The sequence below is a fragment of the Phodopus roborovskii genome, unplaced genomic scaffold (assembly GCF_943737965.1).
Source record: "Phodopus roborovskii unplaced genomic scaffold, PHOROB, whole genome shotgun sequence".
Classification (NCBI taxonomy): domain Eukaryota; kingdom Metazoa; phylum Chordata; class Mammalia; order Rodentia; family Cricetidae; genus Phodopus; species Phodopus roborovskii.
In genome coordinates, this window is record NW_026126546.1 from 4,662,179 (window position 1) to 4,733,419 (window position 71,241).

Genomic DNA, 71,241 nt, shown 5'->3' on the forward strand with positions numbered 1-71,241 from the left:
GGCAGCATGTCGTTCTGCAAAACGCTGGCGGGTCGACCCAACTTCGACCCTGCGACCCCCGGGAAGCCCCATCTGGCACCCCAGGGGGTGCGGCGGACCCTGCAACTGACCGGTCCCGAGGGGCGCTCACCCTGTGCTGTACGGGATCTCGGAGTGGTGGCCACCTCACCCGCACCTCTGGTCCCCGCGATGGGGCAAGAGCGACCGGTGCCCGCGGGGCCGCCCGGATTGTGATCCTGTGGCGGTAGAGCGCCGGGCGGCCGCTGCCGCTGCGTCTGGTTCCCAGAGAAGCTCAGAGCGGCAGCCCAAGGGGGCGGAGGGCCCGAGCCGCGGGCACCGGGCGATCTCTGCGGTGCGGTGGCTGCCAGGTCCCGCGCGCCCGCCCCTATCAGCCGCGCTTCTGCCGCCCGCGCGCCCTCCCACCTGTGCCCTGGCGTCGTGACTCTCAGCGTCGTCGTCTTCTGACTCCAGAGGTCCAAGAGGGGTCCCAGGGCTACACCCCTGTCCGGAATTCGGGAAACAGCACTTCCCCCCTCCCCCCATCACCAGGAGCCTCTTCCGAACTACCTCTGGCTCAGGCCACGTTTGTAAAGACAAGTGGAGGAGAGGTGGGACTCGGTGGCTCCAGACAAACCAGAGAGATAGGGATAGGAGGGCGACCATAGATGTCACAGCACATCCTGAACCCTATTCTGGGTCATAGGACCCTGAATTCCCTACTTAACTTGGTTGATTCTTGTTTTCTTCTCCCAGGAAAGACAATGAGGTCTATTCTGGGGAGTTCCCCCAGAAGGTGCCCGAGGGACAGTGACCCCTGTACCTGCCTCCTCCCTAACGCCCACCTGAGACCCCCACCAACCCTAGTCTTGGAGCCACACCTCCTTTCCTGATTCTGGATATGCTCAGTCTACTGGGGAAGGGGTGGAGGGGGCTGTTGACTCAGGGTTTCCCAGACACTAAAGCCAGAAAAAAGTCCAAACTGGAGAGGGAAGGGTAAACAGTGGGGGAAACCTGAATAGACAGCAGTGCTCCCCAGCCGTGCTCCCCAGCCTTAGCATGTCTCTCAAACACCAAGTCTCCCGTGATATTCCCGTGTCCCTGGTGGTGCTGAGCTCAGTTGCCAGTGACGGTTGCACGGCTCCTGTAGGTGTTGCCTCCTATTCCGGCTGCTTGTCCTCCACCCAGATGCCTTTAACCAGCTCTGCATGAGCACTCGCTTCTGAACCTTAAACACCCCTTTCCCCTTTAACTTTCTTGCTCCGGGCTTTCTGCTGGGCAAGATAGACAAACCACCTGTCCCAGTGCCCGAGCACAAATTGGACAGGCCTGCCTCTCCTCTCTGCCACCAGTGGCCTTGTCTCTGAATTAGTTGTGGTGTCATCATCCCAGCCTCTAGGCTCTGCTTTGTGATTGGGTGCTGATATAGTACCATTTCTCCTGGCTGGGAAGTTCCCCCATGAGGCTGCGCACACAGGAAGACTCATCAGTTTGCCCTTGCTCACCTCTGCCCATGGCTCCTACCGCTTTGGGCGTCCTCCACGACTGACCTATGTTTGAGGCAACAGCACCACTCCAAAGAAAGATCAGTCACCATAAGGCCCGGCGGATCAGGTGGGAATTCCCAAACCTGAGCTAACCTGTAGCCTGGTCCTGACATCCTGGAGAGGAACCTCTTGTGATACTGGAGAAGAACTGGGATTGTTGGGCATAGGCTCAAAGTTCAGCCAGTCATTGAGCAACTATTAGGTATGAAGTCCTAATATAGATACGTGGACAGACAGACAGATGGGTAAGACACATGCAGATACAAACAGATACCTCTGAGCTTTTAGGCGTACAATCTGGTATCTGCTCAATGCACATGTTCATATTTGTTCTTAGACACTTTGGAACTCTGCAGGTCCATCCATCCATCTAACCACCATGAAGCAGTGGCTGATGGGAGGGGCGTGACGTATGCATGTCACAGAATGAAGGGGTTTGCATAGAGAGGCAGGACATCACCAGCTCAACAATGGGCTGTTTCCCAATGGACACAACGCTGCTGCCCATGTCTGGGGCAGAACTATGACCTATAGATCCTGCTTAGGCCCTGGGCACATAGGGAGAATTACAGATACACCCCTTCCCATCTGGGCTTGGATTCTAAGAAGAGACAAAAAGTAAGCAGTTTTGGGCCGAGGGTGTATCTCAGTAGTAGAGCCTGTTCTTAACTTGCAAGAGACCCTGGGTTCAATTCTCAGCACACACACACACACACACACACACACACACACACTAGTCATAATAATTAAATTTCAAAACCAGACAGCTTTATTCCCCGCTGTTTATTCAGGAAGCAAAACAGAGAGCATCTAGACTGGAGGGATAAGCTGCCTCAAAATGAGTGGTCAAGGAAGTATCTTGGCAACCAGAAAGATGACAGAAAGAGAGAGAGAGTTAGTGGAGCAAATCACTCTGGAAGAGAAGACAAGCTGATGCAAAGGCCCTGAGGCCTAAGAAAAAGTATAAAGGTCAGTAGGGCTATTCTAGTGGTTGCCAGGAGAAAGCAAAGGTATGAAATGAGAAGAAGGTGAACCCTGTTGCCATGGTGAAGACACTGAACCATGTTCTAAGTACCAGATGACTGGCGTTTAAATCTCCAACCCTCCCTTTCAACACACACAGCATCATGTTGGATGTACCTGGCCGCCTCTGCTACATTCTGGGCAATCTCCATCACACCTCTCCTGAGAGTCAGCTGCAGCTCTCCGTGGACAGACATCAAGTGCTGCTTAACAGCAGCAAGGGCACAAGACTCCCTTGCTGCTAGGTGGAGCCTGAGTTCTGGACAACAGCAAGTAGCAAGATCTTAAGAAGGTATGCAGCTACACTTAGGTCTGGACCTTGACTCAGTCCCCCAGGGGTTTCTAGCCACCATCAGAAGAAGCATGAGCCATGGGAAAGGGCTTCATAAAGGTCCTCTGGACTCCAGCACAACTGAACTCTCCAGAACACAGCCAGCACTAACCATCAGCAGGGGACTTACCAGCTCAGACATTCCTGCCAATTCCAACCACAATCACCTCAGCTTGGAGCTGTGTGTCATGACCTTGGTTGCACCATTCACAGTGAGGAATTTTCTGGCCTCGGTGATAGAGTGAGGAATAGAAATGGTCCACATGCAGGGCCATAAGGATCACTCACCTGGTCCAGCACACAAACATTGTAGAGAAGAGTTGAATGTCTTTCTGCTAAGAAGCTGGGCTGGGGGCTGGGGTGAGGTTTGCCTCTATGGACAGTCTTCTTCCCTGTTTGCAGTTGGAGAGAATGAGGCTCAGACAGAGAACAGAGCAAAGCAGAGACAGAGGCAGAGCAGGGAGATAGACTGAGGCACAGCACAGACACAAATGCACACAGAGAGAATAGGAGAGAGAGGAGAGGGGAGGGGAGGGGAGGGGAGGGGGCAGGGGAGGGGGCAGGGGAGGGGAGGGAGATAGAAAGAAAAGAGAGTGAGAGAGTACCTTGCAATCATACCCCTGGCCTTTGCAGTTACAAAAGCCAATCAATCTCTTTTGGCTGAAAGGCATCTTTAGAGGTTCAGATGCCACCTGCCATCCAAAAGCTTAGCCATGCAAGGAACAAAGAATGCTCAGAGCATGGCGGAAAGGCTGGCAGGGTTGGCAGAGCTGACAGGAGGGGCGGCTCAGCTGGAGGACAGGTGGAATTCACCAGCATCGGGCCGCCGGGGGCATTCCTAGCAGAGAGAGGAGTATGTGCAAAGGCCCAGAGACATGAGTGTGGGGAGGGCTTCCGGAACTCTCCTGGTGTACCCTGCTATCCAGAGACATCTCATCAGCTTCACCTCTGTGGTGAAGGCTTTATTCTCAGGATCAGAGCACAGTCAGGGAGACATGTGCTGCCTTCTTCCAGGTACTGTTCTGGTTTGATTGAAGAGGTGGCTTGGTTGTCATGGCACTTGCCTAGCATGCGCGAAGCCCTGGCTCCATTCCGGCCACCACTGAAGTGGAGAAGGTGGCGCGCACCTGTGATCCCAGCATGCAGGAGTGAAGGCAAGCGGACCCGAAGTTGTGCTGCTTTGACTGAGAATGTTCCCCATAAGCTCATGTATTGGAACTGGTCCCCAGTTGCCAGTGCTATTTGGAGGAGGTTTAAGGAGGTGTGGCCTTGCTGGAGGACGGATGTCACTGGAGGCGGGCTTTGAGAGTTTAAAACTGGTGCTCTTTCCAGTTAGCTCTCTCAACATCCAGCTCCTGCCACCATGGCTGCCACACTCTGCCATGACTGTCTTATCCCTCTGGCACCCTAAACCCAAACAAACCCCTTCTTTAAGTTGCCTTAGTCCTGATGTTTTATCACTGAAGTTCGATGCCATTTGTGCCTTCACCGTGAATTTGAGGCCATACTGGGTGACTTGAGACCCTGACTTTAAATGGGGGTGTGGAAAGCGCATGCCACCTGCCTCCATTTCTCACCTGGCTCTCGTGTTTTCAAAAGGGTCTGCCTGAGTCAGAGAGAGAGAGAGAGAGAGAGAGAGAGAGAGAACTGAAGGTCAAAGGCCTCTCCCGGTCTCAGGAGTCAGCCTCATCAGGCTGGTTCCAAACAGCTAAGTGGCTGATGAGCAGCACAGCTGATTCACACAGATCCTGGGGCTGTTTGTTACAAAACTTGGCTGAATTAGACACTTGCTACTTCCTACCCACAGCCTACTATTTACCTATGCATGGCTTAGTAATGTATCCTTCCCATTTAAAGATAGGCCGCCAGAGGCTCCGAGAGGTCAGTAGCTAGCTCACAGTTTGAAGACAGGAAACTTAAAAGAAGGTATTGTACTGCAGACTACCTCATAAGCCTAGGTTCCTGTCTATACAATGCTGCCCTGTGAATGTGCCAAACTTCTTTGAAAGCCATATGAAATCTCCTGGACCCCCCCCCCCACCTTGCTCCTGAACTGGAACAAAGGAACCAAGCTTGAGGCATCGCAGAGGGATCCTCCCCTCATTTCAGAGCAGGCTCTGATGTTTCAAGCTGGGCGTATTGAGGGGCTGGGGACTGAGTGCTCAGGGGTGAGTCCCACTCTTTGGCATGGCCGTGTTGACTCATGACCTTCATATTAGGAAAGTAAATCCACTGAAGACGTGTCGTCAGCAAGAAAAGGATCAGTGGGTGCACAGGGGAGCTGTGATAGATAGAAACCCAGGGGCACTTCTGTACCCTAATAACTACCTGCACCAAAGAGAAACCCTTGCCATAGCACAAAAAGGGATGGATTCAATGGAGCAAGTGAGAGAGCCCCATGGCAAACTGCAAAATGTTGGTGAAATGGAAGACAACTCAACGCCAGGGATGGGATTGATTGACACAGCCTAGGCTGCCCTAGAAGGGGAGACTCCAAGGACTGTCTGGATTGGGGTGTGTGTTTGTGGGGTTTGTCTCAATTACATTAGTTGAGGTAAGAAGACCCAGCCACCATGGGTGGCACCATTCCCGGGGCAGAGATCCTGAACTATACAAGTGTAGTCATGCACGAATTCATTTTCTCTCAGCTGTCTGAAGTGCCTGCTTTGACTTCTCTGAAATGGAACCGCAATCCAAATAAACCCCCTCTCCCTTATAGATTCTTTTATCAAGGTGCTTTGTCACTGAACAGGAACAAAGCTCAGATACGCAGTGTGTCGAGAGATACTCTGTTGTCAGGTATAGAAGGATTAGTATTTATCAAAATGCTTATACTACCCAAAACAACCCCAAAGTGCAGCACAATCCACATCCAATGACACCTCTCATGGAAACAGGAAAAAGGGCTGTGAAAAAAACCCCACATGGTCCTCAAACAGCCATAGCAATTCTCAGGAATGAAAAAAAAAGGGGGTGGAGGTATCCATCTAAGTGTTCTACTGCTGTGAATGGACACCATCTCCAAAGCAACTCTTAACAAAAGGAAGCATTTGATTGGGAGCAATTGCAGAAGGTTAGTCCATGACCATCACAGCAGGAAGAAGACAGGCATGGGACTGAGGCAGTAGCTAAGAGCTTTACATCTTCATCCACAGGCAGCAGGCAAAAGGAGAGACACTGGGCCTGGCATGGGCTTTTGAAACCTCAAAGCCCACCGCCAGTGACACGCTTCCTCCAACAAGGCCACACCTATTCAAAACAAACAAACAAAAGCCACACCTCCTAATCCTTTCCAAACAGTTCCACTAACTGGGGACCAAGTATTCAGACATATGAACCTATGGGGGCCATTCTCATCCAAACCACCACAGAGTCTCCCACCATTGTGCTGTAATTGAGTCCCCCCCAATGCACAGCACCCTACCCACAGATGGCACGATCAATAAATAGGGAGTGTGCTGCACACTGCCACACTCGTGACTGAAGATCGTATTACACAGGGCTTGGAGTGTGGCTCAGTGGAGAACGTGTGCTCATTAGGAACAAGGCCCCCCGGTCTCATCACAGTGTCGCGTAAGTCCACTAAATAAAACTATATCACTAAGCCATAATAATGAGCCCGGAGGGTTACTGATAGAGAAACAGAAGCATGGGCCAGTGGGCCAGAACTGCTGACCTCCGACAGACATTACACCTTTAAACCCCCTTGAGTACCTCTACTGAATACATCAGTTCTTCTAGCATCAGGGGTATCCATTACATGAGCCCATCACAGCCTAATAGGAGGAAAAGGAAACAACATAAATCAGCCCTGCTAATGGCAATTACCCTGGGGGGTATACTTCACGGCTCTACAGAGAGCCCAGAAGTAAACCCAGGGAAGGGATAGTCTCTTCAGCAAATGATGATGGGGGAACAGGATTCCCACAAGGGGAAAAAGAAATGAAAAGTCAACTCAGAGACTTCTAAAGGACAGAGGGGAAGGCTCCCTGGCCAGGAATTCTCTATGTAGAACAGGCTGGATTGGAGCTCACACTGGTCCACCAGTCTCTGCCTCCAGATGGGATCAAAGTATGTGCCGCAGGACCTGGCTGGCCAGGCCTTCTTATACATCACCCCAGAAGCTCCTTACAAGAGCCAAGAGCAAAAAACAACAACATCAACATAGAATAAACCACAAGATAAAGAGATCACGGGCTGGGGAAATATCTGCAAATCGTATCTGCTAAGAGTTAATCGCTAAGATTTAAAACAAGCGCCTACGACAAAAACAAACAAACCGGAAAAAAACAAAACAAAACAAACAAACAAACCTCATCAATTTCAAAAGGCCAAAGGACTTGAACAGATTTTTAGGCAAAGGTCATAAAAACATCAGGCAGCATATTACAGCAGGAAATGTAGAGCAAAGCCACCCTGACAGCCACCTCCCACCTGCGAGGGCACCGTTCTCAAAAGGCAAAGGAGCCAAAGAATTGCTGTATTGGAAAATGTGTGAACTAGGGCCACCTAAGGCTCTGTGCTGGGAGATTAGCTGGGGCGCCTAACAGAAGAGTGTGTGGAGCCTGGAAGGAGCAAACAGCAGCACATAGCTCCTGGGCTTGGCCACGTGGAGGGAAACCTGCAAGGCAGAGGGGGATCTCGATTTGGTCGCAGGCACATTGAGTTTAACCCCCTCCCCCTCCCCCTCCCCAAGTAGGCTGTTGGCATGGGCAAGCCTAGGGCTCTGAATATCCTGATGATGCTAAGTGAGCCCTAGCTCCCGAACTGGACCATCTAGGAGGGCAAAGTGAGGAGCCAAGAGGCAATTTGGACCCCCCAAAATCTCCAAACAGCCAGCAAGTTGGGGGAGCCCACACATATAATCCAAAGAAAGTCCAGAGAGCAGGGTCAGCCTGGAGGATGCCTGTCTTTGGGGTCACTCCTCGCTCTGCAGAGAGCCTGAGTCACAGATGGCTTGATGGGTGCCTCGGGTCACCAGCTTTGAGAACACACTTAGATCCCAGCCCCCGCATTCTGCCATCCCTATTTGTGTCTGAGGCACGGAGGGCGGGGCACACTGGTTCCCTGCAGCTACCCTGACATTCTCACGGAGCAGCAGGGTCTTGGACTTGGAGGTGAGGACTGTCAGGGTGAGTCTAAAATGGAGAGAAAAACAACAGGAAGACTCCCTGATGCCCCGCCCCCTGTGGCCCTCCACCGATGGCTGGCCTTCCTCACCCGTGACTCCATAGTCTGTTAGAAGTCAGACCATCTCCTCCGACTCCCTTTCTCATGCCTAAGGACTTGTGAGGTGGCATGACACCTGCTCAATGTCTTTGACTTAGCCCTGTCTGTTGGGTGCCATTTCCCAATATAGGTTCTGAGAACATAGACATACTCGGGCATGTGGCTCTCTCTCTCTCTCTCTCTCTCTCTCTCTCTCTCTCTCTCTCTCTCTCTCTGGATGGTGTGGAAACCCAGCAGCATGGGCTGTTTGAGAGCAGCGCTGCCCCCCTTCTGTGGGGAAACAGTACTGCTCAACCTCTGCTGGGATTACAGGAAGGGCTCCTTGTGGCAGATTCCGTGCAGGGCTGCCTGGCTGCCCTCTCGAGTCACTCGATGACCCTCTGTGGAGACCTTCTCCTGTGTCCAGCAGAGCAGCTGAGGGGCAGGAAGGGAAGGCTACTGGCAGCTGAGACCCGGCCTCAAGGCTGAAGGCTCTTTCCGTACCACACCAGACACTTCCTTGAGGGTCCATCCAACTGTGAACATCGGATAGCAGAGCCCTCTAGAAGATGTCACCTCAGGCCCCTGATGGCATTGCCTCTTCCTTCAAGGAGACTGCAAAGTTACCAGATTCACACCAGGGGGAAAAAAAAAGAAAGAAAAAGGAAAAAAAAAAAAAAAAACACCCACAAAAATCAACCAAGCACACAAACAAAAATACATCCCATGATTCATCCATAGCCACTGGTCCAAAGGACCTGTCATCCTTTCTCCGGAGGCTGGCTCCCCTGGGAGGCCTCACTTTAATTTCAGGGAAGATGAACCCTCTGCTGTCCCTAGCCAGCCTAGCTTGTACCGCATGGCCCTGTGGGCTCTGTTGCCCTCTGCTACCCTGTTGCTCTGTGTAACTTGGGTGATGAAAACGCCAAGACAGCCTTCCTTTACCAGCTGTGGCAGGACAAAGACTGCCCAACATGGCACCGAGGAAATGCCCGGGCAATGGTACCCCACTGGTGTTAAGCTAATGTGCTCCCAGGCCCATATGAGAAGATTCTGGAAGAAGCTGGGCTGTGAATACACGGAAAACAACAGCAGACTCACCAACTCCTGCTTCAGGACCCCCGTTCTCGGGCTGGCCTCTCCGGTTCGTCTGAAGTGGCTGGTGTGGGGTAGCTAGGCTGGGTCAGCTATAGGCAACAAAGAAGGCTGGCCCACGTCAGAGGGTCACCAAACTCTGACCTGAGGCCAAATCCATCTCAGTACCTCCTTTAGAAGTTCTTACAGACATGCTATGTGCATTCATTACGTCACCCAAGTCACCTTTCTCACTGCAAGAAGGCAAAAATAGCCCACAAAGACTAAGAGACTTCCTATCTCGTTCCTTATGAAAAGGACTTAGCCATCTCTGGCTTAAATGTTGATATTGTTTGATCAGGCCCCATAAAAAAAGAAGTTGAGTAGAGAGAGGGTCACGTCCTTGAGGCCCGGTCTCCTGTCTCCTCACAGACGGGTCTTGCAAACATGTGATAGCTGCTTTGTGATCACACGCTAGCTGCCACAGTGACGCCTTCCTCTTCCTCACCTGCTTTCTACTTGGAGATGAAAATCCTCCCTAGGGTGTGTCCAGCAGGGGATCTCTCATTGTCTAGACCAGGAGCCAGGGAGTGTTTGTTCTGCAAAGGCCAGATTCTAGGAAATATCTCTGCAGGTGTGTGTGTGTGTGTGTGTGTGTGTGTGTGTGTGTGTAACTACTCTTAATTTGCATTTATAGTTTGCCACCCCCACCCCCACTCCAGCCTGGAGTCACACATGTCCCACTCTGTACCCTCCTCCAGCAAAGATAGGCTTAGTGGTCTTAGTAGTCATCAGCAAGAAGTCCCCTCAAGGCCTTTCCCTTCCCAGCAGGAAAGCCCTCCGTAGCCCAAGCCTTGAGCACCCCGCCCCCTGCTTGACTACATAGGAGGCCCAAACCAGGACCACACACACTGTCTGTAGGCCACTTTCTTCCAGCCGGACTGAGAGCGCCCTCTAGTGCTGGAAAGGTGCATGCAGGACTAGACCAGACAGCAAAGTCCCTAGGCCAGCAAGGGGACAGAAGGAACACTGCAAAGCAGGGGACAGACGTGAAGTGTTACCAACAAGTTTGGATAGATGATGTTCTCACTTCACTACAAGGGAAATCCACCTGCTGAAGGACTCGGGTTTGCCCTCAGAGAGCGGGAGAGATGGAGGAGCAGCCAGCGTGCCCCCTACTGGTCACACTCCTCCATAGCAAGACTCCCTTGTGCAGTTTTTAATAAGTCAAATCTAGTATTTTTTTTTAACTAGTTGGAAAGTGAAGTGTCATAGCAACTTAACTAGTTTTTCTGTACTTGTATTCCCAAGAAATTGCTCCACTGATATTTTTCTGAAATGAGTGTCTTATTACAGATTGTAAGTGGCTCACAGACCTGAGATTTGTAGGACACTGACCACACAGACCGTGAGGAGACTGGCTGCATTTCATGACAGATGTTTGTGGTGGGAAGATAGACGGTGGCATGACCTGACTTACCAAGGCTGGGAGGCCCTGAAGGTGAGGCTCTGCAGTCAGGAAAAAGCCTGGCGGGAAGGATACTTCTCCTAATATATGAAGAGCCTAGGATCCATCATGACCTTGAACTAACCATGGCAAACCACTGCCCTTGAACTCTGCCACATCCATAGCCAGAGCCACCATTATAGTAAACACTACCTTGGGTCCTGGTCACACAGACTCGGGGCTGAGTCCAAGGCTTCTAAACCACATAGCTCTGTATGAGGCTATGGCCCTGACATAAGAGCCTCATCAGCTCAGGAACCGAAATAGAACATCACAAACTGGGGGGCTGGCCAGCCACTGTCTTGAGATTGGATGCCCTAGCTCTCAGAGAGCCAGCTTACTCTTGTACCCTGGTGAGATCTCTTTCCCAAGTTACAGGTGGCCAGACTTCTCCTGGTGCCCTCCCCCAAGGTCTGAATGTTTGCTGGTGGATCTGTGATGGTTGGCTTTAATTGTCAACCTGACTCAATTTAGAACCACCATGGAAGAGTCTCAATGAGAGATTCTCCAAAACATGTTGCTTCTGTGGGGGGGGGCAATTAAATTGACTGATATAGGCAGACCCTGCCCACTGTGGGAGGCACCATTCCCTAGGGAAAGGCTCCTGGACTGCATGAGTATAGAAATCAAGCTGAGCGCCAGCAAGCAACTGGACAGGCATTCATTTTCTTCTGCTTCTGATATGAATGTGATGTGAGTGGTTGTTGTACATTCCTGCTGCATCGACTTCTCTGTTATGGACTTACAAACTGGAACTGTGAGTTAAAATCAACTCCCTCTCTCCCAAGTTGTGTCTGAGTATGTTATCATGACAATGAAAGTAAAATTAGGCCCTCCCTCCTGCCAAAGGCTCTGTCTCCCCAGATCATCACGTTGGGATTAAGATGTCAGCAGATGACATTGAGGGACCCATTACAGTAAGAGGCTGCCCTGGCACGTGTGTGTCCACAGTGAAGAATGAGAAAAGAAATCAGTGTCAGGTCTGATGATGAGCACATGGTTCTCTCTGGGGGACTGAGTCGTGTGATAACGGTAACCAGCACTGAGCTATCTCACTACCAGCATTGAGCTATCTCGCTTCGGGGTGGGCATGGGGGTGGGGGGTGGAGGACCTACTACCTTGGGGACCAGAGCACACCTGGCTTGAAAGTCCACCTCTCAACCGCCATGGATGAGCGTTGAAAACCTCCTGGGGTAGCTTTGTCTAATTTCTTTCTTATTCTTTAGATGTTTTTACTACAAGACATCACATGCATATAAAAAGTACCAAGGGAAACATAATGGATGCCTCTGTATGATTTCCTTGCTTAAGAGTGAAAATATGCTGGGTTGTGGTGGCGCACACCTTTCTTTAATCCCAGGACTCAGGAGGGGGAGGCAGAAAGATCTCTGTGAGTTTGAGGCCATCCTGGCCTACAGAGCAAGTTCCAGGACAGCCAGGGATACATAGAGAAACCCTGTCTCAGAGGGGGGGGGGGATATTTGAGGCACTGAATGTACTTGAACCGTGGTCTCCATCCATCCCCATGCTGCTCACCACACTGAGCTTGGTCTTCTTTCCTAATCTGTCTGTACTTCTGACCACACATTGTCTCCCAGAGCATTAGTGTGTCTGGGACTGCCCTGACTGTTTCTAAGCACCTTGTGGGTAATTTCATGTTGTCCATACTTCTGTGCTATGTATTTTTCCTTGAACATTGTTTGAGGATGGTCCACATTGAAACGCAGAGTTCTGAGCCATCCTCTTTCACACCCGGGGGGGAGGGTACCCCACTGTGGGAGCTGTCCACACTGTATCCACACTCCTGACGAACGTCCAAGATGCTCTCCACTTTGCCCTATTTCAGGCGATGTTGCTGTAAACACTTGGTCACCGCTGAGCGGGTCTTAAGAGCCTCTAGAGGTCTGGACGTGCCCAGTCTTTGAAACGAGCACTTCCAGCCTCATTCCCCAGCTATTGCCAGCAGCTACTCAGGCTGGTTCTTACCAGTTCATCTCTCATCCACAGCCACCATGGGTCCTCTTTCTTCCACACTGCTTTGACCCAGACATAGGGTATCCCCCAAGGACTCGTGTGTCAGAGGCTCTGTCCTCGCGGTGGTGACGGTGAGATATGATGGGACTTCTGAAGGCGGAGTCTAGTGGGAAGAGATTGAGTCACTGAGGACATGCCCTCGGGAGGATTAAACCAGTTCTTATAGGACAGAGTTAGTCTTCGTCAGAGCACTTCTGTAAGAGGAAGCTTGGCCTTCCCTTCCCTCAGACTCCTTGTCCTGTCCTGATACCTCCTCCTTGATCTGCCCACAATGCCGTGCCCCAGGGCCTTCACCAGATGGGACCGGAGCCCACCCATGCTGATTGGACTTACAATCTCCAAAACTATGAAATAAGTAAACCTCTTTTCTCAATAGATACCCAGACTCAGAGATATCATATTCTACCATGGTAACAGAAATGAGACCAATGTGTCTTGCCAAGTCTTGCCAGTCAGATGCGTGGGAAATCCATCCATCCCTGCCTTAATTTGCCTTCCCTTTATTTTAGCACAGAGAACTTACAGTTTGGATATCGTTGGCTTTAGCGAATTGCCCCAGCATGAAGAAAACAAGCTTTCCCTTGGCCAAAGTTAAGGCAGAAATCCTGATGGCTAGCAGATGGGAACCACAGCTCAGTCTGCTGTTGGGGCAAGGTGGGTTACTCCTTGTAATGGTCACCACTAAAAGACTCTGAGCCCAACGAGGTTGTGCTGACTTGGCCAAGCTCAAACCGGGTCATTCTTATTACAGCCCAGTTAGTAGGGTCCAATGTTATGGCTCCCTCCCTCTTCTTGGCAGAAGCCTAAATCCAGAAACTGAGGCCTCCAGCTGACTGGAGGCCTAGAAGAGAGGTCAAGTTCATGTCAACCAAAATTCAAAGTGCATTCTCATACTTTGATTGCTGGGCCGTAAAACAGGCTCTGGGAAAATCCACAGACTCAGAAATTAAAGTGTTCTCCATGGTGCAGTTTGGGATGGCAACAGCAAAAGAAAATTCCTGGATGTGCCAGAATGTCCTAAGTCATAGAGGACCAAATAGAGTGGTGTAAATCAAAGCTTAGATTTAAAGTCTCCTAAAAAAAAAAAAAAAAAAATACTGACTCTGTAGTAAGCATTAGGTATGAGTCTCCAGGAAATGGTCTCCAAAGTCCCCCTTAATTATATCCCAACACCACGAGAGCAGAGCCAGTAAGAGCCTTAACAGTAATGAATTACACGACAGGCTCCAAAGCAGATGCTTCTGTGGGGGAGGGGTTAACAAGACACTGATGAAAGGGCAGGCCTCAGCCACTCCAGACTCACTGCATCTGGACTTCCAGCCAGGAGGGCAGGGGTCACTGTGAAGTCCCAAGGTGATGCCCATGCAGGGTAAAGGGTAAGGACCGGGGCCATGGGGATTGGGAAATGGCTGAGAAACATGTAGAGTTAAGAAAAACAGTGATTACATCCAAGTTCAATGCATATAAGAATGGCCCTTGTTTGGGGCGCCTCAGTGTGTGTGTGTGTGTGTGTGTGTGTGTGTGTGTGCTTGTGCAGGTGTACATGTGTTTGTACTTACTAGCAGGTACCTGGGAACTCCCAAGTTAATAGCCACTGTGCCTGCATCGTGATTTCTCAACCTCAGTGTACCACTGCTGTTTGAGACCAGAAGGTTCTTCAGGGTCAGCTCTCTTCTGTATTGTAGGATGTTCAGAAGTGCCCCTGGTCTCTACCACTGGATGACAGCAGCTCCCACATTGAGAGCAACTAAACATGTCTGCAGATGTCACCATATGTCCTCTGGGGGCCAAGACCCTGGGCTGAGAACCAGTGTTCTACAAGGAAAATGATCTAAATATCTTTTGGTTTTTGGAATATATGCCTATTTTTTAAAGCGCCCCCCCCAAAAAAAAACAGTTTTTCTCGTTCAGGGAAAACAAACAAAATCCATGATGCCTCCATTGTGTCAGTGCCCATAAAGATGGCTGCCCTCCATTTTGGCACAAGGACAGAGAGTTCAAAGCTGTCCTCAGCAAGTCATAAGCCCTAAAGGCCAAAGGTGTGACTACAGTAGGATGTTTGGCTGTCTTATTCTAAATAACAACAGACCTGAATCTGAGGTGGGGCTACCTTTGCAGCCCTACAAAGACAGCTTCCGACACCATTGCCTGTCAAAAAACAACCCACTCCGATGTAACTGTGTTCACACTGGTATTTACCATCAGTACACTCACGTCATTACAGTTTCAAAATAGCTCTGTAAATGCCATCTAAAGACTTACCCCCCAGTTTCAGTATTCCTTAGGAGACAAAAATGTTACAAGCAGCCTGGCAGTGGTGGCACATGCCTTTAATCCCAAAACTCGGGAGGCAGGGACAGGTGGATCTCTGTGAGTTCAAGGCCAGCCTGGTCTACAGAGTGAGTTCCAGGACAGGCTCCAAAGCTACAAAGAAACCCTGTCTGAACACCCCCTCCCCCGACCAAAAGTTCACAAGCTTTGAGAGTAGCTTCCTGATGTCCCTTGCTGTCCATAGGAAACTGGTCCCAGAGATCTATGTTGCTACCTGAACGCATAGGTGCTCAAGTCCCTTAGCAACAGGTAACATACAGCCTGTGTATCTCCTCTTGCAGGCTTCAGATCATCTCTAGGGCATTTAAAAATTCTAAGAAGAGTCTTAGAGATATGGCTCACTCAGGTGGTACATGACGTTCATTTCCCCAGAATCGCATTAAACCAGACATGGCAGTTCAAGCCTGAAACCCTGCCACTTGGGAGGTGGGGACAAGCGAATCAGAAGTCAAAGACCATCCTTGGGTAGATCCTAGCTAGGGTACAAGACCCCCCCACACACACACACACACCAAGGCAAACGCCACATTTTAAAAAAAAAAACTGTAAGAGGCGATTCCTTTTCTGAAGCTTTATTTTATTTCTATTTGTTGGGTGGCGGAAGTACACCCTTGCATGTGAGTGCAGGTACCCTTGGAGGCCATAAAAGGATGTCAGCTCCTCTGGAGCTACAATTACAAGCAGTTGTAAACCAACTGATGCCACTCAGGGAACCAAACTCTGGTCCTCTTTGAGAGCAGCAAGCTACCTCCCTGGCCCAGCTCTTAAAAACATCCTCCCAAGTTGGCTGGATGCAGATGTGGACCAATGTACACGGAAGGCCAGCCATCTCTCTTAAGAAGCAACTTTAAATAAAAGGAATGTTTTACAAACATGGTTGATTTTTGCAGGGCCAATTAGGAAAGCAACATTATGAGCACTTTAAAACCAACAGAGGCAAAGGAAGTTAAGTGTGGTGCACTTGCTTGATAAAAAGCCAACAGCAGTAAAGTGATGTTTGTAAAGAGTTTTTGACAGTACAGGAAAAGGTGTCATCGTATTGTCAAGTAGTAAAGCATGAGGGAAAGAATTAGAAATGCCAGGTTATCACTGGTGGGTACGACAATAAAAAAAAATATTCTACACACCTCACAGCCAAAAGATAGGGCATAACATTCAAAGTAACTGTTAACAATGCAATGTGGGTAATTTTTCCTGTTCCAAAGTGGGCAGATTTTCTACATAATTATCTGGAGTTAGATGCAGCAAAACAAGAGAACAGCAATGTTTATTTTTTTATACTTCAAAATGATCACAAATAAAAATGAGCCAAAATTTTAGTTAATGCCATATGTTTGCATTAATCTAGATATGCATTCCCATGCAGTTAACTCAAAGTAATATTGCCCAAAACTAGGCCAGCTCAAAAATTAAACTACAAACTAAAGTGCATTTGTTTCTAAACTTAGTAGCCCTGAGAAGGAAAAAAAAATTTTTTTAATTGATTGCTACACAGATGGACAGGAAAAAGTTGTACACACTCACATAAATTACAGACAGGAAATGCATGCTATGAAAAACCCCATCATTCCCACCCCTCAAACTTGGGTCGCCTTCTTCTAAAACACGGGGTCTCAGCCAAAGGGAGCTCAAGTCATTTTGGATCCAATTGGAATTGGCTGACCAGGGGCAGGCTCCAGCCACCCTGTGCAGTTGATCTAACTGTTCACTCTCACCCAGGACGAGGGCACCTCCACACTGTCAAGCAGACAAAAGGCCTCCTTTTAGCTTTTGTCGGACAGTGTTTGCTCAGCCCAGCCCTTCCCAGGTGGCTTGTCCCAGTGTCCCTTCTCCTTTCATGAGGACCCAAGCTAGATCTTACAATAGACCTCAAAGAGGGCAGCAGCTGCGTGCATCCGGTAGAAAATAGAGAAGGGCATGGCCAGGTTGACCACGATTATCCAAGGTTCAAAGCCAAAGACAATCTCCTCCAATCCGTTGTCATACTCGGGGCGGCAGCCAAAGGCAGGGGGGATCCAGAGCTGAAAGAGAACAGGCAGCCTTCCATCACCATTTCACCAGGAATTGTGCCAAGAGATGCAACCTTCTGCTCCAGGTTCACTGACAATACCCCCAAGGTGCAAGCGTCACAGGCCTGGTCCCAGGTCACTTGGGAACTAACTTCATCTGTGGGCTAAGCCACGATAGAGTCATAGCTGGATGGGCCATTACAAGGTGAGAAACTGAAGAAGGTAGGCCACTGTGGGTCGCCCTAACAGACATATCTTGTCCCCAGACCTGTCCTCTCTTTGCTGCTGGGGAAGTAAGCCACGCTCTGCTACATTTCCACCACGAGAGTCTGTCACAGGTGTGAAGGCAAAAGAACCAGCCAACCATGGATTGAAACCTTCAAAAGTGTGAATCCAAATCACCCTTTTCCTCTCTGAATCGGTTTACTGCAAGCATTCTGTCATGGTGCCAAAAAACTGACTCTGGTTAGAAGCTTTCAAGACACCGGGGGCCCCACTCAAATCCCAGGTACCACAGATGCTGACCCAGCCTGAGTCGCAATGGCCAGGGTGATGGTACAGCATTCCTCACCTCCAGAGGAACCCACAAATCTATGAGTCTTCACCAATGCTCTCCACCCCTCACTTTGCACTCAGACACAGATTCGTAGGTTTCTCTCCATTCCACCCCGACTCAGCTTTCTCGTCTGTAACTTAACTCTAGAGGGCGCTGATGAGAGGATGTCACAGAAATGACTATCCCCACATCCTTCGAGCCTCTTCCCCTCTTCCTTCCCCCTGACCGCTCCCTAGGTTGCCAGGGCCACCTCCATGGCCCTGGGCCCCTTCTCTGACTCATTGCATGTGTCAATTGCTCTGCCTCCCAGGCCAGAGCAGTCACCCTCTATCTGGGCTGCCCTACAAAGACAGAGGGTGGTTCCAGGCCAGCAGCTGCAAGGAACTCCTGTCTTCTGTCCAACAACCTACAAAGGGGCTGAATTCAAATCTCCAAAGAGAAGTCTCACAGCCAACAGCCTACAGCCAGGCTGGAATCATGAGCTCTTGGGTTCACCACCTGGAGAAGCTACATGATAAACACCTGTGATTTTAAATTTCCACGTGTGGGGTTATTTCTTACGAGGCAGCAAGTGACTTATACATGCTGCCTTCTTTTTCATCTCCACACAGGACTCTCTCCAGTGTATATCCGCTTCCTGGGCTTCTCCCTTCCATCTCGGAGCTTTCCCCATCAACAGTCCCCCTTCTAACTCCTCGTTTGCTCACTCTTCAGGGGTCCCCTTCCCTTCCCCCTGCACATGTCTCCTAGGGCTGTCACCCCAGCCTTGGCCGTAAGCACCAGCTGAAGGAGGCCTTTGCCTCCACCTAAACCCCGAATTGGAGCCACTATTGGAACGCCAGCATATATTTTCCACTGGCCACGTGAGTGTTCGGAGCACATCTCAGACTGACCCTGCCTTTCCCATCCCCCCCCCCACGCTTGCTCTAAGCTCCCAGTGTCATCTGTGTTTTCCCTCTGTCCCTCTCACATCACTCCACCACCCTGTCCCTGTGAGACACCCGCAGCCCTTCTATGAGTCCCCAACTCCACCCACCCAGGCCATCTCTGTGCTATGTATGGCTATCACAGTGGCCCTCCCCATTCTAACCCAGCGGTCAGTCTCCACTCATTTGCCAGAGGAGATTTCTTATTTTTATCACAGCCCCTGTGCCTTGTTGGGAAAAGGTGAGGACAATATTGGTTGATTTGAATACTTAGGACTAGGAAGCTGGTCAACGGGAAAGTGCCTGCTGGGTAAGCATGAAGACCACATAGAAAGCCTGGCTGGGTGGCATGGCCAGAGCTGAGGGGCTGCGGTGGAGATAGGAGGTCTCGTGGATTCACTAGCTAGCTAGTCTAACCTAACCAACTAACAGCACAGGATTCAGTGATGGGTGCTGGCTCACAAAAACAGGGTAGAGAATCGAGTGAGGAAGATTCTGTCCTCCACACACTTGTACACACACACACACACACACACACACACACACACACATGGGGGGGGGAGGTTGTAACAGAAGGTTGCTGAAGATTACCGAGATGTTGCAAAGGAACAGAAAGGCCGTGATGTTTCTGAGAAGCCTCCTCTTGACTCCACCCTGCAGGAAGTCCGGACATCGGGCTGTGCCCACAGCCCCTTCCCAGCCAGCCTCCTGGTCCTCTTTACCGCATTCCTGCTGCAGACACAGATTCCCATTGACTGCAGGCGATGCATCCCGAGCCAACCCCTGGCTCCCGAGACTGGATGCAGCCAGTGTGGCGGCTTCACCGCTACAGACAGTGACCACGCGCAGAGTGCGCACATCCTCGGGTACTCCCTCCGGCTCACGGTGCACGGACTCGATGATGAATAGGTTCTGGACATACTTCTCCATGATCACCAAGACTGAGTAGGGCAGATTATACCAGGTGTATGTCGGGCGGGTCTCAGCACAGGCGATGGCCAGAATGGAGCCCCAGGAGAGGAGCCATGAGCCCGAGGCTGTGGCCACCAAGAGGTCCGCATCCAGCTTGCGTGCAGGGTTCTTGGACTCGTCCAGGGATTTCTCATCCACCCTGTAAATCCAGCTTCCTACCAGCCCAGCGGCCCCCATGAGCAGCAGCACGATGATAGCATACAAATAGAACAGGATGAGCGCCGATTCGCTCTTGGACTTGGAGCGCCCGATGTGGATCATGTACACCACAACCACCGTGATGGTGGCAGCCAGCACTGTCAGGCCCAGTACCGAGCCCACCAGGACCCCATCGAATCTACACTGCATCTTCTGGTGCCGGGAGTTGTCCACCCTGCGCCCGATGTTCTTCCATAGCACATAGAGCATGGTGGAGGCCAGGATCTGGTACTCAATGTTGAAGGGATACAGATAGTAGATTCCATGGGAGAGCGCAGAACAGAGGGCAGGTGGTGTGCAGTTACACTGTGGTGTGTGGTCATCCAAAACTAGGGCAGTAGGCAGAGGACAGAAAACAGCCATCAGAACAGGCATGAAGGAGACTAGCAAGCTCATCAGCCTGGTCCTCTCTACTAGACCCAAAGTGCATATGCACTGTGTTTAACACCATGTTTAATGCCATGGCTACATAGAAAAAGAAGCTCCAATTTGCCCCCAGAATGGCATCAGCCATGTTTTATCTGCAGGTTAGTGTACAGATGTTATTATAAATAACGTAGTAGAGATTTACTAATCACCACATGAAGATGGTCCAGAGCTACCACTGACTTTAAAAGTAGGCTGCTAAAGGGGACTAAGACTGTCACACCCCTGTGTAAGAGAGGAGGGTGACAGTGAGAGGTTGATTCATAAACAGAGGAAAGATCCGACAGTGTATAAACCAGAAGGGTAGTGCCAATTCTCTCTGGTGGGAAGAGGGCAGGGGTTTCTTCTGGCTCTTGCTTCCTTATGAGATCTAATTTTCTCTTGACTATGGTGCCTGTGTGTGTGTGTGTGTGTGTGTGTGTGTGTTATGTTTGTGTTTGTCAAGGCTCTGTGGGAAATGCCCCGATTAGGAAAAGCCTACATCTAAATGCCACTAAAATGGTATGAGATGGTCAAGGACTTTTAATCTCTTGATGGCTGTGCAACCTCAGACGCATCACTTTTCAGTGGCACAATCTACCCATTAATAGTTAATACTGCCCACCTCAGAGGAAGGCCAGGCCAGAGTTAATGAGCCTTGTAAAATACTTAGAGCCCTGCCTGGTAGTCAGCACGTGCCTAATAAAAGCCAGGCAGTGCCTAATAAAAGTTGGCTTCTATTATGAAACTGTCACTGCTGTGACTGCTATTGTTACCAAGAGGGATTGATGCCAAAGACATCCCTTCCCACAGAGGGTAAAAGTCACTCATGTAGCTTGACATAGTCCCATATCTACCCAGCCCCACTCACAGATGGCTGCAGCTGGAAGGGTCTTTGAAAGCACAGAGTTATTTGACAAAGAGGAAAGGCAGGCCCAGAGAGGTTGGATAGCCTACAAAGGCCTCACAGCTGACACCTGATGAAAGCAAGACCCAAACTCAAGTCCTCCACTTCCTGGTGCACTGTGCTCCACCTGCCTTCTTCTCAGTCCAGATGTTCTCATACAGATGTGGTGAAGCCATACATGCTCAAGAACTCCCGGAGAAGACGTGAGGGCTAACCCCCACCCCAGGCTGTCTCCCCAGCAGAGTAAGGGAAAATTAAAGATGAGCTGCAATAATGGGCCAAATGCAGACAGCTAAAAACCTTCCCACGCACAAAGGCAAGCTGAGAACTTCCTAGGCCAACCTCTCAGAAGAAGGATTTGCTGAAAGGGTCCTAATTAAAACACCAACAGAGAAAACCACCAATCTTCCACAGTGGAAAATAGGCACAGAGATCTCCAGCCAATGGGCTGCGAGAGACGGATACTCAAATGATAACCCTGGGTCTCTGCATGCCCAAGTCAGGTGAGGTCTATAATTACTGCCTTGGGGAGTCAGAATGAAGGCCTGTGGAGTTAGAAAAACAGTCCACAGTAGGGTCTATCTGCCCGGGTGGCTTCCCAGGGACTTGGATGGTCCAGCAGGGAAAGGCGTCCTCACCTATGGTGATGTTGCCGAAGCCCAGGGTGATAAGCCGTTCCTTGTGCTCATTCAATTGGTGCTTCGACTCATTCAGGACGCTGTTGGCCCACAGCAGCAGATTTGTGAACACTGAGTGGATCACCCCGAACCTGAAAGCACAAATATCAGACACCTTCTCTGGAGCGGCCCCGGAAATGTGCGGGGCCCATGGGTAAGACTGAAACATCTTACGCATGTGCACACACACGATTCTCCTCCCTCAGCGGCTGGTCCAGCTGGCTGAGAGTCTTCGCATCTGGGCATTCTGCCTTCACCTTGAACTTGCCCATCTTCAACTCCTTGTCTGTGGGACATGAAAGACAATGCATCTTGGGAGCTGGGATACGGGGAAGAAAATTTACTAAAGGCAAGCAAGCACGCCCAAAATCCACTCTTTCTCCAAAGGGGAAACAAAGAAAGAACAATGAAGGAGACAGAAGGGCCAGGTGGACTGTGGACAGCAGGTATGTCCTCGCTGTTGATTGACCTACCCAGAAATCATGGCTGTCCATTTCTTCTGTTTTCCCGCCTGCCAATCAAAGAATTATAAAAGCCCGTTTATGAACCCCTGATGTAGGAGAGTTTTTTTTTTTTTTTTTGTATGCTGTAAATATGTGTTGTTTTTATTGGTTGATGAATAAAGTTGTTTTGGCAAATGGACAGGCATAATTTAGGTAGGTGGGAATTTTGAACAAAGAGATGCCATGTAGCTAACCCAGAAATTTATCACTGTCCATTCCTCCACTTTCCCACCTATCAATAAAAGAATTATAAGAGCCTGTTTATGGACACCTTTTCCTTTCAACATTGTCTCCTTTAACAGTCTTGAGTGAGGACATGAAGGCTGAGGTTGTGGCCATCATCTTGTAACCATGAGCCAACCAGCATGGGATGAAGCCATCAAGGACAGCAGAGTGTAAACACAGAAGAGGCCTGCTCCAGATGACACCAGGCTCAGAAATTCCTCCACTGCCACGCCCAGAGTAAGTGGCCTTGCTGGATTAGTGGGAAGAATCTTAGCCTCTAAACCACGCTGTCTGATCAGGAAGAGGGCACATGCAAGGGTGGACACTGGATTCTAGAGAAGGACACATGGTCTCCATGTGGTCCCTGCCTGCTGTGAATTCCCTACATCTTACTGTGGTTGCAGTCTGCAGTTGTATCCACTTAGGGTAGCTTCTGGGCACTCTACAGACACAGCAGCTGGCTGTCTGAGAGAGGCATCCAGCAGTATACTAGGGAGGAAAGTCTAAAGGCTGCTGTGGGTACTGCCTTGTCTTACCCAGAGATAGCCATGTGTGCTCTGTTGTCCATCTTAGAGACCACCTATCCATGATTGACTTATGGGAAAACAAGAACATCTTTGTCCCAGTCCTTCCTGCCTCTCCCATGAGCATCTACTCCAGCTGAGCCCAGGCATCCCAAGAACCAGGGCAGGCAGTACCTTGTTGTGTGATATGGCCATCTTGGCATCTGCCCAACTACCAGAGCTAATGCAGGGGGGGAAATAAAAGAGAACACGGGTGTCTGTCCATTGGCCTGGCCCTGTGCCTGCACTGTAGCTACCACTCACAGCCGGCTTTCTCTATACAGCCTTTCACAGACCAGACAATGCCATTACCTGTGGCAGGTGGCTTTCTTTTTATTACGGTGCACACAGCTGCCCTTCTGTTTCCCCTGTCCCTGCTCAATGCAGGAGTGCCCAATCCTGAGCCTGCTGGAGCCACAGAAGCAGCGTGAGGTCACCAAGGGTCATGCTGTTTGGCCATGAACCACCCTGAGAACCATGGCCTTCCAAGGCCAATTTGAGAAAAGTCCTTCACGGTAAGGGCAAGCGTCATGTCCTAAGCCTGAGGCCCTCCCCACACTTAGTGCCTGTTCAACCAGTCCAGTGATAGGATGCATCCTGGGAGTCATCTCTGGTATCCATTTGGGCTTCCTACGATGTTTGAAGACCTGTGTTCCCACTCAAGTGCATGTCTGGGGAAAGAGATGGGTGACATCCCAAAAGGGGTAATCCCCTACCTGGGAGAAACCCTCCAGGGCCACCGACAAAAGAGATGTCGAGTTAGAGGCGATCATACTGCTCATGCAGGATGTTACCACAACTGCCAGCATAACAACTGGGAGCTGTGGGGCTCGCCTCAAGCGAGGCCAGCCCTCCCTAGAGGAGCACCCTAGATTCAACTCTAGCCTCGGTCATGACATATGCTTGAGACTTGCTCATCGTCCACTTTTTCTAAAGAAGTTGACATCTGAAATCTAAGAGACAGAAATTCAAAATGTTTGTCATCTTGTTCAACACATTAACAGACAGGAAAGCATACCCTCATATTGAAGTGGGTAGAGACCAGATAGTGGCCATGGAAGCCTTTGCCTAGACTGGTCTCAATCTCAGTAGCCCTACATAGCCAAGGGTGACCCTTGACCCCTTGACTCGCCTGTCTCTGATTTCTGAGTCTGAGGTTACAGACAAGCACCTTTATGCCTGGTTTATTCAGTGCTAGGGGTTGAGCCCAGGACCATGCATGCTAGATAATCACTCTACCAAGAGCCACTAAGAATTATCAGTGATGGCTTCTGGAGGCTCTGGATCTCAGGGACTACCCATGCCCTTGCGGGAACCAGTTGAGCATACTTCAGCCCCTGCCCATCTTGACCAGGAGGTGGGCCTTCTGGTATTGCTGACCCCAAGGTTAAAGATCACTGCCAAGGCCACTGTCTGGGCCACACGATGGATGACAACTCACACAGCCAAGGACACCTCAGTATCATCACCACCCATCCCACAGCACCTGGCCCCGAGCCCTGTGCAAACTGGAGACACAAACGATGTCCTTGGCAATAGACGGTCTCTACATCTGCAGTCTGTTGAAGCCGTTCTACCCAGTGGTCACACATCAACTAATCTTCTCAAAGCCAGTAGTCACCTCGAATGCTGGAAGGGAGGAATTGATTCCCCCAAGGAAATGGTGTGCAATACCAGATCTTTCCATAGAGCAAGGGCTCGTTCTCAATCCACCCATATTTACCTGCCCTTGCAGTGTTCACCTCTTCCTTCTGGCCGCATCACAACCAGGGAGAACTGGTGGCAGGTCCAACCCTCGATGGACACAGGCCATGCACTTTGCAACACTTATCCTCAGAGGTGGGCCACCTCACTGCCCCCACCTCACAGGCGAGTAAACGGAGGGACGTGAAAGGGAAGTGGGTGGTGACAGCAGAGTTCCCACCCACATCCTTGTCTTCCAGGAATGGCTTGGAAGGAACTGAAGTTCTAGAAGGGTGTTGCTTTCAGGGTGGAGCAGGAACCTGCTCCCAGGGCTTCTAACCCCAGCTGGATGCCAGTTCTGAGTCTGGATTCTTCTAACATTTAATCTAAACAAATACCAACTGAGATGTACAGCGATGTTTTACCTTTCCAATGTTTTGAAAGACAGGATAATATCCTTAGCATGGCCCCAGAGAAAATAGACCTAGAAATAAAGGAAAACACATTAGTGGGCAACTGCTATTCTGTTTGCACACTTGAGAAGTGACGGGAGCGAGGGGGGGGGGTGGTGAAGCAGATGACTGTCCTCAGCAGAGCCACTCTACAGTGGGAATAGTGATCCTGTGAGTAGCCAGGTGGAAGGAGTGCTGCAATCAATTACGAGTGTCTGCTGTGGATGGAGCTGTGCTGCAATTGATTGAGGATGTCTGCTCGGAGATAGGCGTGTGGGCATCAGTCTGTTTGTCATGAAACCCACTAACTTGTTTTTCAGTCATACTTGTCAGGTTTTATCCAATAATTTCCCAGTGAATAGCTACTGTGCACCAGTGTCCAGAAAGCAAGGGCTGAGTACTTTCAGTGAAGAGCAGGATTGGTTTGGATCGGGCTCCTTTTGACTCTCACATATGCTTCCCAGCCCCTGGCCATGACATCGTTAACAGTGTGAGGGAGAAGGAGACTCCCTGTGGATCTGAATGCTCGGGACCAGGAGTGTTTCAGGTTCCAGAGCTCACATGGCTGGCCCTGGTTAAATAAAGCAATGACCAAACCAAAATAAAAAGACATGAAACTGGGAGGGGACTTGGTGGAGGAGGGGTGTGTTAGTGTGGGTGGGAGAGGGATCAGAGAATAGAAAGATGGATGGGACCAGAGTGTATTATACACATATGTAAAATTGTCAATGGGTAAACACGGTCTTAAATATTGGAAATTTGGGTCAAGGGAGGCTAAAATAAAAAAGAAATATATCACACAGGAGATAGCTCACTCAGTAAAGTACTTTTTGTGCCAGCCTAAGGACCTGAGTCCTATCCCTTGAAGCCACATAACAGCTGAATCCCTACGGCTCACTGAGCAAATAACCTAACTGGATTGCCAAGCCCTAAACCAATAAGAAATCTGTTTCAAAATATAAAAATAGATGGTGTCATAGTTAGCTTCAGATGTCACAACTTGACACAACCCAGAGTCACATGGGAAGAGGAACCTCCGTGGACGAATGACCTTCATCAGATTGACCTGTAGCTATGTTTGTGAGGCGTTTTTTACTGATTGCTAATTGATGTAGGAGACCCCAGTCCTCTGTAAGCAGTGCCATCCCTAAGCGGGTGGACCTGAGCTGTGTAAGAATGGTAGCTGTGCAATGGAGGAAATCAAAAAGGCTGAAAGACACTTAAGAAAATGCTCCACATCCTTAGCTATCAGGGAAATGCAAATCAAAACAACTTTGAGATACCATCTTACCCCTGCCAGAATGGCTAAAATTAGAAACACCAGTGATGACTTATGTTGGAGAGGATGTGGAGATAGTGGAACACTCCTCCACTGCTGGTGGGAGTGCAAACTCATACAGCCATTTTGGAGATCAGTATGGCAGTTCCTCAGGAAAATGGGAATTAGTTTACCACAGGACCCGGCAATCCCCCTCTTAGGCATATACCCAAAGGATTCACATCAATGCAACAAAGACATCTGTTCAACTATGTTCATAGCAGCACTATTTGTAATAGCAAGAACCTGGAAGCAACCTAGATGCCCCTCAATTGAAGAATGGTTAATGAAGATGTGGCACATCTACACAATGGAATACTAATCTGCAGAAAAAAATAATGGTATCTTGAAATTCTCAGGCAAGTGGATGGCACTTGAAGAAACCATCCTGAATGAGGTAACCCAGTCACAAAAAGAGAAACACAGTATGTACTCACTCATATATGGATTTTAGAACTAGATCAAATGATCACCAGCCTATAATTCACATCACCAGAGGAACTAGGATACAAGGTGTATTTTAAGAGATTCATATAAAGTCCCTCACAGAACTGGGAAGGGACAAGTCCCCCAGAGCTCAGGGGAAGTGGGGGGGCAGCGAATGGAGAGAGAAGTAGGAGAAAATGAGGGGGAGGAGAGGAAGGCATGTGCGACCAGGAGGATTGAGCCTGGTTAGGAATGGAAAATAGGAGAGAGAGAGAGAGAGAGAGAGACAGACAGACAGACAGAGAGAGAGAGAGAACATAAAAGAGGGAGCCAATATTGGTTTGAAGATAAAGTTGAACACAAAGAAAGGTCGAGGGAACTACAAGACTGCTCCCAACTAACAATCTCAGCTTCCGTGGAAAGGCTATCATAAATGCCCTTCCCGGAGAGTGAGATCAACAACTAACTTCTCCATGGAGCCCTCAACTAATGCCTGTTGAAAATAGGAGCAAACACCCATACGTAAACACTGAGTCGAACTAGAACCCAGAAGCAGATGGAGAGGACAAGACCATGCGGTAGAAGTACATAGAGACAGCTTACCTGAACAAGGAGGAGCTAAGGGCCACTAGACTGATAGCTGGGAAGCCAGCAGGGGACTGACTCGGACCCCCCTGAATATGGGTCTCAGCCAGAAGGTCTGAGCAGTCTAAGAGACCTCAGACAGTGGAGCCAGGATGTATCCCTGGTGCACAAAAGGACTTTGCAAACATATCCCCCATGGAGGGATAACTGCCTTATTCTAGAGATAGGAGAGAAGCCCTAGTCCCTACTTCACAGGACCTGTCAGATCTACATGACCCCAACTGGATGGCATTCCCCTACATATGGTATTGTGGTGGGGGGTTGGGAGGGGAGGGTGTTTAGAGTGCATGGGAGAGGGTAGAGAGGGCAAAAGGGAGGGAAGGAGGGAGGGAGGGCTGGAGGGGAGGGAGGTAGGGAGGGAGGGAGAGGGAACTGGGATCGACATGTAAAATAATAAATTAAAAAAAAAAAAAAAAAAAAAAAACGCTTTGACTCCAAAATTTAAGTTGAAGAACAAGTTACTGGGGAAAAGGATTTCTATTTTTGTTTCCACAGAAAATGAAAAGATGTGGATTCCTTCCAGACTAATGTGGTTTGATCACGCCAGACCACCTGAAACAGAGTACAAGCTGATCCTACATTCAAAACAGCTGGACAAAACAGCCCTACAGACTACAGCTAGGATATCTGAATCTTCTTCGAATCCCCCAAGACAGCGCCCCTTATCAGCAGGAAGTAGTTTGGAAAGAATGACGCCCAAATTCCCAAATATTGTGTATAAATGTTTGTTTTCATTTAATTGGACTTTGTTATATAAAATTAAATAAAAAATTATATATATATATATAAAAAAGAATGGTAGCTGTGTGGAAGGGTGCAGTGGTTAAGAGCACTGGCTGCTCTTCCAGAGGAACGAGATTTAATTCCCAACACCCGTATGGCAGCTCACAACTGTCTCTAGTTCCAAAGGTTCTGATACCTTCTTCTGGCCTCCAGGGACACAGACAATTGTGCAGACAAAACACTCATACACATCAAATAAACATAAGATTTTAAGTAAGCAAGCTAGAGAGAACATGGCAGTAAGAAATGTCCCTCCATGGTCTCTGCCTCCAGGCTCCTCCTTCGAGTTCCTGCCCTCCTTTGATGGTGGAATATAAGCTGTGAGCCAAGTAAACCCTGTCCCCGCGGTGATTTTGGTATTTTTGCACAGCAGCAGAGATGCTGGCTAAAATAGGTGGCTCCTAAAGAATGTGCACATGCTTAACCATGCTTATAGAAACACTGCACACACACACACACACACACACACACACTCCCCATATGACAAGATGCAGTCTTGCCCTGGCAGACATGGTACCTCACCCCACACTGGCAAGATACTCTGTTCTGTCCTCTTCCACCCTGATCAGAGCACTAGTCATCACAGGGCCAGGCCCCAGGATTTCTGCAGTGGATGAAGGGCTGCATTTGACTAAACCTATCTGAAGCAAATGGAGGGCAGCATCTGACTGAGGATATTATTACAGGAGCATTGAAAGGCCAGGGTTCTATTGAGACTCTTTAAAGAAAAGTATTTCCTCCTAGCCAACGGAATAAAATCTCTAGCCTGGGTGGAGACCTAATATTCCGGCCTACCCAAAACATAGGCATGAACTCAGCTGTGTCTGTCAGTCACCTGGCCAAGGGACCACATCTCATGAATGTGGACTCGCTTTACACTATGCTAAACATATGGGAGGAATAATTATTCCCTTAAGGAGACAATGCGCTTTTCCTACCCAGAATCCCCACCCACTGTGTGGTCACTAGAACGGCACCACTCGGGCTAGGTTAAGTTTACCCATTTTTAATTCAGAACAACTTTTCTTTTTTCAATCCCCATTTTCCTACTTTTGGTCATTTTTTGGGTGCTCCTTCACTCTTTCTCTGAAGCCTGCTACCTTATGCTTGTCTGCCATGTGACTACTTGCTAACCTCCATATCTAACTCAAAAGGCATGGTTGCTCTCCATCTCCCTTCTCCTGGCAGCTGCCAAGACTTGCAGCTTGCAGGCTCTGATTTTTGTTTTTTGTTTTTTTTTTTTGTTTGTTTAGTTTGGTTTTTTGTTTGTTTGTTTTTGGTTTTGTTGTTGCTGTTGCTATTTTCTTTAAAACTCTAACAAAGCCGTCTACAAGCTTCCTTCTGAGTACTCTTTCTTTTTTTTTCTTTTAAGATTTATTATCTGCATGTACACCTGCATGCCAGAAGAGGGCATCATGTCCCACTCTAGATGGTTGTAAACCACCATGTGGTTGCTGGGAATTGAACTCAGGACCTCTGGAAGAGCAGCCAGTGCTCTTAACCGCTTAAGCCATCTCTCCAGCCCCCCTGAGTACTTTCTTAAGTTTTTTTTTATTAATGAGACTAAAGAGACTGCATTTGATTGAGAATGTCTACTATAGATGGGATGCACTGGACTGAGGGTATCGACTGTGGATAAGACTGCATTTGATTGAGAATGTCTACTGTAGATGAGGGTTACATATGAGTGAGGATGTCTACTATAGATGGGATGCACTGGACTGAGGGTATCGACTGTAGATAAGACTGCATTTGATTGAGAATGTCTACTATAGATGGGATGCACTGGACTGAGGGTATCTACTGTGGATAAGACTGCATTTGATTGAGAATGTCTACTATAGATGGGATGCATTGGACTGAGGGTATCGACTGTGGATAAGACTACATTTGATTGAGGGTATCTGTTGTGGGGGGGGCATAACTGATCAAGCTACCATCACCATGTCCCAGAGTCAAGTGTCTTAAACTAAACACATCTACAGTTCTGGGGGCTGAATGTCCAAGTTCAAGACGTAAGCAGAGTCAGTTTCTCCTGGGGCCTCTCTCCCTACCCGTGGATGATATCCTTTCAATGTGTCACCTCACGTGGATGTCCTTCTGTGTGTGCCTGTGGTCTAGTAAGGACACAGGTTATACTGGATCAGCACCACCCCCAGTGGTGACCTCTGAAAGGCCCGGTCATCCACTATTGCCACATTCCAAGATGCTGAGAATTGGAATTCATCAAATGGACAGAACAGCTTTGCCTGCCAGGCAGCCCCTTCCCTTTGTCCCCTTGTGAGCCCTCAGCCTTTCCCACCAGTGCACCACTGAAGCATGCTACTCAAGCTCCTCTGCTACCTCTGCTCAGCTGATCTTGCCTGGGATGGATGAAGCGTTAGAAGCATTCCTAATCATCAGAGCTGTCTGCCCAGCCTAAGAAGGATATGAAGCAGAGTAGAAGATGGTTTCCCTCCCCGGGGTCCAACCCTGTTTCTGAAGGGTATGGCCAAGCTGGAAGTCCAGCGTATCGGAACAGTATGTTTCGGTGAACCATGGTCTTCCAGGGTGACTCAGGAGGAGGAAATAGCGTTGCTTCTTGCCGTACACAATGTAAGCAAGTCTCTAGTCTTCTCCGAGCTCCAGTCAGTGCCTCAGAAAACCAGACTTAATTCTATCATCTATGGTAATGTGGACAAACCTGGAGGACATTATGCCGAGTAAATATGCCAGGAACAGGAAGACAGGCAGTGCATGAGCCCACCAAATATGGAATCTCAAAAATGAGGACTTGAATACACAGTAGAACAGAGACTGAGTGGGGACGGAGTGGGACGATGCAGGCAAAGGGCCCAAACTGGCAAGCATGCAGGGTGGCTGTCGAGAGCTGATGGCCAAGATAAGGGTTACAGCTGGGATATTGTGATGTCTGCTGGGGGCTTGCCAGAACTGGCTTATAAGACTAATAAGACCAAGAAGGGAAACTGAGGCACCAGATATAGCAATTTTCTTGACTATAATCATCTCCATGTGTACATATGTGAAAACATCATGCTATACGTGTTGAATATATTAAATAACAGAGTGGAGAAAAGATTGATGATCCAGCATCCGTTCTTACATTAAAATATGTTTGCTACTGACTAGCATAGTAATTGTACATAGCTATGCCCTTCCTACATGTGCAGTGTGCAATGAGCACATAGAGTCATCCTGTCCGTGTGGTGTGTGTGCATGTGTGTGTGCATGCATGTGCATGTGTGTGTGCATGCGCACGTGGGTGGCACTTGTGAAGGTCAAGGGAAAACTGTGGAATTGGCTCCTTCCACCTTTGCCCAAGTCCCAGGGCTTGGACTCAGGCCTCCGGGCTTGCACACAAGTCCCTTTAACTGCTGAGCCTCTTTGCTCGTTTCTTTATGTTGAGAATATTCACCAGACTCTACTAGCTATTTGGAAATATTCATTCCATGTCTGCCACCCATTGTTGCCCTCTCCCTTCACTGTGCTGCAGAGCGTTAGAAGTTCTTGCCCCTCTCCAGCCACCCTCCGTACCTACTAGCCAGCCTCTCACCAGCCCTTACACACCTACAGCCTTCCCAGGCTCCAGTAGTCTCTATTCTTTTCTGCACGTCTTTTTCCTGTCCATGCGAGAGCACAGTGTTTGTCTCTCTATGCCTGGCTTGCTAGGATGTACCTCAGTTGATAGAGCGCCAGCCTAGCAAGCAAGAGGCTTTCAACCTCTAGTGCTACATAAACGAAAGCATTAACACAGAGAACTTCAGAGGTTGAAGCAGAGAGATCGGGAGTTCAAGGGCATCCTGGTCAGTCGAGGCAACATGAGATCTGCCTTCGTATTGGACTGATTTCATTTAATGTGACATCCTCCAGTTCCATTGTGCTGCCGCCTGTGGTGGGATTTCACTATTGCTATGGTTGGATAGTATTCCATCGTGGATACAGAGCATCTTTCTCCATCCATTTATTTGTCAACGAACACGAATTTGTTGCTGAACACTGGACCAAACTTCCTGACAGAAACAGCTTAAAGGAGGAAGGCTTATGTGGACTCATAGTTTCATACAGTTATAGTCCTGCGTGGTGTTTGTGGTGGTATGAGTGTGTGACAGATGACTGTCACATCATGTCAGAACATGCAGCAGAGAAAGGGACCAGAACAAGGCCAGAACCAGTGGCTGTGCTTGTAGCCATCAATATTCCAGCCCAGTGGCTACTTCTACCAGGCAAGACCTACCTTCCTACGATTCTATGGCCTCCAAAAAATAGTGCCACGAGCTGGGGAACAAGAACTCAACACAAGAAAACACTTTGTGTATCCTCGAGTGCTGTAAAGATGCTGGCCATGACTTTCCTTATCAGAGTAATTCTCAGCCACCAGAACCCGGCTAAGGCACTAGAGTCTAAGCATTTCTGCCTGTGAGCTATGTATTTAAATGGCATCTATCAAATCCTTACTTTAAAACAAAACAAAACAAGCCAAGTTCATCATCCAAATCCAAGCTGAAAACAAGAACCTCATACTGTTCTAAAAGGCTCCAGCCCACAAGAGGGGAAACAAGAGTCCCAGTGTTCCAGAGAAGTGCCTGGACCAGCTCATGATGCCTGGTGGGAGCCACAGAAACATTCTAAATTTGGTCCTAGCAGCTAGATGTGTTGATGTGGTGGGGGCTTGCGCACCTCAGGACACCGGAGCAGAGGCAGCGTGAACAAGCACCAGCAGCTCACCTGTGACAGGGTGTGCACGGCGTGGGTGACTGGGAAAACTCCCTCCGTGGCTGACAAGCACTCTGAAAATCCAATGAAGTATGCAACTTTCAAGCATCCCAGGATGATGGTGATGAATGCGAACAGTGTGATGCTTCCTAAGCAGGAGAAACACACGTGTTAGCATGCACAGTGTCATCCCAATCAAAGCTTGTCACCTCTAGAGTATGCCGGTGAAAGGTGCCAAGACCACACAGTGGGAAACCCACAGGCAAAAGGATGAAGTTGGACCTTCCATTATCCTGCATGCAAATATTAACTCAGAATTAGCCAAAGACTTAAATATCAAAGCTAAAAGAGGCAAGAATGGTAGGAAAAGCACATGAGAGAAAGTTCCATGAGGTTGGATCAGGTAATGAACTGTATCCAAATGAAAAGGTGTGTGAACCACACTCTCAACAAAGAAAAAAAGTGCCAAAAAATGGGAGGGAATTTTTAATTTTTTTTTTGTATGGTAGTTTGAATAAAAAATGGCTCCTATAAGCTCATAGGTCTTGGCCCTCCTGGGAGTTGTGGCCTTGTTGGAGGAAGTGTGTCCCTGGGGGAGAGCTTTGGGATTTCAGAGGCCCAAGCCGGGCCAGTGGCAATCTCTCTTCCTGCTTCCAGCCAATCCAGATGTAGATTTCTCAACTACCTCTCCAGCACCATGCTCTCCTGCTATGATGACAATGGACTGAACCTCTAAACTGGAAGCCCCCCCCCCCAATGAAACGTTTTCATTTATAGGTGTTGCCATGGTCATGGTGTCTCTTCACAGCAATAAAACCCTAACTAAGATTCCTCTATACAGAGCCGTCAATATCTACAGCATACAAAGACATCTGTAGAATGAAACTAGCCAGAGGAACTTGAACCGACATTTCTCCAAGGATGATATAAAAACAATACAGGAAAATATTCCCCAAACCACTAAACATTAAGAAGATGCAAGCCAAGACCAAGAGACTTCATTAGTTAAGGTTTCTATTGCTGTGAAGAGACACCATGACCATAATAACTCTTATAAAGGGAAAACATTTAGTTGGGGCGGCTTACAGTTTCAAAGGTTTAGTCTGTTACCATCATGATGCAACATGGGGTGTGCAGGCAGACCTAGTGTTGGAGAAGGAGTTGAGAGTCTGACATCTTGGCTTGCAGACAACAGAAAGTATTCTGAGACATTGGTCAGTGTCTTGATCATATATATATGAGACCTCAAAGCCCGCCTCCGCAGTGACACACTTCCTCCAACAAGACCACACCTCCTAATAGTGCTCCCTTGGGGGGGTAGTTTCTTTCAAAGCACCAAAGACAGCAAGTCATCCCTACTAATACTGGTCCATTTTTGTTAAAATTTATTTAATAATTTTATGTGTATATGTGTGTTCCTAGGTGTGTGATTGTGCTCTATATGTTTGCAGTGCCTATAGTGGCCGGAAGAGGGCATCGGATCCCTTGAAACTGGAGATACAGATGGTTGGGGTGTCCTGGGAACTAAATCCTGGTCCTCTGCAAGAATAGCAAGTATTCCTAAACCCTGAGTCTCCTCTCTCCAGCCCCTCAGATAGGCGCTATCAACAAACAAGCAACAACTCCATTTTGAAACATTTTCCTGGCAAACATGAGGACCTAACTTCAGATCTCTAGTACCCACATAAAATCTGGGCACGGCCACGTGTACCTGTAATCCCATAGAGAGAAAGATGGCAGATTCAGATAGCAAGATTCCCGGAGCTTGCTGGCCGGATAGCCTCACCTATTTGGTAAAGTAATAGGCTAGTGAAAGGCCCTATCATCTCAAGCAAGGGAGCGACACTAAAGGCATGCTCTGATCATATATGTGCCTCCAGAGAGGCACTAACTCCTACGCACAGGTATGGCACACACACATAAAAGTAAACTAGAAAGTTCACTTCTTAAAACTCAATAAGAAGGCCGTCTCTACTAGCAATCAGAAAAGGCACCAGGTAAGGTGAAGAGTTAAGCAGTTTTTTATACTATTAATGATTTGGGCTGGAAAAAAAAAAGAAAACATGCCTATAAAGAAGTCTGTCCAGGAATTACAAAAAACGTTTGGAGGGTGCTGGACAAATTCAAATCTGAGCAAGAAAAGCAGCTACGCTGGACTTCTCGGGTAGTGTCCAAGCTCCTGGCCCCTCCTGGCATTGGTGGCATGACTCGCATGTCCTCTCCCACGCACAGAGGAAACTGAATCACATGTGCTGGGCATTGGAGAACCAAGGTGAGAGCCAGGCAGGGGCGATCGCATTACACGGCTGCCAGAGCCACCTCTGGTGAAATACAATGCAACAGCCCAGCTCACTCCTGCAGCCCAGGGCCCTGTAGAAATGACGAGAAGCTGTGTTTCCTTAGTCCTGGCAAGCCCCCAGTGAAACCAGAACCCCTGCGAGAGTGGAGATTCAATCCCAGTGCTTTCAAGGTGGCTGATGAACACAACGTTCCTTCTGGTAACAAGACAAAGTGAGGCAGCCTAGTTGGGTGGCAAGAGCAGAGCCCTGAGCTATGTGGTCCTGGGTGCCAGGCAGGTATGCGTGTGTTCCTTCATGTCATCTCCCTAACCCTAGCCTCCATTTCCCCACTACTGTAGTGGTGTACAAACCTGAGCATGCATCAGAATGCCCTAGAAAGAGCCCTGATGAGGCTCATACTGCTGTGCTCCATGCTGGTCTCTGACTCAGGAGGTCTGAGATGGGGCCACGGTATCACTAGCAAGTTCCCTAGTGGGGTAGATGAGGCTGTTCTGGGACCCCAAAATGGTCCAGAGTATCTCTGTGATTGACAGTGCATTTGTGCAGCCATGGGCCATGAAACCATCCCTGGCCCTCACATTCCAAAATCCTCCCTTCCTTCCATGTATCCACTCACTCATCTCCTGATACAGTCTGAGGACTCTTCCTGTCTGTGCTTGGTTTGTATGTACCAAGGTTGGTGTGCTAGTAGCTCAGCCTTCAGTGTAATGATGGGTGGAGTTGGTGTGCTGGTAGCTCAGCCTTCAGTGTAATGATGGGTGGAGTTGGTGTGCTGGTAGCTCAGCCTTCAGTGTAATGATGGGTGGAGTTGGTGTGCTGGTAGCTCAGCCTTCAGTGTAATGATGGGTGGAGTTGGTGTGCTGGTAGCTCAGCCTTCAGAGTAGAATAGAGAAGGGGGAGAGGGTATTACTCCATCAGGCTGGGGATGCGGCTCTGTTGGTAGTGCCCGCCTGCTGTGCAGCAAACCCTGGGTTCGGTCCCCATGCCACATAAGCTGGGTGTGGTGATGTGTGCCTGTAATCGTAGCACCCTAGAGGTACAGATAGGAGAATCAGAAATCCAAGGTCATCCTTGACCACACAGCAAGTTCAAGGTCAGCCTGGGATACAACAGGTCCCCACTCAAAAACAAAGTAAGTAAATGTTTTTTTTTATAGAAGCGGGACTCCGCACAAGGTTCCACCCCAGAGCTAAGGAACTATTGGAAGAGGGAGGCTCGGTTTTCTCTAAAAGTGTAGTCTCTGATGAACATCCTTCAACCCAAAGTCACTCACCCAAGAATATTTGGGTAGCACAAATTGTCCTTGATGACGGGGGTGGGGTGGGGGGACACATACAAAGCTGGGTGGAAAGATGGGGAGTTGATCTGAGACTATGAACAAACTACATTGTATGAAATTCTCAAAGAGCTAATAAAACTTTTAAAAGGTGGAGCTTAATGAAATGTGTTTAGATCACTGGAAATGGTCTTTAGGAAATATTGATCTGGTTCTCTCGTGAAAGCAGGCTGCTGGAGGGAGGCCATCCACATGCTTAGCCCTCCCCATATGCCACTGGCCCACTTTCTGCTCCTCTGTGCTTCTGTGACACAGTCAGGGGACCTTTGATAGGATGCCAGCCCCAGGCTGCTTAAATACTCCAAACATCAGAATCATGAGTCAAATAAACCCGCTTACATTAGAAAGCACCCAGCCTCGGGTATTTTGTTACAGCAACACAAAATGGACCGAGGCACCTACTCAAGGATAAAGAAAGGGTGGGATGAAGAAGCAAAAACACACAAGGACAGCATTGTACAAATTAGGATTTCAAAGGCGAGAGGGTGGGTTGGTACTAGACTTTCCTTGTGCAGCTTGGGAGATCAGGAAACAGGTCTCTTAAAAAGGGGCCACAGACCCAGCTTCCAGCTGAGGCGTCGCCTGTCTGGTGGGCCGGAAGAGAGAAAGCTGTTGAAGAGAGACAACATATAACTCATTCTGCAATAATATTTTTGTGCACCAACCGTGAGTCAGTCACTGCCCTGGGCACTGAGAGTATGAAAGTCAGCTGGGGAACCAGCATAAGACTGAACCAGGCCCCCAGATGTGGTTATCAGTTGGAGGGCTTGGGAAATCTATGGGTCTTCTGGAAGCAGAACCAATATTTATCCCTAGTGCACGAATAGGCTTTGGGGGCCCATTCCCTATGGAGGGGTACTCTCTCAGCCTAGATACATGGGGGAGGGCCTAGGTCCTCCTCCAATGATGTGACAGACTTCGATGATCCCCCATGGGAGGCCTCACCCTCTCTGAGAAGTGTATGGGGGGATGGGGTGGGGGTTGGTGGGGGGATGGGAGGACAGGAGGGAGAGGGAACTGGGATTGGTATGTAAAATAAGATTGTTTCAATTTAAATAAGAATTAATTTTAAAAGAAGTACACCAGTAGAAAAGGAAGGGAGAGCTTCTTGGGGAGCTACTGCACCTTAGTGGGAAAGACAGAAAACCAAGGGGGCTGGAGAGATGGCTCAGAGGTTCAGAGCACTGGCTGCTCTTCCAGAGGTCCTGAGTTCAATTCCCAGCAACCACATGGTGGCTCACAACCACCGGTAATGAGATCTGGTGCCCTCTTCTGACCCACAGGGGTACATGCAGACAGAGCACGGAATACGTAATAAATAAACCTTTAAAAAAGACAGAAAACCAAAATGGATGAAGAGTGGGAGGAAGTGATGGGGGACAGGAAGTGAGCTGCTAGCAGGGGAGCAGGGGTTGGTCAGGAAAGGAGTCCCTGAGGGGGAGCTGGTTGAACACAGAAGAGAGAGCAAGGGGCTGTAGCATCTGGGCAGCTGTCTGGCATAGCTGGAGAGAGTTCAAAGTGGGAGAAAGAGGAGGGGAAACGAAGGTGACCAATACACTTTGCAAAAGCTTGGAAGTGTGCCGGGTGAGGAGGAGGGATGGACAGATCACACATGGACTGCTAAACAGACAGAGGTCAAGGAGAGGGATAGTTTACTAGTCGAGAAAAGAAGATGCGAAGCTGAGTTCAAATGCCTAGAGATAAACTGCCAGGGGTGTGGGCAGCTTGCTCTGTGAAGACAGTCTCTGCAAAACCTGTAGATTGGAGAAGGACCAGACGGGGAAGGAAAGAAAGGCTTTGGTAGTAGAGCAGGAAGCAGGCTGACTTGCTGGAGCAGGCATTTAGTATTTTTTTTCTGCAAATATAAAGAGAGTTATGTGCCTTATAAGCAGAAATGAGAAAGACTTGTGGGGCAGAAAAAGAAGGAAATTCCAAGTGAACAAAACCAAAACAAAACCAAAAAAGAGGCAAGCATGAAGAGGGGAGTGGACAGTGATGTGATCCAAAATACATTGCACACATGTGTGTGATTATCAAAGAACAGATTCAAAATAGAACAATTTAAAAGGGCAAGCATGGGGGGGGATGATGAAAATATATCATTACAATCATAAATGAAATAGAAGCAAGAGTCGAATATGACAGTCATAAATGAAAGAGTCGAATATGCAAACCATACAGGAGCCCGGAATGAGGCAAATTGTCTCATTCATTAGGATGCAAGGTCAGAAAGACTGAATTAAAAATGAACTGAGGGAGCATGCTTTCTATATGACTGAGTGGTTAGTGATAGAAGGTTAGGGGTGGGCGAGGGGAAGCAGGGACACGAACAGAAAGTGGGAAGGGAATGTTACTCTCAGACTATACGGGATTCAGAACAAAGCATCCTTCACATTACAAACAATACGGCACAAAGCGTGAGGAAAATGTAACCGTGCATGAAGGCTCAATACTAGAACTTTTGGTCAGGCGTGGTGGCAATGCCTTTACTCCTAGCATTCGGGAGGCAGAAGCAGGTGGATCTCTGTGAGTGGGGGGGGGGGGCAGTCTTGTCTACATAGTGAGTTCCAGGCCAGCTAAGGCTGCACTGTGAGACCCTGTCTCAAACAACAACAATCATAATAATCTGCTTTTATATGTAACTGCTACCAATTAAAACTAGAGCATAAATTTTCAGAACTAGACCAGTCTAATAGACAAGATATTTGAAATCACGGAAAAATCAAATCACACAATTTCCTCTGTGTAAGACTTTGCCTCATCTGAAAGTAGAGCATACAATTTTGCCACCTATAGAACACTGAAAGGTGTCAATCATGCCCTAAGAGACAGTAAAATGGTACATGGCAAAGAGGCTGCCTGGCTTCAAGTCCTGTTTTTATTGGTTAAAATCTTGAGCATTTATGTAACTTCTGGGTCTCGGTTTCCTGATCTGTAATATGGAGATAATGGTAACATTGCCTCCCACAATGCCTTGGGGTACTGAGAAGACTCAGTGAGTTGAAATCAAGTTGAAAAGCATTCCGGTGGGGACTAAATGGCCCAGCAGGTAAAGGCACCTGCCACCAAGCCTGACAACCCGAGTTCAGTCCCCAAAGCCCGTATGGTTAGAAAGAGAAAACCAACTTCCGCAAGTGATCCTCTGACTGCAACATAAAAAATCACCTAGCTATATTACTTGACAGGAACTGCCCAAGATACCCAGCACATTTCTGCTGCTTGGAGTCTGGAATACTTTCAGATGGACAGTCCCACAGTTAATCCGCATCTCTGTCCCCTGGAAGGACACTCCCCAGTGCATCGTGACCAGCCAGCACCTGGCCTCCAGCTGGACATGCATGCTGGGATGCTCACCATGCCTCACAGTATGTCACCCAAAGCAGTGGCTATATTGCTTCAGTTAGGAAGTCCTTCCTTACATTACAAGTGCAGTCAGCCTCCCAGAGCTCTCATCCTCTTTCCTGGAGCTTCTGGCATCATCCACCCATCCATCCATCTATTCACTATGGTGGTTTGAGTAGGCATGGCTCATTTGTCTGAATATTTGGCCACCAGGGAGTGCACTATCAGGACGTGTGGCCTTGTTGGAGTAAGTGTGAGCTTTGGGGTTTCAAATGTTCAAACCAGCCTCAGCGTCTTTCTCTCTTCCTGCTGCCTGCCAGTCCAGATGGAGAATTCTCAGCTACTTCTCCAGCACCGTGTCTGCCTGTGTGCCACCATGCTTCCCTGCCACAACAATAATGGACTGAACTTCTGAAATGTTTTCCTTTATAAGAGTTGCTGTGGCCATGATGTCTCTTCACAGCAAGAGAACACTGATTAAGACACTCATCCACACACCCGCTCATACATTCCCCCATTCATCAGCCCATCCACTCACCCATACATACATATATACCCGTTCATCTATACATGCATCCATCTCTCTCTCTCTCTGAGGTGTGTGATGGCCTGTCCATCTGACACACTCCAGAATGTCCTGAGAAGAAAGCCTCGATGCAGAATTGTCTAGATAATCGGTGGGCATGCCTGTGGGGGACTTAAGTTAACTGGATTTGGAAGACTCTGTCTTAATGGGGACAGTACCATTTCGTATGCTGGACCATCGGCTGAATGAAGGAGAGAGAGAGAGAGAGAGAGAGAGAGAGAGAGAGAGAGCTCAGCACCAGCGAGCATGTATGAATCTATTGTCTGCTTTTGAATGTGGACGTGAAGTGACCACTTCTTTCAAGCCCATGGTGTTGTGGCTTCCCTGTCATGGGGGACTGTAATCTCTGACTGTGAGGTTCTGAGCCAAATAAACTCTTTCTGCCTTAGGCTGCTTTGCCGGAGTCGAAGTGATAAGAGCTGGCCAGTTGTGGAACTGGCGGTACTTGTCCACAGTTAATGAACTAGAGGCACAGAATTTGAGAGAGAGCAAGGAGGAGTAATGGGAGAGTTTGGAGGGAGGAAAGGAAAAGGGGATTTGGGATAATTGTGTTATAAACTCAAAAAAAAAAAAAAAATCAGCAGCTTTGCTTCAAATGGGAGAGCCGAGGGGCCACCTCAGGCAGTAACACACGGGCTCGCCGTGCCGATGACAGGGGCCGAAGCTCAAGCAAACAAGGGTATCTTGGGGAGTTCTGCCTCAGGGATGCAGGGCTGAGGATTAAGATGAACCTCCATCCTGGGATGCCAAGTGGAGTTTGGGATATGGCCTCAAGCTTGCTGTACCTGCCCTGAAATCAGCAGATGAGCAGATGCCAGCCTGGACAGACAGCAAGGACAGCCTGTCCTACAGCCCAACTGCCTCTTCCCTCCTCCTCCCTCCCCGTCTTTGGCTCTTTCCCTCCACCCCTTTCCTCCTCTTCCCCTCTGTTCATGGCCTGATGATGCCCCCCCCCCCACACACACACCATTGTGTCACCATGGACAGCCTCCTTCCAAGCAGGAACCGTTGTGTTTTCTGCCTTCAGCTCTGCAGTTTGTCCTGTGACCACCCCTGGACCAGCCTTTCACAGTCAGCTCACATCTGTCCCCTTTCCTCTGGGAACACTGATCTCAGCCCCCCCATGCAGCCCATTCCCAGGGATGGCCTGCGATAGCATATTCGACAGAGGTCTGGAAAAACGCAAGACTGGAAGTGCCTCCTTAAAAAGCAAACACTGTGAAAATTTGAATTGCAGAATAAATTCACAAAACAGCTGTGACTGGCTGTAATGAGCCTGGCATTCTAAACACACTCATTAAGTGCAATGGTCACCATCACTGCCTCCTGAATTGTGTTCAAGGCATCTCTGGTCTTGGGACAGGCAAAAAGCAAGGAGGGAGGGATGCACCACGTCATCACATTTGGAGCAGGCTAACAATGAAGGAAAGCGGGAAGAGGTGATAATTGATAAGAAGTTTGCTGGCTGCTCGGGAGACAGTCACAGGCTCCTCCGCTACAGTCATCCCTTCTAGAGGACCTCCTCCCTCAGTCAGCAAACATTACTACCAGTTATTTAAGTGGGTCAGTATTTTTTTTTTTTTTTTTTTTTTTTTTGGCTAAGAAAGTATTTCCTCCCTCACAGGAAGGAAATGGAATATTTCCTGCTCAAAGAAGTAACTTGCAGACCAAACCAAACCCCACAACTTCCAAAAAAAAAAAAAAAAAAAAAAAAAAAAAAAAAACTCTCAGTGCCTGGAGTTCCAGGGGTGGGGCTTGAGGAAGCTCCATCCCAAAGCATCAGCCTCAGAACACACCAACCTCCTCCTTGCCCCCCACCCTCCACAATCACCACCCCTGTAGAGACAGGGCTGAGATTCTGCCACAAACCCGTCTTTCCAGCTAAGAGTCCAAAGGAAACCTCAGTCCCTACAGAGGCCAGGGTGCTTCCTCTTGGCACCTTGGTATGGTAACTGTCTTTTTGCTTCCCGGTGAAGCCAACTGTTCACAGGGATGGCCAGGTCATGGCAAACTGCTTTCTCTCAACATCTTCCTCCCCGGGAGGTAGCTGTGATTCTTACCATGTGAGAGCTAGGGCTTTGAAAGCTGAAGGAGATGGAAGTGGGTAGTACCAGCCCTGTCTTCCAGGGCCAACAGCCTTTGCTCAGCACATGTGTAACATTGGAATGGCTACATCACTGCGGGACCACTTCCGAAGGGTCCACACATCCTGTCGTGTGCTGCTCTCCTGGGTGTTACCTGGAATCCCACAGAACCCATGCTGATTCCCCCCTTCTCTGTGGTTCCAGACTCCCCCACAGGACCCCACACTGGCCTTTATGGTCCCCTGGGCCAGCCATTCAGCATTCCCTGCAGTCCTGGCTTCCCCTGACTCTGAGCATACAGACACCATGAGCCCTCTGTTGCCCAATTTAGCTCCCCCTTTTCTCCTCCTCCTTTCCTGTCCCCACTCCCCTCCTCCTGGCACCATTTCCTGAGGGTCTGCACAGCTTGCCGCGAGGGCACTGTTCTCTATAAGCCCAATCTACTTCGCCTCTACATGGTGTCTGAAGGACACGGAGCTTGTCCACAAGGGAACCTTGGCCTGCATCTCCCTCTGGCTTCCCAGCCTTAGGAAATAGGAGGGCCAGTCAGAGAGGAAAGGAGGGGAGGATGGAGAGAGTGAAGGGAAGAGAAAGGAGAAAAAAGATGGTGAAGGGAGGGACAGGAAGTGAGGAAAGGGGAGAGGTCGGAGAAGAGCCAAAGGAAAAAAGAATGGAGGAGAGAGGAGGTGAGGGAAAAGGATGCTTCTGGAAAGAAGAGGGGAAATGTCAACATCCTGGGGCAAGAGCACAGGTCTTGTCTGTTTGTGTGACACTACCCGCCCCCCTTCACAATTCACCAACCTGTTAACTCCCTACAGTCTCCATCTTCAAGAACTTAGGCAGTTTGTAGTAGTGTACACTTTTACTGGAGGCGAGATAAACTGATCCCTGAAAGTCTCTGTTCAAGGCAAGAGGGTGAACCCCATGGCCTCGGTGAAAGGGACTTGGGGTCACACCTTTGAAGTGACCACACGCGCGCGCGCGCACACACACACACACACACACACACACAGCATCATCTGGTCCCACCCAGCCCGAGATTCCCCTCTCCAGAGGCTCAGCCTGGGGCTGGGGTCAGAGGGAACCAAGGTATTTGGCAGAGGTCAAGTGTGCAAAAACTGGGAAGCGGCTCTAAGGGAAATTACAGTCTAAGATGAGAAAGCGGCAGGCAGGAGGCCACCTTTGCCCTGGATCTGGTCTCCTCCCTTTGCCCTGGATCCCAGCCCTCTCCCTTTGCCCTGCATGGCCCTGGCCCCCTTTGACTAGGCCAGGGTGTCCCTTGGGACCATGCCCTCAGGACTCCCCTCATCCTCTCAGTACCTTCTCCAAGCCAGGCCTCCAAGCTAGGACCAAGGAGCACAGGCTCCCCTCAGCGCAGCGAAGAGGCAGCTGCCTGGATGAGAAAGAAGTGTCCAGGCCACAGCAATGGTGGAGGTGTGGGCAGAAACACCCAATGGAATGGGATGGTAGGATACTCAGTAGGCTCAGGAAGGCCTGAGCCCAGGCAGGGAAAGCAGGACCGCCGTGAGGATAGAATGACATTCAAGAGAAGAAAGACAGCATGCAAAGACCTTTCAATACGGACTGGAACTAAGACTCTTCCACAGCCTGGAGCCCAGGATGAGGGCTCCAAAGAAAAGAGGCCAGCTCTTAGGAGCCTTGAGTGCCAAGAGAAGAGGGGGAGGGTAGTCTCCACACTTTAAGCAGAGACAGAGACAGAGAGAGAGAGAGAGAGAGAGAGAGAGAGAGAGAGAGAGAGAGAGAGAGAGAGAGAGAGCAGAAAAGTAGAGAAGGGAAACCCAAGGGGAGAGCAGGAGAGATGAGGCAAGGAGCTGAAGTTTGATCTCTAGGAGAGGGTGGAGGGCTGCCCGGCTGCACTCACCACGGAGCCAGCGCGCACCCGCGTGCGTGTCCTTGGGGCGGATGAGGCGGCGCTGCACATAGCTGCGGCCCACGTACCACAGCATCCAGAGCAGCTGCAGCAGCATGAGTGCGGTCAGCACGCACAGCAAGTCGCTCTTGCCCACACCCGCCGCATGCACCGCCCAGGCCAGCAGGAACAGCAGCCCCGCCACGAATACGTTCAGCCCGTACTGGCTGCTCAGAGTCTCCGCTAGCTTCTGCGGGACGCTGGCACCGCGCCGGGGACCGGAGGCCCGTGGAGACTCCCCGGCCAGGAGGTGCGGGGACGGCGGGCATGCAGCGATCCCCGACGGCGCGGCAGGAAAGGAGCCTGGGGGAGCTGCGGGAGAGGAGGGCGCGCCCAGGCCCCCGGGCATCTTCCTGTCTGGTCCCCAGGCGGCTGCTCCAGCCCTGCGCGTTGCTCCTGACTCGTGTCCTTTCCCCACGCCCTCTGGGCACTAGCCTGGCTCGTCCGTGCCCTCCGATCCTGCCCTCCCCCAGTGCTCCCGGCCCTTCGGCAGGTCCCAGTAGCCGGCCTTCCTCTCGGAGCTTCTGTTGTCGACTCTAGTCCCTGCAGCCCGTTGCCCCTGCCGCTGCGCCTCGAGCCCCGCTGCTCCTCTGCCCTACCTGTGCGCGCTCAGCCCGCCTACCCCACCTCGGCGCCCCGGAAACGCGGGACCGCAACAGGTGCCGCCCGCAGGCTCCGGGGCTGACGGGGAGGGGTGGGATGCCAAGGGACATTTGGAGTGGCGGGAGCCAGATCAGGGAGTTGCTGAGGGCGTGGCTGCGCCGAGAGTTGTGTCCCTGACATCCAGAATTCTAGGTGGGCCCACAAGGCCAGAGCATACAAGGGTCCTTCTCATCTGTGTGTCCTGGTCCTTGCCTCTGTCTAATGAGTGCTTTTTGTCTCTCTGCCCTGGATCTACCAGTGTGTCTGACTCAGGGTGGGAAGCAGGGAATAGTGTCTTTGGGGGGGGGGGTCTCTGCGTTTGTCACTTTTAGGTGTCTTGGTGACCTGACCGAGAGCCTCAACGCTGGCTGAAACTGGAACCAGTATCCAAGGGGGCGCCATCCTTCCCTGCCCCCACCCCAGGCCCCAAGCTACTTGCTTCCAGGGGAAACTGTGCCCGGAAAAGGGTGCCAGTGGTCCTGTGGAGTCCAGTAGTTGCTTCAGTTCCAAAGCCTTTCACAGCGTCTGTCCCAGAGGCGCTCCACTCTGGTGCCAAGAGGAAGTGCAGCTGGTGTCTGCGAAAGAGTGTCCTAAGGTTGACCCTGACCTGGAGGAGAGTGGAGTCCCAGCAGGGTGGTAGGAGGAGAGCAACGGGGAGAAGTCGGGGCTTTGGGCCGGGATAGAGCAGCACAGGGCAGAGCACTGGACGAGATGCCTGCTCTGCCTTGTTTGTAACGCCCTAGTGTAGCTGATTTCAATTTCTTCATATTTTAAGAAAGAACCCCACTTGTTTGTTTGCACAGAAATCTGCGCACAGGCACTGTATGTAACTGAGATGGTCGTGGCGGGTGGGGGACAAGGGGGTAGGAAACTTTGGACCCACTGAACCCTGGGTCTTGCCTCGCTGTCATTCTTAAACTCTTTCATTAGCCCATCCATTCAATTTATATATAGATCGCCCACACGGAGGTATTTTCTGCGCTCTGCTTGATCCCCAGGCCTCATTAGGGCCGGGGCAGTCCTGGAAGCTAATGGTCAGGTGAGAGGCTACAGCAGGCACCGTTTCCTTGGTGCACTGGGAGATAACCAGCAACCCTAGGGCTGCCGAGCCATTCCAGGAGACACAGGCATCCCAGGATGCTAAGAAGGCTGACAGGTTCCCAGGAGGCAGGAGCTCCACACCTGTAACAGCTTCTCCTTGTGGAGGAAGATGGGGAGGGGCTGCCAATGTGGGCAAAGAATGAAATGACAAAAGCCAGATGCCTCAGCAGGTAGAAGCACTTGCCACCAAGCCTGACAACTTGAGTTTGATGCCCGGCCCCACATGGTAGGAGAGGACAGAGTTCCACAAGTTGTCCTCTGACCTCCACAGGTCTACATTCAGTAAATAGACAAATAAATGCCATTTTAAGGGCCCACAAGTTTCATCCTAGTCCCAAACCCATGCCACTCCACAACTTCCCAAGAGCCTTTGACAGCTAGGGGACTGCCACACATACATCATGCATGTCTTTTCCAGCTTCATGCCATGGTGGCTGGTTACAGGCAAGGTCAAAATAAAGTGCTTTTCCTTCTGCAATAATATTCAATATCCTAAGAGTTCCATGGCTAATGTGGAGAATCCTCACTCACAACCCATGCAGATCTGTGGCTAATCCCCGTTTACCTTCCAGGCCATTTCCTGATCCTTCTAGTCTTGGTGATGGTGTAAGAGTCAAAGTAGGAAATCCTCGGCACAATACTACCAACTGCATAAGAAACTTCATTCTCACATGGCTACTTTTCCTACCCTTTTGTTTCCCAGAGAGACCTTCCAGTAAACACTAAAAGGGGCTCTGGGCTAATACCATGGTCATATGTGTGTGGGGGGGGGGAACACATGTGTGGAGGCCAGAAGACAACCATGAGTGTCACTTCTCCAGCACTGTTCAAGTTCCCCACCCAAACTTATCACCTAGGCTAGGATGGCAGCAGCCAGTGAGCCCCAGAGAGCCACTCACCACTCCTCAGTGCTGGATACAAGTGTGTGCCACCATGCTTTCTTTTTGTAATGTAGGCTCTGGGGATTGAGTTTAGGTCATTACCCCTACAAGACAAACATCGTATTGAGTAAGCTAAGACTTCCAGTCCTCCCATGGCCTAGTCTCCTTCATCAGTGTGTGTGAGAGCTCATGACAATGACACACCCATAAGTACACACATGGTGGTGTAACATAGGGAGGTCCTATGTGTCCAGTTGAGGGGGAGGGTGGATTCTCCCTCCCTCCATGGTAAGAGGGCCCAACACAACCCCACCCTCCCACCAGGCAGATGCTCAGAATAAGGTACCCATCTTACTGCTGGGCTTACTGTAGCCTTCTGTTAGTATGTTAAACTACTCAACCCAGTGGATGACTGTTGGTGAGAGTTCTTTTGAGATGCAGATCTTTATACAGTATCCATTCAGCCCTCTTCCCCACATCTTGGTCTTCAGATATTGGCCATGAGCCTTCCAGAACCCACCCATGGCACTGTGCAGGTTTCTGCTCTTCGCAGCTCTTTATTCAGACAAGACAGAGCACCAGACACACCAGTTGGTCTCCAGTCTGCTCATAGGAAGGGGTTTTCTTGACTACTGTCCATCAGGGTTGGTGCAAGGCTGTAGTTGTCCACTACTGTAGTTGTAGGTTGTCACGTAGAAGTACCTATAAACATAGTCTGAGCCGGGGGGGGGGGGGGAGTATGGACCACTTGCAGGTCAACTTGTTCAATGGCTTACATGCCACACCGGCTTGACAACACACATTACTGCATATGCCCAACCTCACAGCTGGATAGACCAGTTAGTTACCACCCAGCTCACAATGGTCCTGTGGTCACTTAATTCTGAGAAACAGGAGAGAAGCTGTATAATGGAAAATAACTTATGTGTAGAAGGCCAGTTTTGACTCACCAACCCTTTAGATCTGCACCATGATTTCCCTGTTGGTTCCTGCCAGACCATATCTAGTACCATTTGCTAAAGCTACCCCAAGTGTCCTTGGCTTTGCTGGGCTGTAAGATTCAAGTCAGAGCAACTAGAAGTACAGGCTGGTAGACTCCAGAGTCACCATCTCTCAGAACTGAGATGCAGACTTGTACCCGTAAGTCAGCTGGTCATACATGCATTTAAGGATGGTGAAAACCACACCCCTTCCCTTTGAATCTGGGAAATCCAAGCTGCCCCTTAGAGAGGTCAACAAAGAATGAAGCCCGCAGCCAGCACCTACTGCCAACCTCAGTGAAGCATCTTGGAAGGGGCTTGCCCAGTCTCAGCTGAGTTTTGCCCCCGTGAGGCAGAAACAAGGTGTCCCTGCCAACCCCTGCTCGGATTTCAGATGCCTGAGCAGAATAAATGGTGGCTGTTGTTTCAGGCCACGTACATTTGGGTGTGGTTTGTTATGCAGCAATAGGTACGCGGAACATACAGACTCGAGTGGGACTGAGTCCAAAGATCAGAGGAGACCTGAGAGGCTTTCTCCGGTGACCCCAGTGACAGGGACACAGGGCTGTGTAAGGGAAGTTCTGATGGTCACAAGAGATGGTGCAGTGTTATGGTCAGGGGAGGGTGAGAGATGCTGGGGATATTTGGCTCACAGCAGGCTGGACTCAGGTCTGTTCACTCCTGCCAGGGTATGGACTAGGAAGGGCAGAGATTTTCATATACTTGTGAATCCTATCACACACACACACAATGGAATTCATTCCTTACACTTCATATGCTATAATGAAAGTTTTTTATTCTGAAGCTTCAGTGGCCCAGGGTCTTATACATACTGGACAAGCACTGAGCTATGTTCCCAGACCTTCTTAAATTCTTGAGACAGGATCTCTTTATGTAGCCCAGACTGACCTCAAACTCAAAATCTCCCTGCCTCAGCCTCTCAAGTGGCTGAGATCATAGGCATTTGTCACCACACCACAATGCCATTTCTTTTCAAAAGAGGAATAGAGAGAAAACTCTCTGGTGGTTTTGCTGAACAGGGTGGTCATTGATGTGGGCCTCACTGGAGAGCTGTGATGTTTGTGTGTAGGTAGGAAACTGTATATTTGCATGCTGACAGGAATAGCTCAGTCCACCAAAGGAGGACTGCACTCAAAGCAAGGCATGAAAGCGTTTGTAAACTTGCCCTGGTGGCAAAGGCCTGTAATCCTATCACTCAGAAGTCTGAGATAGGAAGTTCACACATTCAAGGGCAGCCTGACGCACATAGCAAGTTCAAGGCTGGTCTGGGCTGTACAAGTCTCAAAACTACTGAATGAAGGAAGAAAACCTGCAGCTATCGTTGAGGCTCAGACTATTTAGAAATGAATCATCACACTCCGAGGGTATAGGGAGAGCGTTCCTCAGTTGCAGAACCTACAAGCCTTCCATAAATCCATGTTCCTTTCTGGAATAGTCTTGGACTCTCGTCTTCTCAACCTTCCCCAACCAGGGTTGGCTGAGCTGCTCTAGACTAGCACTGTGTGCCCAAAACAACACAGACTGTGACTCGGTTTTAAAGCATCTGGAGAGAGCTGACTAGACTCCATTAACTCTTTCCACTTCAAGGAATGCCAAATTTAGACTGCAAGAAATTGTAAAACTGGGCAGGCAATGCAGCTCAGTGCTGGAGGCTCACACAGCTCATGAGGCCCCGGGCTCCATCTGCAGCACCGCCAAACTTTCTAAAGAACATTTATCCTAATCTCAGCCACAGAAGCCCAGTCCCCAGGCCCTCCCCCTCCCCCAAAACGATCCTGCCTCCCACCCTTAGTGAGACCTGGTTCAGTGTCACCTCAACTGCCTCTGAGGTATTTCATTTGCTTAAGGCTTTTGTGTGTGAGAGAGTACAGTATGTATAGTGTAGTGTACATGTGTGTGTATGCATGTACACATATGTGGAAGCACATGCGTGTGGTATGTGTATGTGTGTAAAGGCTTGAGGTTAACATGGGTGTCTTCTGCTATTACTCTACTGCATAAGTTCAGGCAGGGAGTGTCTCTACCAAACCTACTACAGCTTGCCATTTAGAGTGGTCTGGCTAACCTGCTTGTTCCAGGGACTGACTCCTGAGCACTGGGATTACAGGTGGACTCCTACTTACACCTGTATTTTGCATGGGTTCCGGTTGCTCCCAACTCCAGCCCTCATGTTTACACAGCAGAGCTTTACCCAATGAGCCATCTCTCCAGCCCCCAGAGACTATTTCTTTGTTACAGAAAGTGGATTTAGTCAGGAGCTTTGAATCTTGCTTCAGGTTTCCTGGAAAAGCCAATGCCTCCCAAGACAGGTCCCAGTAGACTTGAGAAGTCCTCATCTTTCTATCATTGCCAACTAAATGCCACTGTCATCTGAATATGTTCCCCCTATCCTAATGCCCTGGCTTCTCCAGAACTGCCTCCACCCAGGCTGCTCACTGGAACCACCCAGGGGTACTTCCAGCAAGACAACCAAGCTTGCATCTGGGCCTGAGCACCAGGAGCCAGGGTCAAAACTTGGTCTTCCTTCACACTGTCAGAGTCAGAGCATATGCTTGATTCTGTCACAGCCCTCACTCTGATGATCAGAACTTTTGCAACTGTTAATGTCAGTATTCATCATTTCTCAAGGGGTGCTCTTTGAGATGGCATCACATCACTCATTTCTTTACTGGTTGTAATAAAAACAAAGGTTAGGGGCTGGAGAGATGACCATCATTAGGAGCACACACGGCTCTTACAGAGGACCAGAGTTCAGCTCCCAGCATCCACACAGAGCAGTTCACAAATGCCTGAAACTGCAGATGCAGAGGATTCAACACCCTATTCTGGCCTCTGTGGACACCTGCACATAACCCTTCCATACACACATACACAACACAATTACAAATGAAAACAAGTATTTTTTAAAAGCCCCAGAAATAACATGTAGGAGTTTGTCAGGAATGATCGTGTGTTCGTGTGTGTGTGTGTGTGTGTGTGTGTGTGTGTGTGTGTGTGTGTCTGTGTATCTGCTTATTTAATTTAATGAAACTAGGGCCTCATGTATGCCAGGCAAATACTCTAGAGGCCCAGCCTTCTTTATTTGAGACAGAGTCTAAGTTGCCCAGGCTGGCCTTGAACTTGAGATCCTCTCATGTCAGCCTCCTGAGTAGCTTCAAGTAGCACCAGCAGGCCTGGCTCAAGCTAAAGTATTAAATGGTTCCTAAGTAACAGAGTTTTCTCCCTACCATTTTAGTTGCCCACAGTATTTGGGCTTTGTCTAATTTTAAAAATTCAAGCCAAGATAGTTTACAAAACCCATGTGAGCAACTATCAGAGCCATGTTCCCTAAGGTCAGACAGCCACTCTAGCTGGTAGATGAGCAGTCTCCAGCCTGCTCTGGGTCCTCATAACTGAGACCCTCGCTAGCTGACTCTGACTCTGCCAGGTCATTCTCTATTCTAAGTAACAGTCTCCACAAACTTCCTCATACACAAGGTCCAAGGTGGTGTGACTCATCATAAACCTGTTTCTCTTCCCCTCCTCACTCTTATTCTCTGACTGAGCCCTACTATGTCCTGGAGACTAGAATGGGTGCCTTACAAACATTACTTCTATTTCCCTAACCCCCACCCCAAAAAGACAAGTATTATTTCCAGTTTGTAGTTTCAAAATCAGAAGTCCTCCACTTAGTGTGTGGTGGGCCCAAATGCCAGTAGTGACTGCCTCAGTCACCTCACAGGGAAAGAAATCCACAACGCTTGTGATAAGCATCATGGGAGTGTTATCTATACTACAAAGCATAAACACTGGATGCTGTGGGGTCAATGAAGAACAGGGTAACCCTATTCTAAAAAGCAGCTTCATTATTTCCAGTTAATCCACACTGCAAACAGCTAAAACAGAAGCTAGACCCAAATCTGTATTAACAAACTGCACAAGAAAGTCATAAAAATATTTTATTGATGTTACAGAAAAAAATTATATATACTTAACCATTATTAAAAGTACATATGTTTTAAAATGCTAAAAACCCAATAACTTACATAATGGCAAAGTCCAAAGTAACGGGAAATCGTAAAATGCTCCCCTTTGGTCCGCTCCCTAAAAAGCTGTGACAAATATGAGTGACTACTAAAGATTACAACACAATCCCTTCATACTTGCATCTGGTCACCTTACACAAGGGCAGCTAGTCCCCAGGCCCTTTAAAACTGTGGACACGCTGTGCTCCTGTAACAGGCCACTACAGTCTCCAAATCTGACAGGATCACACTCCTTGGTTCTGGCTCACACAAACTGCTGACAACTAATCACTTGTTTGAGAACACCCAAGAGAAAGTCATTTATTCTGATTTCAACAGCAGACTTAGAAGGTCACAATTTTCCTATGGGATCCACTCACTTCAGAGACACCGGTGCACACTAGGCCTCTCCTTCATGTCGGTGGCACAGGCTGTGTACTTGGTTCACTTTAAACAGTCATGTTCTTAAGTCTGGAAGAAAAGAAGAGCATTTGTATACCACATGAAGAATCTTAAAGTCAAGATTTTCCTTTTTTTCTTTTCTTTTTTTTCTTTTTTTTGTGAGGCAGGGTTTCTCTGTGTAGCTCTGTAGACAAGGCTAGCCTAGAACTCAGATCCACCTGCCTCTGCCTCCCGAGTGCTGGAATTAAAGGCGTATGCCAGCACCGCTCAGCAAACTCATGAATTGCTCTTTAAAAACAAAATATAAACTGGGCCATGGTGGCGCACACCTCTAATCCCAGAACTCAGAAGGCAGAGACAGATGAGGTGGAGTTCTGTGAGATCAAGGCCAGCCTGGTCTACAGAGCAAGTTCCAGGCCAGTTAAGGCTGCACACACACACACAACATACACAACACACACACAACCCCCATACACACACACACAAACCCTGTCTTGAAAACAAACAAAAATTAATTAATTTAATTGACTCTAATCCTAAAGGATCCTATGCCTTCTTGTGGCCTCTGTGGGCACCAGATACACATGTGATACACATACATACAAGCAAAACTCGTACACATAAATACAAGTATTTAAAAAGGAAAAAAGGACCATCTACATGCCTGGCAGTACCACGCAGGTCTCACCACCAACCATATACCCAGGAACATGGAAGTCAAAAGCACACAGACATCTAGAAACCCAACCAAACAGCCAGAGCCCAAGATCTCAGTCACTGCGTGTGGGGGTGGGTGGGAGTCAGGGTCAGCCAAAGCTGTGGGAAGAGGATGGTGCAGGGACCCTGAACTGCTTAAAGTGACATATGCACAGGGCAAGAGGTCCCATGAGTCTCAGTAGTCTCTAAAAAACTGTGCAATGCTGGAGGACAATGTCTGTGTCAACATGGTGACAGCCAGCAACTCCGTCCGACTAGCAGCAGCAGGACCAAGTGTACCTCTTTCCGGCCACACACCCCCCCCCCAGCTGCAGGACACACACACTCCATCAGTCGGCAGACCTGGTCCTGAGTGCCACTCAGTTGCTGACTCCCACTTTCCCCGAGACCACCTCTGCCGTCTGCAAACGGTCCTGTCAGCTGACTTTCTCCAAATTCAGATGAGTGGAACGGAGGGAGGACTATCTATATTTTTTGCCCTAATCACAGCATGACTATTCTCAATATGTATACTCATTTAATAGAGACTTATCGACACTCCCAAACAGGGCAAGGTGGGGGTGGGGAGGGGAGGCACAGGGGCACATAAATTCTCTAAATAGTATTAAAAGAACAGATTTTTTTTTTTTTTTTTTTTTGCTTGTTTTAAGCAGGGAGTCTAATTCCTACGGAAGGATTTTTAAGATTTATTTTTATTTTATATGCATAAATGTTTTGCCTACATGTATGTATGTGGGTCACATGCATGCCTAATGTATGTGGAGGCCAAGGTGTTACATGTCTTGGAACTAGAGTTATAGATGGTTGTGAGCCGCAATGTGGATGCTAGGAATTGAGCCCACTGGAAGAGCAAGCGGTGATCTTAACCAGAGAGCCACCTCTCCAGCCCCTGAAAGGAATGTTTTAAAATAGGGCTGATGTAATCTACCTATCCATTATCTAGAGAAAATGGCAAAATGTGTCCCAAATTGGACAAGATCACCCATCACTCCCATACTACTTCTCTCTCAGATCATCCACACAATGTAAAATGGCCTCGCGTGAAGTTATCCACATCAAGACTAGCATGCTGTCTTTGTAAGTCCTTTGAAAGGCAGGGTGCGGTCTCTGAAAAACGGGCACTTAGAACTCTACTTGTGAAGGTGGGTTCGGTCCTTGCAGCTGTGTTCAATGGTGAAGTGCTTTGGTGCACACACAAGAGGAAGCGATTCCCAGGCAGTCTGTCTGAGTACTCCCAGGAAGTGACTGCAAGGCGTTGTCACGGTTCACTGTTGGGGACAGCACTCCAGGGATCTCACCTCGAACTTATCCGAGGATCGAGATGAACATCACGATCCCCATAAACTGAGTGAAGAGCAGCAGGGGAGTGAAGAATGACCACACATTCCACAGCGCCAGGTTGAAGCTGAAAGAAACCAAAAGCAAACAGCTGACAACGGCAATCAGAATGACACAAATATGTTCCACCCCAGAGTCTGGAGTTAAACTGTGTATCCATACGTTCTGTCTCTTTAGACACAACACCATGATACGATGCCTGTACAAACAGGAGCAGCACCAATGCTTCAAATAGCACCTGGACCTGGGGTCACAAAGGCCCTGAAGAGGCGTGGCTCAACAGATGTCAAGTGTTTCAGAATATTTGTTTAACCATGCACTTGTTTAACTTCATAAAGATGTGGTGCATTAGTTTAATTATGTACCTATGTGTTGCTGTTTTACCTTGCCTGCCTAAAGCACCCGATTGGGCTAATAAGAAGTTGAATGGCCAACAGCAGGGGAAGAGATAAGGCAGGACTTGCAGGCTGGGAAAGTAAGTAGGAGGAATTTAGGCTCAGGGAAGAAAGAAGAGATGCCAAGGGCCAGACAGACAAATAGACACAGAGGAAGCAGAAAGATAGGGCATTCACAGTGGAAAAAAAGATAAAAAGCCCCAAGGCAAAAAGTAGGAGAAGAGAAAGAGATTAAATCGAGAGCAAGTGGGACAAGTTTCAGCTGAGACCGAGTGTTCATAATTAATAAGTCTCCATGTCTTTATTTGGGAAGCTGGCTGGTGGTCCAAAGAAAAACTACAACTACAAATGACACCCAATATGGGCCCCAAATTTCCTCATAGGGCCTGAAAAAACAGAGAGAGAGAAAAAAAAGCCAGGATACGGCTCCTTTAAGAGTCTCTGCTGTGTCTGCTGTGTAGCAGAGAACTTGAGCAGCTGACATGCTAAGTAGAAACAGCAAGTTAAGTAAAATCGCCTGCCACAGTGCAGGCACCAGCTTCCTGAGCTGGGGTGGCTAATGCAGCTCTTGGTAAATAAATGCAGCTCCTAATTAATCAAGCTCTCTTCCAGGCCTGCGGGCTTAAGGCCTGGTTCTCACGGACCTGAGGAGGGGGCAGAGTCAACTTCCAGGGCCACATGGCAGAGGGCCTAACTTAGCAGTTTGTAGCTTGGTTCACACGGTCAGAAAATACTACAGGTGCACAGCAAAGCAAGTCCAGGTTGAAAAAAACCTTTAACAGGTTACATGTGCATAGGTGCTTAAGAAAGAAAATGGGTATAGACCATCATAGAAAAAGGTAGTTTAAAAATAAGTATTTAAAGAAAGAGTAAAGTGAAAAAAAAAAAAAAAAAAAAAAAAAAAAAAAAAAAAGCCATGCAAGTATGGAAAAGATACAGAGAGCATGGATCCTGTATGCTGCTTTGCTGAACTGGATTCTTTGAATGCTGATGAGTGAACAGCAGCTGCTGAGAGACATGGAACTATAAAAGTAATTGCTGAATTAAACCAGCCTAGATACTTTAGGGATGCCTTAACTTTAAAATGGAATTCAGAAAGCATATGCATTGGGGAAGAGACTATGCTTCTTTCCACAGGAAATGAAAGGCTGTGGATGGCTTCAAAATTAATAAAGACCAGATGTGATTGGGGAAGACCCCCTGACAATCTTGGCTACAGGTGTAACAAAATAAGCCTAGAAAAACTGCAGGACGGGTGATGTATATGATGATTCCTTGACATGGGAACAGCTCTAAGACTGGATGAGACGTGATAAATCTTGATGGTTACAGAGTTCTTATCACTTGTTATTACATGCCATCTCTTCACACAGTATGCATGGAGGTTTGGTTATACAGTCCAAACAAACTTACAAAGTTGGCAGATGTCTTTTACCTGCTCAAACATAAAACAAGAAAATCATCTTTGGTTGATTTGTGTTTAACACAGTCTATACTTGTGTTAATGCAGATATGTTACCTTTGAAAATTCGTGTGTTTTCAGAGCAAGGAGATCAGATATCAATGAAAATGTGTGGCCCAGGTAATCCAGCCTTTCCGAGTACCTCTGTTACCGTTTCCTCAGAGTTCTAATTTCAGAATTGCTAGCTGAGATGGTCTGGCTAGATGAGACTGTTCTAGCCAGGACTTCTGATAAGCCTTGCACTTTCCCATTACACAGAGACTCCAACAAATGTTATAGCTAGTTTCCTTAGGATCTGACCAATATCTCAATTTTCTCAGAGTTCCCTGGGGATGCCATCACCCCCAGACAACAGGAAGCAGTCTAGAGAACACAATGCCCACATTCACAAGAGGTGGGGTGGGTGATTTTGGGTCATTTTGGTGTTTCCATCATTTAGTAGGGATATAGGAATATAGGATAAAAAGATAACTATTCATCTCAAATATTTAACATTGGTATGGATTTTTGTATAATGATACAAAATTAAGGTTATTTTTGCTATACCATATATGTTTCTATTCAAGTTTAAGGTATTACATCTATGCAGCTCATTGAAAAATGTAATACAAAGTGTTAGGATAATTTAAAACTGCAGGTTAATAGTCATCTATAAAAATCAAGCTCATAGTCAAGTATGTTTTCAAAGTTAAGACAGGTATATTTTAGATAGGTGATATTCAAATACTTCAGGGAACTACAGAATATGGCATTTAAGATGTTAAATATCCTAAGGCTTTTCATGACAGTGAGACACGTCTGCTCCTGGCACGAATGATGGCCATTGAAGAAACTCCACATGGAGTTCACTTTCAGTGTGACAAAGCTAGCCATTTGGGCAAGAAACTGCCCTTGCCCCAACTGCTTACAGTATAATATACAAACTAGACCAACAAGACACAAAGGAAAAAGACTGCCAATCTTTACCAAGGCAAGGTGGGACAGTCCTTCAAAACTCCCGCTTCATGGAAAAGTCTGTCAGATATTCTAGGCCTAAAACTCTGAAACTCTTTTGCTTTTAGAAAGTGTTTATTTCATTTAGTGACAGAAATATTGTTTTTTGGGTTTTTTTGGGGGGGGTTGGGAAGACAGGGTTTCTCTGTAGCTTTGGAGGCTAAGAACTCCCTCTATAGACAAGACTGGCCTCTAACTCACAGAGATCCACCTCCTCTGCCTCCAAGTGCAGAGGAACCTTGGGTAACTGTTCAGGCATCTACCTGCTTCTGTTCTTTCTTTAGTTTTGGAAGTTGCTTGCTCTGCATTTCCTGTTTACTCAGGTAATTTCTTTCTTGGATCTCTAATGGAGTTGAAGATGAGGTAATTATAGTTTTTCTTGTTACCAAAGTCAGAAAAGAAACTTACATAAGAGATTAAAAAGTTTATAAGGCTGAGAAACATAAAAGCTTAAATTTTTTGTTGAAGAAAATGTATTGAGGCCTAGAAAGACAATTTTGAGTTGGAAATACAAGTTAGGATAGAAAGTAAACTAGATACACAACTTTGAACTCACTAAGATAAGATGGATAATGGAGTATTTTCTCTGAATTTGCCAAATGCAAATGGACTGGATATAGTAAATGTAATTCTTATTTGATAACTGTCTATGTTAAAGTTAAACCCTTTCTTTTCATTTAGATAAAAAGGGGATATGTTGCAGAATATTTAACTATGTAAAGATGTACTAGGTGCTGTTTTATCTTGCCTACCGAAGGCACCTGGTTAGTCTAATAAAAAGCTGACCGGCCAATAGTGAAGGAGGAGGTACAGGTGGGATTTGCAGGTAGGGAGATTAAGTGTCTTTACTTGGGAAGTTGGTTGGCAGCACAAAGAAAATTCCAACTATAAGTTAGCATGTAGGATGGACCAAAAATTCAAATAGCTGCAGCCCGCTTTATGATCTCAGACATCATGGTAAGAAAAAGATATGGCTCTTAAAACAGAATGCTGTACACGATGCTATAAAATCTTCACTGCAAAAAAAAAAAAAAAAAAAAAAAACACCATTCCTGCTGGGCAGTGGTGGTACAAGTCTTTAATCCCAATACTCAGGAGGCAGAGGCAGGGGGAGCTCTGTGAGTTCAAGGCCAGCCTGGTCTACAGAGCGAGTCCTAAGACAGCCTCCAAAGCTACAGAGAAACCCTGTCTCAAAAAAAAAAAAAAAAAAAAAAAAAAAAAAAAAAAAAACAAACAAAGAAGTATTCCTGTCACCAAATTAAAAACAAAAAGCAAGTTTCAGTGACTGATCTGATCAGAGCAGAAGCTACCAGGGAAAACCATAAAAAATTAAATAAGCTCTTTAGTCAGCTATGGGTTTTAATATACAATCCTGGATAAATATGGTTGTCAGATAATCACAAACCCCAGGTCTAAAAACTAATCTGACATTTCTTGGGATGCTCCCACTACAGGAGACAAAAGGGAAACCACCTTGCTCACTGTCTCTCCTTCACCGGAAAGGGCAATACTGACCTCACAGTAGCGAGCTGTCCAACTAGAGCAGAAAGTAGGTCAAAGAAAGTGCATGCAAGCAGAGTCCACATCTATATTTAGGACTCTTACAAAGTCAGAATTCTTTACATGAAGAGAAGCCCACGAGCTGAAGCCTGGCTTTCTCTAATTGAGAGACGCTTTCCTGTAATTTACGGGTTTTTCTTCTGTGAGCGAGTGCTATTTTTTTCCCAGCTTCTCTTCTTCACTGAGGGCCTGTGAGCTCACTCTCTTAAGTGGAATCACTTGGCACTGCGTGAACATAAAACTAGTTGTGTACAACAGGAAATGGGTCGAGCAGTCCTGGCATGTGCACACTACTGTGGAAGACACGTAACCCTGAAAATGCACAGCTACTTCTACTGTGGAAGAACAACAGGTACGCTGTGCCACTAGACACACAGGGAAAAGGGGACAGATATCCCTTCAAACCTGGGATCATTAGCTCCAATATCTTACGGACACAACATCTCCAAATACTCAAGCGACTTACGTACTTTATCTGCAGATCACTGAACCTTCCCCCACATCTTTATGCCATACATCTAGGATGCTCAGAGCGTCACAAACCGTGAGCTATGTTGGTTAGAGAGCAAGAGAGAAAAAGGCAGTACATGCTTAACAGACAGCATTCACTTTGGGGGACAGTGGCTGGCTGAATCCATGACTGTGGAACCCACAGATAAAGAAAGACAGAAAAGTCTGATGCTATCTAATGAAGCTGGAGGTATGTACACCTCGGTGATGCGCTGACTTCACCCTTCTGGGTACATGCAGATGCATGTATGCCCAACAGGGACCAGGGGTGTTCTTAACGGCATCCCTCAAAACAACACAAACTGTAAGAGCCTGACTGTGTGGCAGCATAACAGATACACTAGGATTCAGTTACACAGTGGGGTGACAAATGGCAATGAACAACTGCTGGGAGACGACTACAAGTGAGCAGCATGTACCTCACACATGCAATTAAATGTTAAAGAAGGGTGACTGTTCAAAACACGGGCAAACAAAGCAGTGTTTATGGGATGCAAAAGAACAGCCGCAAAAATGGGGCAGCGTTTGCATGTGGCAGGAAGGTACGGTGGGCGAAGGGTCAAGAACGGTCACCAGGACACTGGCTCTGCTCCTCCCTAAGTGAGACCTGCGGCAGTGCCCAGCTGGTGATTAATTCATTCAGCCACACTTGTTTTCCTGGTGTGTGTCTCATCCATCACAATGAAGGACACTTAGTAACCAAAACCAAGAGCAACGTGCAGAGGCCGCCATCTGTGTCTCAAATAACTGAAGCAAAGCATTAAGAGAGAAAGAAATTAAGAGGAGACCCAAAGAAAGGGGACCTAGGAACCCCTTTTCCTGGGACACTGCTGCTCAATTTAGGTTCCAGGTTACATTCATCATCGCCTGACGACAAAACGAGGGTTTTTCTCTCACATTTAACTGTTCACCGTCCACTCACCAAATCCCTGCGGCGATGAAAGTTGCGGTTGTGATGGGCACCAGTGTCGGGTACTTGACATCATACTCTTCAATCCCACGATACCATTCCAGGTAGACTATGCAGTAAAACGCAATTGACAGGCTGATGAACAGCAAGGCCCCGCCAAAGAGAAACCAGCTGTGGAGGCAAAGACAGTGTTGGCAGCACTGGGAAAAGTGGCAGACACCTCAGTGGCCTCGGTCTGGGTGTGGTCATTTTGCCTCTATGAGCACAACGTGTTGAGGACAGGCCTGTGGTTTCTACTTTCTCTCATCCTCACAGCCCCACCCCAGTGTCTGATATCTATACTGGCTCTGGCACAGGAGGGCATGGGGTTCCGATCCCCCCACTTATCGCTGTGGTTAATCCCATACATTGTCTGTATGAAATCATTTCAATGAGCACTTCTAGGAAAGTCTAATAAAAGGACACACACCTAAAGCCCAAAAGTCTACCTCCCCAGCACAGGCTCTCCAGTCAGCACTATCAGGGGCTTCTGACATCCTGCACACACACACACCTACCCAGCAGCACCATGCAGCCTGGATAATGAGTCTGCTACAGCAAAAAATGCACTGCTGAAGTCAGAAATGCCCCTGCCTCCGCACCAGACCCATCCTGGGCTCTTCCCAAGTTCTAATTAAGAAAACAGCAGCTGCTAGAGTGGCATTTCAGGCACTCACCTCTCGCCCAGCAAGTTCTAAACCAGCTGAGAGATGAACATTACTGGCTGATTAAAATCATGTGTCGGCTTTGTCACTGATGGAGCTGAGGGAAGAGCTTTGGAGAGTGGTAACCAAACCTTTCCTGACACTAAATCCCACAGACAGACAGACAGACTTAGTCCTAGGTTCCAGACCACAACGAAAACCTCCACCGTGTTAGTGTCACCTCTACAAAAGGAAAGCGTGGAAAGACAGGAAAGTTGGCCTCCTTCAGGGTACAGACACCCAAGAGAGTGATGCCGGGTTCCAGTTCTTCATCTACAACTCCCTCAGACAATCACACGACCCACTAGGGAATGGTGAATAGGATGGCAGGATGGGAGGTGGTGGTATTTAAAAACATGCCTCCTCATGGAAGAGCAAGTGGTCTCTTCCCCAGGATTTCATGCCTGCACCCTTGACGGCTCGTCCCTTCTGTCTGCTTGGTTTCCTCCACAAGTAGTCTATGACCCTAAAGGTCTATTTGAGGACTGTAGTTCCCATAATTCAGCAAGCCCTAATTCCTGCCTCCATCTTTTATGGCCCCACTGTTCAGTCCAGTCACCGCTCTTGGCACTACACTCATGTGCCAGCTCTGACACTCATCCACATCACCCCCTCTTCTGATCTGATGGCCTCCAAACTGTCCCACGCAATCCACAATTTCTGCTCCCCGGTCAGCTCCTGGAATGAAGGGTGGGGCTCTCCTGGGTATGAAGGGCTATTTGACACCAGGACTCAGACCCAGGCCCCTGACTCCTCCCACTTACCTTCAAGGCAACTCTGAGTCACCTCCTCTAATTACCTCCTTCTTAACTACTCTGACACACCTTTCTTGGGCCACAGTTCTCACACCTCCTCTAGTTCTCAGGCCTTTTTTTTTTTCCTTCAGTCTTCTGGAGGCACAAGTGACAATTTAAATTGCATACATATAAGGTACAATGTGATGATCTACTGGATACAACATCTTAAAATGACTACTAGAGTCGGCTAATTGACATATCCAGCACATCACATAGCTAACACTGTATTTATGGGAGTTATGGGAAGGGGGGAGGGGATACCTGAGAGACCCACATGAGACAGGAAGAGGACAATTAAGATCTTACATACACTAAATCCCCAAGAACTTACTAGAAGTGAAAGGCTGCACCCTTTGGCTACCATGTCTTAGTCTTTTCTGTACTATCGGTATTGTTTCCAATATCATGTCTGACAGAAACTAACAATTAACAATTAACTGGATTTTGGTATGTGTTTCTCTCTTCTTCTTCTTCTTCTTCTTCTCCTCCTCCACCTCCTCCTCTTTTCTCTTTCTCTCTCTCCGTGTGTGTGTGTGTGTGTGTGTGTGTGTGTGTGTGTGTCTAGGCCAAAGGTCTTTCTCAGTCTATTCTCTCACTAGACTTGGAGTTCACGGATTCGGATAGACTGAGTGGCCCATAAGCCCACCTACCCAGAACTGGAATTGCAGGCTTTTTCTTTTCTTTTTTTAATGTAGGTTCTGGGAATCAAATCAGGTCAGCATGCTTGTAGCAGCAAGCACTTGACCCTCTGAGCCATGTCTTAACTATTCTGAGAATTCAACCAACAGACTGTAGCCTGCAAAACATGAAGCAACAAGGGTTTTTGTTGATGTTTTTTGTTCCTTCTTTGATTTCACTACATAACCCTGGCTGTTCTGGAACTCAGTTTGTAGACCAGGCTAGCCTTGAACTCAGAGAGATCCCTCTGCCTCTGCCTCCCAAGGGCTGGGATTCCAGGTGTGCACCACCACTGTCCAGTGAAGCGGGGTTTCTTACCTATTAGTGTGAAAATTTTCTCTAAAGGTTTTAAAGAAATCAACATAATAGGTCACAACGATGGATGCCAAAATCCAGAATCCGGAATGAATGTTAATTCTTGGAAGAGGTTTCTCCTTTTTTTCAACAGCTGTGGAGGTTTCTGCAAAATAGGGGAGATTTTGAGTCATGCACTTAACCAGTTTTTTAAGTCATATAAAGTCATCTCCTAGAACTTTCCAGTAACTAGAATCCCTCCCACTATATTGCCAGCTTGTTCTGCAAGACCATTAAGATAAGTTTCTATATATAGGGGCAGAGATGTAGTCCAGCAATAGAATACATGTTTAGGATGCATGAGGCCCTGAGCTCTATGCCAAGGACCAAACATCCAAACAAAAGTGGTAGATTTACATTTGCTAAAATAGTTAATACAAGCCCACGAGAAAATGCACTCAATATATTAATTATTCCTTCTAAGTAATCTTGGAATCACATTTACACCTTCATAATCTTTAGGATACAGCAGTACCATCCAGAAGTACAGGAATTTATTTCACATTTCCTCTAGGAAGGTAATTAGTCATGCTAACTGAGAAAACCCTCAAATGTATGGGGATGAGAAGGTTCGGTGGGTAAAGTGCTTGTTGTTCAAACATGAGAACCTGAGTTCATCCCCAGCACCCTCAGAAAACTGAACAAGGCATCGGACGCCTGTCACCCCACTGCTGGGTCAGAGACAGGTGGGTCCTGGGGCCAAGGAGACTTGGTCTCAAAACAATAATATGGAGACTGACGGAGGGAGATGCCCAGTGTCAATCTCTGGCCTCCAAAAGTGCATGTACCAATAAGCACACATGCATACACACACACACACACACACACACACACACACAAAGAGGAAATGCTAAATACAATAAACATTATATGAAAATAACTTAAACAGGTAGCTCAAACACAGAATGGCCTGCCAGAGCTCTAGCCCCAGAACAAAGCATGGTATGCACAGATGACAGCAAGTCATTTCTCCCCCTGCAAATCAAAAGAAGAGATCCTGGCATGCCCTCTCTGTATTGTCACATGAGAACCACTGGCCTCCAAGTGAGGTTCAGCTCTGGATTCTGACAGACTAACTATTCTGATAGCGGTTAGTACTAATACAAGTTCTTGAAGATACTCTCCTAATGCATATATTGTCATGCCTTGGCTCAATGCTGCCGGTAGTGGACAAACCGCTAAGTGGACAAAGGTTTTTACAACATCCAGGCCAGACATCTCTCAAATGAACTGTCTCATCCTCACAGCCTACAAGCATTCAACATTATCAGTACCTATGGAATTCTTCCCTATTTTGTGCATCTACAAGCAATAATATATCATGAGTTGTAGTTTGTACCCAAATGGTGGGATGCCAAACATTGTTCTGCGCTTCCCTTTGAAAACCGCCCGCAGGCATACACAAAAGCCTACCTGACGTACCAGGCAGAGATACACATAATCTAAACATATTTAGCTAGCTCTCTGCCGACAGGCAGCAGGCATTTCCGTCCGTGCCGTACTACAAGCAAAAGGCTGAAATGCAACACTCTGCACACGCCTTGGTATAGGTTCTCGGGTTAACTCTGCAGACTAAGAAACTTCGGCTGCTTTTAGCTTTTAAGGACGTCGGCTTGCCGTAGAATGCGGAAGCGCAGCTCAGGGGAAGGTGCGAGGGTTGCAAGGCCCGTCGGGACCCTGGCGCTCTCGCAGTCACACTTGGTGAGCCCTGGGAACCAGAGTCCGTGGGGCCTCACCTGCCCTGGCGTCGTCCTCGCAGTCCAGCCCCGCTTCGGAAGGAAACAGATAACGCCGCCGGAGCTGCTCCCGAGCCCACGGAGCGTCCATCTCGGCGCCCGCCAGTGCGACGGAAGTGACGGCACGCATCACTTCCGGCGCCAGCTCCTAGGGCGGAATCTCCCGGCGTCCTGATTGGAGCTGCATTCCCTTTACGGCTTTCGTTGGTTCGGAAGAATCCGCGCTTTTTCCGTTTTCGTTGGCCCAGGACTGTAAAATATTGATCTCTACAGTCTCACGAGCAGTGAGTCCCGGAGTCATTGCGAGCTATGGAAGCCCTGAACGACCAAAATTAGCCTAGCCTTTGGCTACGCGGCCAAGAACGTCTAATTTCCAGGCTCTAACCACAGAAAACAACCTTCTGTCCTAGCGGATGCTTCCAAACCCCAGTCTCCTGGCTACTCCTGCTCTGTAGGATTTGCCCTGCTAGTCTAGGATGGGTTGTAGGCAGTTCCAGGAAAAGCAAAGAACCACCATGTCAGGGAGAAACGTTGACTATTGGGGTTAAAATGAATGTGTCTCCCAGCTTATCAGAAAGGATGGTATTCTGAACCCCAAAGATAAGGTGTTTTTTTTTTTTTTTTTTTTCAACAAATACCTTTTAGGTGGTTTTAGAGAAGTATATCATTTCACAAGCTTCCTTGGGTGGTGTGCACTGGTAATTCAGAGGCAGATCTCCAAGTTCTGTTTTCATAACACGGAAGTAGAAAGAGCATGCAGTCAGACTCTGCTCCCCACCCAAGCATGTGATGACACCTTTTGCCTCCAAAGACTGCATCCCCAATATAAATAAACAGCAGCTTGCTCTGGTCTCTAGGAATCAATTTTGGAAGGAATTCCCCATGTTCCCATTTGTTACAAATATGCTTTGCTGTCATCGCTACTCTGATGTTCCATCCCTTGTGATTCTCACCAAGAGATGGACACTGACAGACTGGGTTACCTTGGGCAAGAAAGGAACCTCTCTAAGACTGTTTGCTTTTCTGCCTGGTAGACATTGTATCTGGCTTGCTGGGTTTAAGACCACACTCGGGAGGCAGAGGCAAGCAGATCTGAGTTCAAGACCAGCCTAGTCTACAAGAGCTAATTCCAGGACAGCCTCCAAAGCCACAGAGAAACCTTGTCTCAAAAACAAAAAACAAAACAAACAAACAAAACACCACTTGTTTGTGTCTCCTGTGATCCCCTCTCCCTGCTTATGAAAAATGGCCCTCTCTCAACTATGGGAACTAGACTGCTTTTCTAGCCAATTCCCCCACCACCCAGTGCCCATGATCTTCATTAGACTGAATCATGACTTCTCCTCTATCAATAATCCTATTGTTTAATCTCCTACTCTTCCCCTAGTGAGTCACGAGCTGAGAAATGTTGTGCTTAATCATCCAAGCGTTTACTGCACCTGCTGTTTACTAAGAACTGTCACGCTTGAGGCCAGGCTATGGAGAGAGAGATGAGTAAGAATGACCTTGCTCTTGAGGTGTCCCTGGTTCAAAAGTGACTGGAGGTATAACAGTGCTATTAGAAATGTCCAGAAGTGTTTCATAGACCCAGCCACCATTCTCTGACCAGTTACTTGTAGTAAATGATGAGGACAGAGGCAGGAGTGTAGTGGCGGAGATAATGCCAGTAAGGTGTCATACAGAACTGCCGTATGTATGTGAGGTTGTGGGAATATGGAAGAAGCTGGTGTGTCCTGCCAGGGTGTGTGAGGGAGCCAGAGAAGTGGGCTGACTGCAGCACCACATTCCAGAAGGAAAGTCTGAATTAGTCAGTGAGCGCTCTGAAATATTGTCTATATGCCGTGGGGATTGGTGGAGAAATAGTCCAGAAAAGGGGTGAGTTTTTCTGAATTTGTTTCTGTTGTTACTTTAGCCTTTCCGCCTCCTTGGAGGCAAAGAGCAACAGCCGAGAAGATCGTATGGCCTTCCTAAACAATAAGACCCCTTTCCTGGTTGTCTTTTCTTCCCGGGATCCTAGGGAACTAGATTCAGCTCCTCTTTACTCTCCCTTTCTTTCTCTTGTACAAGGTTAGAAGTGTTGTTAACAGAAAAGTCAGTTTGTCCTGTCAACTACGACTTCTGTTGGTCTCCTGGAAGAAGGGTCACTGCTGGGTCTCCCTGGAAACTGGATATTCCCAAGAGAACCACCACCATTCTGGAGTTCGCATATGTGGAATATTCGGGTCGGGTCAAGTTTCCCCTCTGGTGTTTTCAGAGACTTTGTATTTAGATCTGAAATCCTTCCAGGATCTTCGCCCTGGTATTGTTAACAGCATTGCTTTTCCACCATATTGATGATACTTAAAAGCTGATTGGAAGCAGTCCAATAGTTAATGACATCTTCTTTGCTGAGGCCCATCTCCTAGGTTCTTCAGCGTATTCACCATGACACCTTAATTATAGATATGTGATACAGGCTGCAACCAACAAAGACATTTTCATTCTCAATGTTGATTACCTGTGGGAGAAAGTGAATTTGACTGTGACCTTTGCCCCCTTGGCCATCTAGTTAAGCCCACATGTTTATAGACTATTAAATCCTGTTCCATTTCTGTGGCTTCTTGGTGGAGTGATATGTACCAGTCTATTCATTCATGAAGCTGCATATGCTCAAGGGGAGCATTTTGGTAGTGTTACTCCATGCCTGTTGTGGCCTATGCATCCAAATGGTGGTGGCTGCTATTTCCTACACCTGGATCTGGCTTGCCAGCCTGTAATATCTGACACTTGTCTTTGCTCTCTCTCTCTCTGTGTGTGTGTGTGTGTGTGTCTCTGTCTCTCTCTCTCTTTCTGCGTGTGTTCATGTGTGTGTGTGTGTCTACTGATGGTTGAACCCATGGTCGTGCATTTGCCAGGGAAGTGTTCTAACCACTGAGCTATATTTCCAGTCCGGATCCACTTGCTCATTTCTTCATCAGTTTCTGTGTCTTTGAACTCTAGATCCTCACTTTTCATGTCACCCTTCCGAGGATTATGAAGCTTGATTGTCATTCTTCACTTAACAAATTCTCCCCTGTTAGGCTGGAATGGAGGTATTCATGTCTTCACTGTATGGTAAATACTGCGTACATCTCTGGGATCCATCGCCTGCTTTTACTTTGAACCTAACCACAGACAACCTTCCCACCTTTCTCCCTTTCTGCTGTGGTTCTGCTCAGTTTTCAGGAGGCCTGCCCGGTCTCAGAGGATCATGACTTAGACCAGACCTCTCAGTCTGGGGAATTGATGCTGAGCTGTCTTCTTCTCTACTTCTTTGGTTACCTGTGAGGTCAGTGTGGACTGGAAACATGGGGGTGCCCATCGAGAAAAGGAGCCCTGAAAGGCTAACTAAGGGCATTGTTCTTCCTGAGCCCTAGGTAGTCCAGATAATAATGTGGACCCCAGGAGACTGGAGATGGCTTAGTGGTTAAGAGTACTTGCTGTTCCTGCTGGAGACCCAAGTTCCATTCCCAGCACCCACACCAGGCAGCTCACTACCAACTACCTGTAACTCTAACTCCAGGTATCTGATGCCTCTAGCCTACACAAGCACCACACACACACACACACACACACACACACACACACACACACACACAGAGAAAATTAAACCAAATCTCTCTCAATACGAGCTCTGGAGCTGGTGTCCTCACTGGCCATCATTACTAGTTTGGTAGCCTGAATAAGAACAGTCCCATAAAGTTGTATATTGGACTGTTTACTCACTAGGGAGGAGCACTATTTGAGAAGGATTAAGAGGTATGGCTTTATTGGAGTAGACCCAACTATCATTATGCATTGCAGAAAGTTTATACATTTTTTCCCTTAAATACCCTACCACATACATGTTGATTTTGTGAATGCATGTACATGCATGTGTTTTTACGTTTTTGGGTGGACATCCATGATAAGCTGCACAGAGAGGCCAGAGGGAAACCTCACATATCATCCTTAGGAAGGCTGCCCATTTCTTTGAGACAGGGTCTGTATTGACGTGGAACTCAATAGGCTAGCTGGTCAGTGACTCCCAGGGATGTACCGCTATCCCTGGCATTTCCCCGTTCCACTGACCAAACTCAGGTCCTCACCCTTGGGAGGCAAGCACTCTACTAAGTCAGCTCCTACCAACATCCTGCTATTTTGGATGGAGTTGTGATTTGGATATAAAGTGTTCCCCACAACCGAACCATTAGTCCACACACTGGGTCTCTGGGTGCTGTTGCTGCTGTTGGGGAGGTTGTGCAGCCTTGCAGATGAGAGGTGTGACTAGTGGGTGTGTATAACTGGAAGGCAGAAGCTTTAGGGTCCTTGGCCCTGCCCTGCCCTGCCCTGCTTCAGGTCTGATCCCATTCCCTGCTTCTTTCTGCTGCCCTGATGTAAGGGACCCTGCTGCATAGTTTCACTGCTGGGACCTTCGCCATGCCTTCCCTGCTAGGATGGACTGCAACCAGCAGCCAAAAATAGTCTTCCTCAAGTTTCTATTAGCCATTCTGCCGCAGCAGGGAAGAATAACTAACACAAGTGGTTTCCTGTTCCCACAACCCTGTGGCCAGACCGATACAGCCCTCCTCTTTCATTGTGCCCTGTAGCTGCCCTATAGATCAGCAGACAGGCTGTGAGAACGCCCAGGAAAACTAATACATGCATTCTGTGAAGTGCCTATCCTACAGAAAGTGCCCAATACGTGTTAATATATACCGTTTCAAAGCCTTTCATTCTAAGAAGAAAGCGTGATGAAAACTAATGCCTTCATTAAAAAAAAAAATGAAGGGGATGGAGAGATGGCTCAGTGGTTAAGAGCACTGGCTGTTCTTCCAGAGGACCTAGGCTCAATTCCCAGCAGCCACATGGCAGCTTAGAACTGCAGCTCACAACTGTCTTTTAACTCCAGTTCCAGGGGATCTGACACCCTCAGACAGACACAATGCACAGGAAAAAAATCATTTTAAAAATTAATAAAATGTGTAGCTCTTCACACACATCTGACTATTTCCACAGCGGAAGTACAGCATTACCATGATATAGCAAGGTCAAATATTAACATCATGCAGTATCTTCTAATGTTATTAATAAAAAAGCATTTACATTCCCACCAGCAGGGGGCAGAAGGAGCCATCATCAACATTTTCTCTGACAATGAACTTGATCAATGTGGTGTTTTCAAAGAGTTAGTTGGGGGAAATTGTGATTTTAATATGCTTATCTTTGTCTACATATTTTTCACATGTTAACTATACATAAATGCATAACGTTTTCAGGAGTATTTCCTCCTTGCTTTTTTTCACCATGAATATTTGTGAATATGATCCATTTTAACGTTTCAGTCATTTGTTTTGTTTTGTTTTGTTTTTGAGGCAGGGTTTCTCTATGTAGCTTTGGCTCCTGTCCTGGCACTCCTCTGTGGACCAGGCTGGCCTCGAACTCACAGACATCCTTGTGCCTCTGCCTCCTGAGCGCTGGGATTAAATGTGTGCGCCACCACGCCTGGCTCAGTTCAGTCATCTTCATCCCTTGCGTGCCTTTGTCCCATGCTTCACTTGTAACAGCTGTATAGACGGCTTTGGAGGGCTTTGCTCACCAGGAGGGTCTAAGTGGAAAAGGGCAGTTCGAGGGCCATGCTTTCTGGGACATCACTTACCATTGCCAACAGCAGTTCATCCGTATTAATGGACAATTCCAAAACTAAATATTTCACAAGTTTGAAATTGTCCTTCTTCGCGCCATCCCACTTTCTCCTGCTCAGGATACATGGATCACCCTTTTTCTTGGGTCTCTGTGTTGTATGCAATAGCCACCCTGTGGGGAGGGGACAGCCAGGCAGACAGGGGCACATAGAGAGAGATTTATACCACTTTCAATTCAGTACATTCGTTAGGATTGCTCTGTTGGATTCATAGCTATTGTGAACACCCTACTCTGCCTAACATAGAAACTGGATGTTGACACGGTCCTGTATTTATAGGGAATCAGAACGTATATGTGGTCTTGGAGGACACTGCAGCTTTGGGCATTGCTGACCTCTTAGAGCATTACCCACAGATCAGAGAGCCGGTCACTCTAGCACCCAGAGGACAGTCCGCATCACAAATATCACTGAGCACACCCATGAGCCTGCTAATTACTTCAAAACAATGTCACTTAACCACTGTGGGAAAATTCTTAAAGTAATAAACCGCAATGATTAGACAGCCCCATTAACTCCCAATGCCAGGCAGCCAGCGGGGGAAGAGCAGGGCAAGCCCCTGGCTGTCTGTTTCAGGAAAGTGACAGGTGCTGGTCTCAGCTAAGAAACCTGGCCAGGGAGAGTGCCATTCCTAAGACTTCAAGAAGAGAGGCATCAGGAAGCAGAGAGCTGGGGACTGAGACACCTAGTGGGCAGGGAATCTTAACTGTGTGGTTCCCTGTGC

The 71,241-nt window shown here is 48.1% G+C and overlaps 3 protein-coding genes across 3 annotated transcripts in view; all 3 read right to left on the bottom strand.

Moving 5' to 3' along the window:
* Positions 1-128, bottom strand: part of Drd5 (dopamine receptor D5) — a 1,724-nt gene extending 1,596 nt beyond the window's left edge. The window contains exon 1 of the mRNA XM_051200200.1: positions 1-128. This exon is cut by the window's left edge and continues 1,596 nt beyond it. Coding sequence (XP_051056157.1) covers positions 1-8 — 8 coding nt within the window. The 5' untranslated portion in view covers positions 9-128.
* Positions 129-16,870: 16,742 nt separating this feature from the next.
* On the bottom strand, positions 16,871-45,173 carry Otop1 (otopetrin 1). Its single transcript, XM_051200365.1, has 6 exons — positions 44,545-45,173; positions 33,027-33,163; positions 25,103-25,161; positions 21,665-21,795; positions 19,136-20,043; positions 16,871-17,074 (listed from the first exon to the last, which is right to left on the bottom strand). Exons 1-6 carry the CDS (start codon positions 44,939-44,941, stop codon positions 16,904-16,906), a joined length of 1,803 nt encoding a protein of 600 aa, XP_051056322.1. The 5' UTR covers positions 44,942-45,173; the 3' UTR covers positions 16,871-16,903.
* Positions 45,174-52,142: 6,969 nt separating this feature from the next.
* Positions 52,143-64,972, bottom strand: Tmem128 (transmembrane protein 128). The gene is made up of 5 exons (XM_051200328.1): positions 64,817-64,972; positions 63,045-63,186; positions 60,521-60,679; positions 54,639-54,745; positions 52,143-52,692 (listed from the first exon to the last, which is right to left on the bottom strand). The coding sequence occupies exons 1-4, from the start codon at positions 64,944-64,946 to the stop codon at positions 54,646-54,648; spliced, it is 531 nt and encodes a 176-aa protein (XP_051056285.1). The 5' UTR covers positions 64,947-64,972; the 3' UTR covers positions 52,143-52,692; positions 54,639-54,645.
* Positions 64,973-71,241: the final 6,269 nt, after the last annotated feature.

Bases quoted from the DNA above. Each gene is read 5' to 3' on its own strand.
- Tmem128 (XM_051200328.1), bottom strand. From the start codon at position 64,946: ATGCGTGCCGTCACTTCCGTCGCACTGGCGGGCGCCGAGATGGACGCT. The intron at 60,680-63,044 runs GTAAGAAACCCC...TTGCCTCCACAG, and splicing joins GAAAATTTTCACACTAATAG to CTGGTTTCTCTTTGGCGGGG. The intron at 54,746-60,520 runs GTGAGTGGACGG...GGTTTCTTTCAG, and splicing joins TTCATCGCCGCAGGGATTTG to CTTCAACCTGGCGCTGTGGA.
- Otop1 (XM_051200365.1), bottom strand. From the start codon at position 44,941: ATGCCCGGGGGCCTGGGCGCGCCCTCCTCTCCCGCAGCTCCCCCAGGC. The intron at 20,044-21,664 runs GTGAGGACGCCT...CTACTGCCCTAG, and splicing joins CTTCGGCAACATCACCATAG to TTTTGGATGACCACACACCA. The intron at 17,075-19,135 runs GTAATCTTCAGC...GTTCTCTTTCAG, and splicing joins TGTTCCTTTGCAACATCTCG to CTCTGGATCCCCCCTGCCTT.